This window comes from Glycine soja, chromosome 5, assembly GCF_004193775.1.
Source record: "Glycine soja cultivar W05 chromosome 5, ASM419377v2, whole genome shotgun sequence".
Classification (NCBI taxonomy): domain Eukaryota; kingdom Viridiplantae; phylum Streptophyta; class Magnoliopsida; order Fabales; family Fabaceae; genus Glycine; species Glycine soja.
Window position 1 is genome coordinate 31388093 of NC_041006.1, and position 72089 is coordinate 31460181.

A 72089-nucleotide genomic window follows, 5' to 3' on the forward strand; every position below is an offset into this window, starting at 1 on the left:
CTCGGTGCGGAAACGAAGTTAACTTTGTTCACTCTTTATAGCTGTAGTTCTCTAGCTTTTCAATCCCTCCTCAACTAGCCATAATCAAAGGGTTTTGTTTATTATTAAGAAATAAAGCACGTGTTGACAATCTACTAACTCATATGAATTGTTGCTGCCAATGTCATCATTTATATATTTATATTTATGTAATAATTGTTTTAAATTATATTATAGATATGAAATATTTAAGGATTTTGTTCATGTTCAAAATATGATTTAGTTGATTAACTATATGTTTATTTGGATAGAGCCTCTAAAGTCATGATAAACTATGAAAAGGTGAGTTAATTTTGATTTTGATTAAGTTTTGCATATTTGAATTCTTTTTAAAATCATGGTATAAATAATTATGATGCATAGAAATCATTGGAAAGTTAAGTAAAAATAACTCCTACTTCTACCAAATCAATTTTACAATAATTAATTAAATAAAATTAATTTCATTCAAAATTAATTTTGTTACTATAATTCAAATACATATAATCTGTGTTTAATAAGATGATTTTTTTAACCACATTCTTTTCATTTACATAACTAAAAATATTATTTAAGGATTCAAACACAAGACCACATACAATGATTTTGTTCCTAAATTTTTGTTCTTTTCATATATAATAATTTTTATGTTTAATTACACTTTTTTCTTCCTAAAATTTTTCAATATCGTAAAATTTGTCTTTCAATTTACAAAACATTGCAAATTTTGTTCATACTTAGAAAAGCCATCACAACTAACATATTTTTAGCAATTTTTTAATTTAAATCACTGCAATTAAGATAATTTTGTCATGATTTTTCTACGTGAGAATAAATTTTATGTTATTTTGATAATTGGAAGGAAAATTTTGACAATATAAAGCCTTGAAAAAATTGTAATCAAACGTGCTTTTTATAATCATATTGTTTTTATAATCTTTTCCGTCACATTTATGTTATTACTTTCTCTTGTTTGTCTTATTATGAGACAAATTGTATAAGTTTATTTTATAAATATAATTTCCCGATTTGTTCTGCGTTGGATGGGAACACGGGCAATTATTAAATATATCATTCAAAATTCGTACGTGATGTGAAATATATAATAAATATAGAAGAGACTCAAGGAAATCTATAATCTTATACGTGCCACCCTGTAGCTGGAAAAGTGGAATATGAATCATGTGATGTCAACGTATTCATCTCAATAATTGAGACAAGTAGTCAGTCAAGCCCCAATTAATTAGTATCTGATTGTTTAATTAAAAAATTTAAGATGATTTTTTTTATTAATTATGCTATATTACACAAACACATGGCCAGGTATCTAGTTCAAAAGTAAATATTACCTAACTTACTGGCTACAAAGTAAAGCTCCAATTATATAATACTCATTCTTTTCTAAAAAAAATTATTTATGCTAACAAGAAAATTAATTAATCATATTTAATTATATTAATTTTAATTATTTTTTAAAATTTATTTTTTATTAGAACTTGATATTAAAAATAAAAATAAGTCATTAAAATTAAAATCTTAATTAAATAAAAAATATTTTAAAGATAATAACATTAAATAAGATAAAATTAATTAAAGTATTCTTATATTAAAAAAAATGTTTTTTCTTATATTTAAGATTAGAATAATATTAGTTGCGGGTTCTGTCTTACCTAGTTTAATCATGTTTTACGGTTAGGTAAATAAGTAGATATCTTAGAATATTAAATTACACTAATAGATGGTTATATTGTAGAATCTATTGTTGGATTGAAAAATATTACCGTATAGATTATATTCATGAAATTTATATTAGTTCTAAATTATTTAACATTTCATTAAAATATGTTATGATTAATGTCGTACATATTTTTGAAATATATAAGAATAAAAATAATTTGATTATCGATTTGTCAGTCTAAAATTTATAATATAAATTTGAAATATCTCAACCTGTCTTTGATTTTTATATTCTAGATAAGTATTTTCATTTGGAAACAATCTTTTTTAAGATATTATTAAACTTGCCGACCAAAAATAAAGATATTAGTAAACTTTAAATATGAGAATCTCTTTGCAGAAGAATTTGAACTTTGAAGCGTGATGTTGCAAGAGATTTAGTCTCTTCTACTGCACTTATCCCCGTTTATAATATATTACATCCAGTGAAACGATACTTGTGCTACCATTGTACAATAAAATATATAATTAAGATTATGTTTTTAATATATTTTAGTTAATTTTTAATTTTTTTTATTAGCTGAAATCTATAAATAAACTTTTTTTAGGAGTTCCTTAATAGCTTTTAACCTTTTTAGAGATACTACTTGAAGTAGTATTAAAATACTAGTTTCTAATTTTTTTATACTTTTTTATCTTTATTTTTAATATATTTATTTAATTTTTTAGTTATATTTTTAAATAAATTATAATTTTATTTTTTTTATCATTTTACACTTTTCAGTTACTTTAAATAATTAGTTTTATTAAATACTTATAATTTGATAAGTTAATTTATCAGCTTCTAATTAATTTTTCAACTAATTTTATTGAACATAGCCAAAGAAAAAAAAAAATAAAAGAAAAAAAAATAAATTTAAATTGCGCCTTAAGAACACTAATTAACAAAATCCTATTTTAAGAGCGGGGCCGAAAAGATGTATAATAATAACTAGGAAGTTTTTAATGCATTTAACAAGTATTTAAGTGAAAAAAAAAAAATATATATATATATATATATTGTTTGGATACTATTGCAAATTTTGAGGTTTTTAAAATTAGAATAGTTTTTTAGTTTGATTTTTTTTAATTTAAATTCTAATACCAAAACTTACATCTAATTAATTACACAAATTTTTATTTTTGCATTTAGAATCATTTGGTGTTGTATCATTTTTATTTTTTTTTTCCATTTAGACTCATTTATTTGGGAGTGAATGAGTCATTGAAATTAAAATATATATTAAATAAATAATATTTTAAGATAGACTCAATTTAAAATTAATTAAGATTTATTTATATGTAAATTCAATACAAAATATTTTTTTTCTTATATTCAAAGGCAAAGGAAGTATATCATTATGAACACTCTAGATGATGTCAGTAGAGGTTCACGATGATTGTAACAATTGTTGTAACTCTTTTAGGAGAGAAAATAAAATTGAATTATTTACAAACTAATTTTTATTTTAAAAAATGAGCTAAGAGTGTTTTGAAATTGAATTAAAATTTAGTTCAAATTTATTTTATAGTTGAACATATTTTATTTTAAAATTTACATTTTAAAACTAAAATTGAAAAACTCACAAATTTCCTTAAACAAACATTAAAACATCTCTTTTCATTTCTTTTTATCGAGTAAATAGGCATTTTGGTCCCTAATTTTTTACCCCTTTTGTAAATTAGTCCCTATCTTTTTGAAATGTAAAAAATAGTCATTATCTTTGCATCCGTTATGCAAATAAGTCTCTACCGCTAAAATCCAATTTCCACTGTTGTCATATGTCTATGTGGCAAGTTTTTGTCCATGTAAGCAAACCCATGTGACAAATCTTTGGACTGAATTGAAAAATTATGATAAGCTAGGGTTTAGGGCCATTCAAAAATTAAGTAAACCCATTTTCCCCAAAACGATTTCACTGCCTTAGACAACAATTGCATTGGGTTTTTTCACTGTGATCCAAGAACGTCTCTTTGTATTCCCTCTATTTTCCAGTCGTGGTCTCTGTCGTTCTAATCATCAACCCCTCCCTCTGCCAGTAGCGAACGTTTCTCAGCATTCGTTGGTCATTGCTACTCTTCGTGCTTCGCTCTTCACTCAGGTTTGCGTCATGTATGTTATCATTTGAAATTTTTGTGTGTTCGTTTTCATTGTTGCTCCAGGTTCACATAATGTATGTTATCATTTTCATTTGCAGTCATTTACATTGTCATTTTTGTTTTCGTGTTCATCGCCCTGTTGTGCGAAAGGTTTTGTTTCGTGGTTGTTTTGCGTTTTCGCATTTTTGTTTTTCGTTTTGGTCTCTGTTTTGGTGAACCAGTTCGTCATTTTGCTCTTCATTCATATAAAAAGTTGTGATGTGTTGATTAAGGTTTGATGAAGAACGATTTATATTCTCTTGTATTTTTGGGCTTTTATATGTTGAAAGGTTTTGATATAGCATGGATTCATTGTTATTCTATTTTATGGTCCTTTATTATTTTGATTTATGATGCTATATTTTTATACATGACATTGCATTTTGTTGTGTGATGTGCCTATGTTTGAGTTAGGTTTTTTATTTCCTAATATATGGTATTGTTTGTGATTTCTGATTGTGTAGAATGGATGTCAAGATAACTTTAATATTGCATCATGAAGGAAGATTCACTCCACGTGCCAGTGATGGAAAGGTTGAATATATAGGCGGAGAATTTGACGTTTGGGAGGATATATCTGCAGATTACATGAACACATTTATCCTATGTGATCTGGTGCAAGCATGTAAGAAGTATAACAGGATAGGAGATTGTTTTTGGTTGATTGATAAGGAGTTGTACAACAAATGGAGATATATTATACTTACTGAAGGATGCTTTGGAAAATAAGAATGAGAAAAACATTTATTTTCATCATGAAGTAGATCCAATTCTAGAAGAAGTCCCACTGATGTTGGACTTGAAATGTCATCCAATTTCAGAAGCTAGTAATGAGGATGATTTAGATGATGTACCTGTTGCTGGCCATGAGGAAGGTACATTTTAATTGATCTCTACTTGGTCCAACATGGTTTGCATAATTTTGGAATTTAATGTTTATAATTGATTAATATAATTTATTTGTACTTGGTCACCATTGATGTAGATGTTAATGGTGGAGAGAAAGGTACTAACGTGGACGTTGGTGAAGAAAGAGATGTTGGTGGTGGCGATGAGGAAAAGGTTGGTAATCCTGACGATGAAGATGACAATGATGAGGATGAGTGGTTTACTGACTTCTCTTGTATGAGGAAGGAAGTTGAAGTTGAATATGAAATAGATGGTTATCATTCAAAGGAGCTCAAAAATCCCATTAGTAGTGATGATGAAGATGAGGATGTTCACAAAGTTTATCCTTAATATAATGAAAGTAGTCGATTTGGTGAAATGAAGTTGGAAGTAGGGATGGAGTTTGGTACTCTTGCTGAATTTAAATATGCCTTGAGGGAGTATAGCATATTCATGGGCAGGGAGTTCAAATGGAAGAAGAATGAAAAACAAAGGGCTAGAGAAAAATGCAAGAAGGCATGTTGTGATTGGGAGATCTATTGTGCAAAGAATGAACACAAAAACTGTTTTCAAATCAAGTCATTTAAGCATGAGCATAAATGCTGCAGAGAAATAAAAAAACAAAAGAACAAATAGAGAGTGGGTGGTCAACAAACTTAAGGCCAAACTCAGAATCCAGCCAATCCTTAAATGTGTTGAAGCTTTGGATTATTTAAAGCAAGAGTTTGGAGTTCACATTAAAGTTACAAAGATGTGGAGAGCCATGAAAGAAGCAAAGCAACTAGTAGAAGCGAGTGAGAGGAAACAATATGCCAAAGTATTTGACTATGTACATGAGTTGTTGAGGAGCAATCCTGGATCAACAGTTAAGATCAACATAATGCCAAGTCTAGAAGGTCCACCACAATTTCAGAGGCTATATATTTGTCTTGTTGGCTGTAAAAAGGGGTTTGTTGCTGGATGTAGACCATTCATAGGTCTAGATGGATGTTTCCTAAAAAGTGCATTTGGAGGAAACTTGCTCTTTACTGTTGGGGTTGATGCTAATAACCACATCGTTGTTATTGCTTATGTTGTGGTAGACGTGGAGAACAAAGAAAATTGGAAATGTTTTTTAACTTTGTTGCATGAAGATCTTGGGGATTATGTACAGAATGGGTGGAATTTCATGTCAGACATGCAAAAGGTATGACATGAAATGATTTGCAATTATTATCATAAGTTAGGGATTTAATTGCAGTTAATGACATAAGTTATGGACTACTTTATTTTTTCAGGGACTTATTCCAACTTTGCAAGAAGTCATGCCTGGTGCACCTCATAGATTTTATGCCTTGCATCTTTGGAAAATTTTTATTAAGCAATAGAAAAGCAAGGAACTTAAAAGAATTGTGTGGCAATGTGCAAAGTCGACTACTGTTGCTGAGTTTGAACACATTTGAAGACAATCAACTTGCAAGCTTGGGAATACTTGAATAAATGGCCCAAGGAAGCATGGACAAAAGCCCATTTCAATACAATACCCAAAGTGGACAACATATGCAGCAACACATGTGAGGTCTTCAATGCCAAGATTTTGCAGTATAGGAGCAAGCCTATTCTCACCATGCTTGAACAAATTAGATGTTACATCACGAGAACCATGGCTGCCCACAAGGTTAAACTTTCTGGAAAACCTGGACCATTATGTCCAGTTCAATACAAAAGACTAGAAAAGGAGATTCATTTTGCTAATCAATGGACTCCAATTTGGTGTAGTGATAACATGGGCGTGAGATATGAGGTCCACATGTGGGGGGAAAAAGTTGAGGTCAATTTAGCTGAATGGACATGCACTTGTAGAGTTTGGCAACTAACAGGTTGTGTTCTGTATATTTTTTCTTTTTTTCATTTGTAACCTACATGTGTGCTGATTTTACAACTTTGATGTAGGGATGCCATGCCGACATGCCATTGTAGCAATAAGTCACAAAAGAGGCAAGCTTGAGGACTTGTGTCATGACTGGCTGTCCATAGAGGCTTATAATAAGACATATCACCTTTTATTCAGCCAGTCCAAGGACCACAATATTGGGCCCATACACAGTATGCACAACCTTTTCCACCACATAAAAAGGTTCAAAGAGAAAGGCCTAAGAAAAATAGAAGGAGAGATGTAGATGAAGACAATGTCATAGGACATAGGGCAAAGAGGAAATTGTCTGACTTTACATGTGGAAGGTGTGGCCAAACCAATCATAACATCAGAAGCTGTAAAAATATTGGAGTTCCTATTAGGCCAAAGAAATATGTTGCACCACCAACTTTAAATCAGGATGACAACCTACTAGCTCAAGATGAGCAAGCTTTGAATGAGGCTAAAGTGTAAATCATGAAGATTTTGATGATGTCAAGAAGAATTAAGAATTTTCTTGAGAAAGGGGGAGAATGTAAATCATGCATGCTTTGATGGTGTCGAGAAGAAATCACATGTTTGTCATCATCAAAAAGGGGGAGAATGTGAATGTATGTATACATGATTTTGATGATGTCAAAAGAAGAATCAAACAAAGCTCATTTTGCTTCAATATTAATACAAGATTGTTTCAACAAACAAAGCCTTGATTTAAGATTTCTTCAAGATCAAGCCTTGCCTCACAATGAAAGGTTTAAAGTCATTCAAGGCACATGTAATCGATTACCAATACATGTAATCGATTACCAATGGTTTGAAAGTGTATAATCGATTACACATCATATGTAATCGATTACCAGAGACTCTGAATATTGGGAATTCAAATTTTAAATGAAGGGTCACAATTGTTCAAGAAAAACAACTGTGTAATCGATTACACTAATTCTGTAATCGATTACCAGAGAGGATTTTCAAGGAATATCGCCAACAGTCGCATCTTATCATTTGGATTTTGAATGGCCATCAAAGGCCTATATATATGTGTGACTTGGGACGAAATTGAGGAGAGAGTTTTGATTTATCAAAATGTTTATCCTCTCAAAAGATTGAGAGAATTTTGCTTGGCAAAAATGTCTTATCCTCTCAAAAGACAATGAAAGAGATTTCAAAAGAACTTCGTTGTCAAATGCTCTCTCAAAAGAAATCCTTGACCAAACACTTGCAAAATCTATAAGGATTCTTACATGATCTTCATTGTAATATTCTTCTCTTGAAGAGAGAATTCTTCTTCCATTCTTCTTATTCAATGATATTGGTTAAGAGATTGTGAGTCTCTTATTGTAAAGCATCTGAACACAAGGGATGGGTTGTCCCTGTGTGGTTCAGACTTTGTAAAAGAAATTTACAAAGATAGTGGAAATCTCAAGTGGGTTGCTTGAGTACTGGACGTAGGCACGGGAAGTGGCCGAACCAGTATAAAATTGTGTTTGCATTTTCTCTTCCCTTATCTTATTTATTTTGTTGCAATCAATTGTGTCTTGCATGTTTAAAGAACATTGTTAAATTGATTGTTGTTGCTTCTTCTGCATTCTAAGCCTATCCCTCTTAAGATTATTGAGGCCACAAGGTCCAACATGAAGAAGCTGCTGCTCATGTTCAAAAAGGTCCGGGGGAGATTAATTTATCTCAGCCTAATTTGTCACAAGATAGTGACATGGAGTTCATGGTAAATATTTTGTTCTCCTAAAACTAACCAATTTTTTTATATATATTGCAAGTGTTATTCATGTTTGGCATTTGCATGTAGGTCCCTACACCTATTGTTGATGTTCCACCAGTAGCAAGGTATAAGCTAAACATAAGAAGACCCAAACAAAAGAACATTTCAGACACTTCAACAGTAGACGCACCTGTTGTGGATGGCCCACCAACAGCACCCTTACTTTTCATGCCAACACCAAGGTTCACTAGAAGGAAGGCTGCTAATAAAGATCCAGTATAAAAATGAAGAAAAGTGAAGACTCATTTCTTGTTTTATTTTGTTATTAGGATGTGTAGTTGGATATGACTAATTTATATTTAGTAGGTATTAGTTTATGTTGTGTACTTTGGTACTTTAAATTTGAAAGCTTGAACGATGTAAACATTATGGTACTTATCTATGAAAGCTTGAGTTATCTATTTTGGTTTATGGTGTGAAAGCTTTATATGGTGTAAAAGTTTGCTCTGCTGAAGGATTGCTTGTAACCTTACAACAGCTTGTAGAGTTTGAAAAATAATCACATGATTTAATGTCCTATTTCTTTTCTTTCTCTTATAATTTACACATTGTTTTGGAGCTAGAGCTTCATGTATTTGAACTTCGAATTAGAGAGAGAACAATGAATGACCATTACTTTTAGTGCTTTTTCCCCCCTGATTGGTTTTTCAATTTCTCAGACATTTGCTACTTCACTAACTTCAAGAAGCTATACAGTTGGAATTATGTGTTTTATTACTTGAACACTTTTGATAAATGGGGTTAATGGACAGTCCGAACTTTGTAAAAAGAAGCATGATGCCTAATCCTTTAGCCCAATCTATTACTTATGAGAAGAAGTGGAGCAAAATAAAATAAAAGGGGGACAAGTTCAATATTTGCAAATATTTTACATATAGCAATTAGAGAAATCGACATGTCTTATGAGTCAGCTATTTGACACATTTTCTGTTTCTATGTGTACTCATTTGCTGCATTACCATTTTCAAGGGATATTACCTTTTTGTTCTCATAGAGGCACACAAATATACTGCTTCATAGTAGTTAGACATCATGTTGCTAAGGAAACATGGAAAGTTAAATTTCTGCATGATAGTAAGCTAATGCAATAGGTTCTTGAAGTAGCCGTTTTGCACTTGAGCTGATAGTCTACGGAAAACTTGGTGTTGATCACAACTTGATTGTGTTGGATCAAGTGGCCTCAGAATAATTAAGAAGGGAGAGGGTTGAATTAATTATTAATTTTCCTTGACTAATTAAAAAACCTATCATTCTTAATGTTACTAGATTCAATTAGGCTTTTACTACTAAGTTAAGAAAGTAAAGAACAGAAACAGAAACTTAACCAAAAGTAAAAGCGGCAATTAAAAGTACACAGCAGAAAATAAAGAGTGTAGGGAAGAAGAAGACAAACACAAGATTTATACTGGTTCGGCCACAAACCGTGCCTACATCCAGTCCCCAAGCAACCTGCGGTTCTTGAGATTTCTTTCAACCTTGTAAAATCCTTTACAAGCCAAAGATCCACAAGGGATGTACCCTCCCTTATTCTCTTTGAAAAACCAAGTGGATGTACCCTCCACTTGAACTGATCAACAAGAGATGTACCATCTCTTGTTCTTAGTATAACAATCCCCAAGTATATGTACCCTCCTCTACTTGTACCACAAAAGATGTACCCTCCAATGTGTTGGGACAAAGAATTCTCAGGCGGTTAGTCCTTTGAATCTTTGTAAGGGGAAACAAAAGATATCTCAAGAGGTTAGTCCTTTGAAATCTTTTGCTTAAGGGGAAGGGAAGAATCAAAAGAATTCTGAGGCGGTTAGTCCTTTGAATCTTTTGTAAGGGAGAAGAGAGACACAAAAGAATTCAGGCGGTTAGTCCTTCGTTCTTTTGGCAAAGGGAGAAGAGAATGAAAAAGATGAATAACACAAGTTTTTGAACAAAGAACTTTTCTTGGAAGAGAAAGTGTTGATAAAAAACTTTTAGAAAGATGAAGAGAAATGAATCAGAAAATTTTGTAGAAACATATTGAAAGATTGATTGAAAGATGTTGAGAGATGATGTTGTAAAGATTGAAAGATAGATGATTCAAAGATGATTGATGATTATTGATTCTTTGATGATCTTGATTCATTGTTGAAACTCATGCCATGGTCACATATTTATAATCTCTTGATGACTCAAGTCAAAGCTTGTGACTCTTGGCAATTTCTTTAAAACTAGTCGCTTAAAAAGTTGTGACTTTTGCAAAAATCTTCAGAAACAAGTCACTTGAAGAATTGTGACTTTTGGAAATGTATTTTTCGAAATCAGTCACTGGTAATCGATTACACATCAACAAATTTGACTCTTCATTTTGAATTTTGAAAATTAAAACGTTTAGAAGCTCTGGTAATCGATTACAAGTGTTGTGTAATTGATTACACTAGTTTAAAATGATTTAAAACTGTTAAACACAAGTTGTAACTCTTGAAATTTGAAATCTTAACGTTTTGAAACACTGGTAATCGATTACTATCTTTTGGTAATCGATTACCAGAGAGTAAAACTCTTTGGTAATGATTTTGTGAAAACTTCTTGTGCTACTCAATGTTTTGGAAAACTTTTTTAGTACTTATCTTGATTGAGTCTTCTCTTGATTCTTGAATCTTGAGTCTTAAATCTTGATCTTGATTATTCTTGAAACTTGATTCTTGAATCTTGAATCTTGATTCTTGAGAACTTGATTCTTGAATCTTTGGAATTTGATTAACTCTTGATTCTTTGGCATCATCAAAATAACCTTGGAAGGCATTGCTTCCACAGATTGTGGGCTCCTGGTGGAATTTAGATAATAACCATGTATACTGAATGTGTATTTAATAGTAAAGACTTAATTATATTTTAATGAGTTATGAGATTCCAAAGAACAGATTCTGCATGAATGGTAGTTACTAGAAATAACATACTTAAACATAGGGTTTAGCTAGGCCTGCTCTCACTGTTAGATGTATCACTAAAATTCTCTGATTGAGATGCATAGAGGCAGAGGTACTTGTGCACTGGATACTAAATCAAAAGCATGTAAAGTACTCATAATCATAGTAGTGGGAGAAGGTAGGTAGATGAGTGAGACATATCATATTTTTCATGAAGCCAAAGGACTAGGGAAAAACAACAAGAAAAATGTTGATGAAGCCAAATTAACTCAAATTTCTACTGGTTGTCAATAAAAAAATGCCAAGAAGCATTATAAGCAGAAAATATGGCAATTACTCTGTTGTACCGCATCTGATAGTAGTAGACACCAACAATTAATAATTTAATAGAATATCACTGGTCTTAATCCTAACTTAATCTGTATATTTTTCTGTCAATGCATAGCAGGCCAATGAGACGCACATAACTGATCAACACGCACATAACACATAAGAGCCGACAAGGAGGCAAGGTGAAGAAGTGGCAGAATGCCAGAAGTAATAGAAGTTGTGCTTATAACACATAAATGAATATGATTAGATAATGATAAATAAATAAAAATAAAATTATATTTAATTGAAGTGGGTTAGGTGAATTGATTAAACTACATTTTCCCCTTTAATTAGCAAACATCAACGTAATCAACACCAGAAAAGTATAACCAATTATATGATATTTGATCAAGTTGAGCATCATTCTATTGTTCTACAAAGTAATTGACAGTCGATAGACCCAAATCAAATTTCAAATGAAAAACTTGAGGAACTGCAAAGTAGCTGATAGTAGCAACAAAAACTTGAGGAACTTCATTCACAATATTTCTTCAGCAAAACAACACTTATAATATCAGAAGATGTTACTACAAATTTTTTCTAAAATATATTCCCCCTAAAACTAACATTATAATTAAAATTGAAAAACCTAACAACACAATGTTTGATATATTTCTCATTTTCTTCTGCAATGCTTCAATTTGTAGTTTCAAATCATCCACTATCATTGATTCTCTTGTGATAGAAGAAGGATTAGAAACTTGGTTTTCTTCTTCAACCCATTGAAAAAATTGTCAGTTATCTGGGTCTGTTTGGGGGCAATGCACAAGTATAGAATAACCTTCCTGGGTTCCTCCTTGTTCTTGCAGTTCGAATAACTGCACATCTTTCATGGTGGCATTGGCGAATGGTTCAACCAGAAAATGTAGAAGAACTGCCACTTGCAGACATGGAGAAATCAAAGCCCACTAGGAAGAAGATGGAGTGAGGGGAGGAAAAAGATGGAGCGAGGGGGACAAATAAGACCAGGGAGAAACACACACTTAAGACTCCACCATGTTGGAGTTGAGAGGAGAGAAGCTTTAGAAACCCTAATTTGAGGAAGAAGAAGCAAGTGAAGAAGAAAATATTTGACAACTTTTTAAATTTTGCATCAAAGTCCAGTCTACGTATCACAATCTGGGACAATTTGTCACATTGGATAGTCTATGTGACACTAAAATTGCCAACAATGCACCTCACTAATGACATTACTTTTAAATTTAACGACAAGGACTATTTTGTAAAAATTATGCAAAGATAGAGACTATTTTTTACATTTCAAAATGATAGGGACTAATTTGCAAAAGAGGTCAAAAATCAGGAACCAAAATGCCTATTTATTCCTTTTTATCTAACAACTTTAGAGAATAACAAAAATTAAATAACATAATTAGTATCTTCGTTTATATTAAAAAGTTAGAGTTGTTGTTATTGTCTGCCAAGGAGAAGGTTGATCTTGAGATTTTATGGCACATAATGAAATATTAATTAAAAACTTTTTATATTTAAGTATTTAAAAATAGACACGTAATATCATAAAAAATATTTTATTTTATTAAATAAATAACATAATTTTAATAAATCTAGAAAATATATATCTTATTTTTTATTTAATTTACTTTTATGTTATTGTTTATTTTTTAATTTATATTTTAAAAAAATTATATACACATAAATATTTATATATAAAATAATCATGATAAATGGACATATCGGGAGGTAAATTTGACTCATGTGATCCTTGTTGACGCAAAAGATAAGAATGATTTAAAATAGGTGATATTATATTTTTGAAACCAATTCACACTCCCGTCAAATTTTACCGAGTTTAGGTAAACTCGCATGGATATATATTTTTAAAATATTAATTATATTTATGATTTAATTTTTTTTAATATTTGATCCCATAAAAAAAATTCTCTAACTCCATCATTATCATCATCAACTTCAACTTATTTATAAAAATAATATAGAATAATATAAAAAATTATATTTTTTTCTTAAATAAAAATTAGATCTCTTTTAGTGGTGAGCCCAATATCATCAGACCTCTAAACAATCCTTAGAGCTGACCCTAAGTGAGATAAAGGTGGAAATGATTCAAGAACATATTTGAGATTTAAAAAATGAATAAAAATATACGAAAAAGTAATGAAGGATTAAAATTAATTTTATAAAGATTAAAAATTAAATTTAATAATTTTCTTGGGGCCAAAAATATTTTTAAATTAACAACACTTGGTTTACAATTACGTGACAACCAGGTCAGCTGGGGCAAATAAATATATATTTGAGGGGTACATATGCATTCCCTAACTTTGAGAAAATGTAAATATAAATTTATTATTTTATCTTTATGCCGTTTCAATTTTTTTTAATCTTTTTGCCCCCTCTATTTTTATAATTTGAACCCACAACTCCTAATTTTTTATCACTAGCTTTTTTTTTTTTCTTAAGTTTTACTTTTTTTCATCTCATTAAGTACTTTTATACTTTATTTTGCTGCACAATTCATTCCATTTTTAGCTCACTGTGCTTAATTTTAATTTTTGTCTTAATAATAATAATAATAATAATAATAATAATAATAATAATAATATTTTTTAAAAATAAATTCCCCAATTAGGCCAGGTGTTGGATCTGCCATTGCACATAAGCAATCCATATATACGATGTTAACATGTGTTGGCACTTAAAAATGATTTTGAATAGCCGATGCAATGAAACAAAAAGATAAGATTGTTACCGAATTGTAAACATAATGATAAAAATAAATATATTTAAATATATTTTGAATTTATCATTATTTGAAAGATTGTAATATGAGGAAAACAGAATCATTGGAAGTCAACCAAAGATTGGCCTATCATGGGTCCGAAAAACTTGGAGCTAAGTTAGTTTTAAGGGATAGAGGTAGTGAAGATAAGCTCAACTGAAGCTGCCTTGAAGATAGAAGCAGAAATCGGAAGACGAGGGACTGGGAATGAGAATAATACTAGTTGAAACTTTTGTAAATTAGCCGAAATGGATAGTATAGCAATCAATTAGTGGCCTAATGTGTACAAGCACATTCAATAGCAGTTATTTCTCATATTCTATATAAATAGGTGTTTAAAAAAACATTGGCAACACACAATTAATCAATACAATTATCCTCTTTTTCGGTTATTCTTCTTTCAATTTATTTGCTTTCTGTTTTACACTTTCAAAGTCATTTATCTTTTTTTCGTTCAAATTATCTCTAAGTTTTGTTATAATTCACTTCCAACTAAGTGCTTTTCCCAAGTAACTTGGGAACTCATTTCACTTGAGAGATAGATCTCCCATTTTAACTCATAAATCGCTTGATCACAAATTCAAGTTTTAAAATAGTATTGGTGTAAAAGTTAGTTGAAACACCTTCTACTAGCCTTATTATTTCACACGACAACAACATGTATTATAACTTTGTTAGACATGCAAACACTTAAAAGATCTAATTTAACCAAAGGCACTGAAATGTATGACAAAAAATAAATGAAAGATAAAAAAAGGCCAAATATATTATAAGAACTAAATGAAATTCAAGAATTTAATCAAAACAAAAATATGCTTAACCCAATAAAGTATGTATATCAATCATCCTCAACGTTTTTGTCTGTATCTACCATTAGATAGATGCTAGCTTGCTCATTGTTTGAACTATTGCTTTTTTCATTGTATGAGTCGTCCTAGGTGACCAATAGACTTTTCTTTTTCTTGTCTCCAAAGTGTCTTTTTCTTTTTAACTAAGGACATTTTGTCTTCATATGTCTTGGTCTTACACTCGAAGTAGATGATCTCTTTGCTTTCCTCCTTGTTTTTCTTTTTAAATCTTGTATCTTTACGTTTGGAAAAAGTATTAGAGCTTTCCTTTCTTCCTCATCATCTGTTTGAATTTTCTTGACATAAGGGCCACTTCATCATTTGTGGATCCTTCAAAACTATTATTTGAGTCGTCAAACTCAGCCATTTGCACCTTTAAAGCATTAGATGAGCTCTTTCTTTCTTCATGTCTAGAGTTGGTTTCTCTAGTTTTGAGGGTATTGGAGTTTCTTTTAGGTAAATGATCCATGTCCTAAAGATGAACTTCATGGACTCTTAGGATACCTAATAGTTCATCCCAAGCTAGGTTTTTAAGTTTCTAGCTTCTTGGATGGTTTTTATTTGTTCCCACACCTTGGGAAAACTATCTAGGATCTTCAGGTTGATATAAGATTTGGTGAAGATGTGTCTTAGAGCTTCAAGTCCATTTCGAAGGACTTGCAATCTCCCAAATATATCATCCACAGATTCCCCTTCCTTCATACATAAGCATTCATAGTGAATGCTTACGCGCTCTCTGTGATGCTAATCGGCAAGTGCACTGAGTCGCACAAGTAATATAAAATGGTAAGAATCGAGTATCGTATTCACAAGGAACTTGTTTCACTCAGAAATGGTTGTTCAGTAAGCAAACATTTGTACACCATCAAAAGTGAAGTAAATATCAAGTTGGAGTTTTGTATGGAAACCTAGTTAACTATGAACTAAATATCTATGGTTTGAGAAGTAAAAACAGTCAAGTGAGAAAGTGTTGGGTTGTTCTACTGAATCTACCTTGATGTTGCTATATATTTTTCTCTATTTAATGTTATCTTAGTGTTCTTATGCTAAGAAATTACCCAAACCAAGATCCCTCGAGTGAATGGGCCTAACTCTCTTTAAACCTCGTCCTTGATCCCCCAACAAACTCAGCCTAAAAGAGTTGCATTAAGTCTGCAACATAATATGAACTAAATCGCTGCACTCCATTCCTAGACATACAATTTTCTAGCTTTCTCTATCAAGTTTTAAGGCTTTAAAGAACTTTCCAATGCTAAAAATCCTAACTATACATAAAAATGGGTGGTCAAGCCAAAAGCATGTAAAAATAAGTGTAATAGAAGCAATGAACACATAAAAACAACATTAAATAGATAGTGAAAAAGTATTACATCAAAGGTTCAGCAGAACTCTCCAACCAAGAGGTTTAGCCTTCCATTACAAGTAATGAACTTTCAGTACAAAGGATAGATTTTGAGGGAAGAAAATGGCTAAGGATGGTTGAGGATGTCTCCTTCAACCTCTAGAACCCTAATCTCACTCCTCTAACCTAGACTCTCTTGGTGGCTTTGTTTCTGTCGCTCTAACTTCTCCTTTGGATATGTTTTTCGACTCCTCCGTCTAGTTTTCGCCAACTTCAGTGTTTTAAAGGCTATTTGACTTTTCAGATTCTGAAGGCTCGCTTAGCAAGATTGGCTTGCTAAGCGTGAGTTAGTGAAATTTGGCTTAGCGAGCTGGGCGCGCTGAGCGTGAGAAGAGACAAACGACTTGCTGGGCGAGCTTGCGGCATGCTGGGCGAGCACATCTCTAACTGATCCTCTTCTAGGGTTTCCTAGCATGCTAAGCGAGCTGCATGCCTCGCTTAGCGGATGTCACTCGCTAAGCGCATATGTCTCGCTTAGTAAGACACCAGCTGCTTGAACTTTCTCTTATTTTAGCTTGAAATTGAAGTGATTTCAACATTAATTCACAAAATGGGAGTATCTACTATATAAAATCAAACTAAACATGAAGATATGTACAATTCCTACAAAAAGAACCATAAATTTGTGGAAAGATGCCAACTTTATGTAATTATTCAATACAAAAGTTAGTCATAAACAACGACTAACAAAATCCCCTAAATTTACAGTTTTGCTTGTCCTTAAGCAAATAAATAACAATTTACTTGTCTTCAAGTGACAGAATTTACAGTGGTTAATCAAAAGTGTGTTTGTTCCAAAACTTTCAATCACATGACATAAGTGGCAAGCAATACTTCAACCAACAGCTCTTCATAAATCAAAGATATGAACATGATCATTAAGTAGCACAAGTGAAATAAGCTAGCAAGCAAGACAAGTATCAAGGAAGGTTCATCAAACCAAATCCTCACGGTCACTGTTTCTCTCATAAGCATAAGTGTTTAAGGTAATTCTTCAAATCAACAACCAGCACAAGTCTTAACTTTTGCATTTCATCTCATGCCATACAATTACAAACACACAAACTAAATATGAAGGACTTCTTTGGCTTGTAATGAGGTTGGGCTACAAATAATTCATGGTTTTTCTAGGATGCAAAATTTAGGTTTTGGGAGAGCATTCATCCTTAGATCAATTCTTTTCCTTTTATTCCCAGCTTCTATTGAAATGCCACAAACATATAAGACACTTAACTTAAGTAACAACACATACAAACTTGCTTATTCTTGAAACTTTTTTTTTTATTTTAGCAGTTTTTTACTTACTGCTTCTTGACACTATTTCTGTGTTGTTACTTGTCTTACCACAATTATCATCACCCAATATCCTCCCCCAAATTAGGGGAAAATTTGCTTTGAACCATGATGCTCTTTTACAACCTAAAGAAAGGTAGATGGGGATTATAATTCAACTGGCTTATGGTTAAATTCAATCAATCATATTTAAGCTCAACATGGGTGTAAAGGATTCATCATTCATGAACAAGGTAAGTTATTTGGCTAAGTGGCTAATTCAATCAATCACGACCTTCATCATTTCTAATATCATGCATTCATTCAGTATTCAGAGATTCATGCAAAAATCGATACTCAATGCTAGTTGTTCTCTCACAATTAAGGTTCACACACTCATCGGGTTATGGCTAATGATTACCTTCACAATTTACCTATCAAACAAACTAACATTTTCAATCACGCCCCTAATTCATGTTCTTTCTCTTCTAATTACCGCATACTTATTCAAAGAACGTGATCTAACATCACAATTCACTCAAGTCATGCAATCAATCAATCAAGTTCAAACCAATCACAAACACCATAATTTTTAAACCAAAATAGACCACTGCATAAGATTTAAAAAACTGTAAACTGTTTTCAAACTGCAAAATGTGCTAAATAAGTAAATAAACTAAAACTAAAATTGAAATTTAAAAACTGTATCTAAATAGCAAAAAAAATAAATGAGTCCTGTCTTCAGTCTTCTTGTGCTGGTGCAGGCTCCTCTCGAGGTGTGGAGGGGGCATCCTGGGTTGGCAAAGGTGTATCCTTTGCTGGAGTGGGCCAGGGATCCTAGGTGTTCTGCGCTGCTACCATGTTTGCAACATAATCTGTGTTTGTAGCGCCGTCTCCCTCCTCAGGTGCCTCAGATGGTGTGGCAGTAGGGGTGTCTTCAGGCGTCTCCTCAGCCTCTGCCTCGGCCTCTGGTGTCGCCTCTAGCTCTAGCTGCGGCTCCTGGGCTGTAGGAGCCTCACCTCCCCCCAAAGGAGAAGGCTAGACTCCTGGCCAGGCCACCTGAGCCTCACCTCCCCCCACATGATACATATTTAATTTTTTGACTGTATATATGAAAAAAATTTGTTAAAAGAATCAAAACTTACTTCGATAATGTCTATATCTCAATAGTTAATTTTATGACTTTTAGTTATGAAAATACTTATTTTCAGAACAACAACAACAACAACAAACAACAACAACGCCTTATCCCACTAGGTGGGGTCGGCTACATGGATCAACTTCCGCCATAATGTTCTATCAAGTACCATACTTCTATCCAAATCATTAAGTTCGAGATCCTTTTTGATAACCTCTCTTATAGTCTTTTTGGGTCTTCCTCTGCCTCGAATTGTTTGTCTTCTCTCCATCTGGTCTACTCTCCTCACTACAGAGTCTACCGGTCTTCTTTCTACATGCCCAAACCACCTAAGTCTATTTTCCACCATCTTCTCTACAATAGGCGCTACTCCAACCCTCTCTCTAATAGCTTCGTTTCTAATTTTATCCTGTCGAGTCTTACCACACATCCACCGCAACATCCTCATCTCCGCTACACCTACTTTATTCTCATGTTGGCTCTTGACCGTCCAACATTCTGTTCCGTACAAAATCGCCAGTCTTACCGCAGTCCGATAAAACTTTCCCTTTAGCTTGAGCGGTACCTTTGCATCACATAACACCCCCGATGCTTTTCTCCATTTCATCCATCCTGCTTGAATGCAATGATTCACATCCCCTTCAATTTCTCCATCATCCTGTATTACAGACCCAAGATATTTAAACCGTGTGACTTGAGGGATAATATGGTCTCCTATTTTCACCTTTGAGTTAGAAACCCTCCTTCTTTTGTTGAACTTACATTCCATATACTCCGATTTGCTTCTGCTTAGGCGAAAGCCATGTGTTTCTAGAGCTCGTCTCCAAGTTTCCAACCTCTCATTCAACTCCTCCCTCGACTCTCCAAGGAGGACTATGTCATCTGCAAAAAGCATGCATCTCAGCGCTATCTCTTGGATTTGTTCCGTGAGGACATCCAGAATTAAGGTAAAAAGGTAGGGGCTAAGGGTTGACCCTTGATGCAAACCAATTGTGATGGGAAAATCGTCTGACTCTCCATCCTGTGTCCTAACACTAGTCGATACCCTATCATACATATCTTGGATAGCTCGAATATATGCAACCCTAACCCCTTTCTTCTCTAGAGCTTTCCACAAAATCTCTCTAGGCACTCTATCATACGCTTTCTCCAAATCAATAAAAATCAAGTGCAAGTCTTGTTGGTCCATGCGATATTGCTCCATCACCCGCCGTAATAAATAAATCGCTTCCATGGTCGACCTTCCCGGCATGAAACCAAATTGATTCTCAGTAACTTGAGTCTCCTTTCTTAATCTCCGTTCGATCACTCTTTCCCATAATTTCATGGTATGACTCATGAGCTTGATTCCCCTATAATTTGCACAATTTTGTATATCCCCCTTGTTCTTATAGATTGGCACTAACGTGCTTCTCCTCCATTCCTCCGGCATGCGTTTTGACCTCATAATTTCATTAAAGAGTTTGGTGAGCCACTCAAGACCTCTATCTCCAAGAGTTTTCCACACTTCAATAGGTATGTTGTTTGGCCCCACCGCCTTACCGTTACTCATTCTTTTCAACGCTTCCTTTACTTCCTGTTTCTGAATCCGACGATAGTACTTATAGTTCCGGTCCTCTTCTCTTGTGTCTAGACTGCTAGAGTCATATCCATATCCATCATTAAATAAGTTGTAGAAATACGCCTTCCACCTTTCCTTGATATCTTTTTCATGCACTAAGACTTTGCCTTATTCATCCTTAACACACTTTACTTGATCCAGATCTCTAGTCTTCCTCTCTCTACCCTTAGCAAGCCTATATATAGATCTTTCTCCGTCCCTGGTTCCTAGAGCTTGGTATAGTCCGTCAAAAGCTTGGGCTCTTGCCTCACTCACCGCCTTTTTGGTTTCATTTTTAGCTATCTTATACTTATCCCAAGTTTCAGAATTTCTACACCTAGACCACTCCTTGAAACACTCCTTTTTTACTCTAACTTTGCTCTGAACACTTTCATTCCACCACCACGATTCTTTACCCCTAGGTCCAAAACCTCTAGATTCACCCAATGTCTCTTTAGCCACTTTAATAATCTCTTGGGACATCTTGTTCCACAGATCATTTGCACTTCCTTGTGATTGTCCATACCATCCCTCCCATACCTTTTGTTGGAAGATTCCTTGTTTCTCACCCTTCAAGTGCCACCATTTGATCCTTGGTGCTACCATAGGACTTCTTCTCTTTGCCCTATCTCTAATTCTTACATCCATAACCAAAACTCTATGTTGGGTAGTCAAGCTCTCTCCCGGGATAACTTTACAGTTCAAGCAATACTTCCTATCAGACTTCCTGATAAGGAAGAAATCTATCTGAGAACATGTCCCTCCACTTTTGTAAGTGATAAGATGTTCCTCTCTTTTCTTAAACCATGTATTGGCTATAGAAAGATCCAAAGCCTCCGAAAACTCCAAGATGGATTTACCCTCCCCATTCATCTCCCCTAGGTCAAAACCCCCATGCACCCCCTCAAAACCTCTAGCCACGCTACCTACATGTCCATTGAGATCCCCTCCTAGGAAAACTTTCTCTCCTTGGGGTATATCCTGAAGTACCCCTTCTAGATCCTCCCAAAATTTTACCTTAAAGTGTTCTGCTAACCCAACCTGAGGTGCGTACCCACTAATAACATTAAAGGTGTCCTGTCCCACTACCAATTTTAAGGCTATGATACGATCTCCTACTCTTCTTACATCCACGACATCCTTCTTCCACTCCTTGTCCACAATAATTCCTACCCCATTTCTTGATCTGATTTTTCCCGTCAGAACAACATAAATAAATTATACTTAATTTGGTAGAATTCAATTTGACTTGAGTTATAACCTGCCAATATGGTGACCCTTTTGGTTGTTGTTTATTAGATTATTTTTTATAGACAAAATAAACATTCATTAAAAAATAATGCGCTTGGATGATTATGCCAAAAACAGTTTCTCACATTTTTCTACTTAAACAATAATCTTTGCATCATTATGGGTGTATTGGCCGTGGGGTATCCCATAAGTCCTATTTTTTAACTGCAAAAACTATAAAGTATTGAGTTATATTATTTTGTAATATTATTATTTAATCTATTTCTTTATTACATTATTGATTTTATCATACCGTTATTTATTTGACTTTGATGTGACTGTAAAGTCTTACAATTTTTTATTTTAGTTTTTCTATATCAGTTATTTTTTCCTTAAACAACTTTTTGTCTTTATAAAATATGATATATTATTTTAGTTTTTTTATATCAGTTCTTGTAATATTTAAATTTCTTAGTGTTTGTTACTGTTGTAAGGTAGCAGTGTTAGCTAATGATATATCAATAACGTTAACTAATTAATCATGTTACTAAAGAGTCAAATAGAATAGTGTGACAGGATATTAACAATTAATCTAAGGTTATTATTTAATGTTATTATTTGATCAAAGACTAACAAATAAAAAATATTATGATTGTTTAATTCAGTTGGTTAAGGGTGTGTGAATTATTATAAATTTTAATTTAGGATATTAACAATTAGTCTAGCATTATTATTTAATATTTTTATTTGACGGGAAAGACTAATAAATAAAAAATTATTATCATGGGTGTAATTTAATTAGTTGAACATCATGTATGAGTTATTATAAATTTTTTGACATAATTTTAAATTTTTATGAATAAAAATAAAAATGAAAAACATTTGGGAAGACTAAAATTAAAACAAAATTTTGTAAAAGATTTTAAGAAAAACTCTTATTTTATAAGAAATAAAAAGTTATTTAAGTTCTTTTTAAAATATCTCTAAAATATTTGCTATTTTTACACTATGGTTTTTTTTTTCTGACAAACGGTTCAACTTGTCGTTTTCAGACCTTTTTCGTGTAACACGTTTTAAAAAGTTGAAAAAGTTTATCGTAATGTTGGCAGCAATGAGTAATGTCCTTGGTCGCTGCTGGATATAATCATGGAGACCACATCTTTCCTTTTTCTCCTGTCCTCTGTAGTAAAGGTTTCTGAAGTTAACTTTGATAGACTTTAACAGGCTTTCCATCTCAACAGAAAAGAGAGAGAAGTTTTGAAGGGTAAATCTTTATGTTGGGCCACTAAAAGTATTTGACGGTAATAAATTAATTTTTGAAAGATAAAAAATTTAATTAAATTTTTAAAAATATAAAAAGTATGATAAATTGATCTTATTATTAAATTTGTAATATTATTTTTTTTATTTAAGTTATAATATTTAAATATTAATTTGATAATAAATTATATTTTTAAAAGATAATTTAATATTAAATTATAAAATTTAAAAATTTATTTATTATTTTATAATTTGAAGATCAATTTGTAACATTTTTTTAATATTTAGAAATTAAACTTAAAATTAATTTTTATATTTTAGATCAATATGTCATAATTTGTATTTTTAGGAATTAAAATGAATATTTATCTAACTTTTAAAAGAAAAAAACATTAGTTCCGCATTATTTTTTTATTTGATAAAAAAGATATTTTAGTCCTCAAAATATTTTAAAGTTTACTTTTAATTATCATAAAAAATATATTTTTAAGTCTTCTATTTTAATAGAAATATATACATGTTTTTTTATTATTGACGGGAGACTAAAACTGTATATCTCTTTTGATAAAGGTGAGAATTAAAAGTATTAAGGGGTAATTTAGAGGTTTTCCTTAAAACTATTCAAAATTGAATTTTTTTTTTTGAAAAAAAAACAGAGAAATTGAAAGTTTTAATATCAATATTTTTCTATTTTTATTTTTTTACTTTAAAGTAATTATATTTGACTTCTCTTGAGGTTAACATTAATTACACCTACACACGCGCACAATGTTTTTCGATTTTTTTTTATCAGGCCACGCGCACAATGTTTATATACAAATAAAGGGTGTCAATGTGTTAAAATAACGTATAAAATAAGAAAGGTACGTATAAATTTTAAATCAACAACAATGCAAATAACTATAACTAAATTCAAGGTAGTTTAGGGTAATTATTCCTTTTATTATTGATAAAATATTTTTTATTAATTAAATTAATCTTCCGTTAAATATTTATAGTTTATATTTTTATGTACAATTGGATAAACTAATTTAAAGAAAAAAAAATATAAGGACAAATTTTTTTTTCTCAAAAAAGACTCAAATTTAAAATCTAACTTAAAGGGTCCTTGCCACTTGGAACAATAAAGTATCATTAATTTTATTTTCATCCAATGATTCGAGATTATTTTATTAGTAAAAACAGAAAATAATATAGCCTTACATTTACAACCAAAAAGATTAAAATAAACAGGAATAAATATATTTTTTATTTCTTTTAAAATAAGTGAATTTTCATTTTACTCTATGTAAATTTTTTGTTTAATTTTCATTCCTTAAAAATTTGAATTAATTGTTTTTGATTATCTCACGTTATACCAATAAGTATTTGTGGTACCTTGTTAGCAAGTGACATCAACAATATTATTTATCAGCCTAAAAATGGATATTAAGGGTTAAAAATAATAATTTTATTTTTAAAAGGAGGAAATAAAAAAATCATACAAGGACTGAAAACCAAAACTTGTTCATTTTACATGGATTAAAAATAATAATTTCATATTTTGGAGATATAAAAAAAACAAAAAAATTATCTTAAAAAACAAAACAAAATTACTGAGTACTGAAATTAAAATTTTTTATTTTATGAGTTAAAACATATTTAAGCCAAATGAATATTAATACTAAAATATATTTTAACTATTGAATTCAATAATTAATTTTAATTTTTTTATTGTTTAACATAATAATTTTTCTTTGAAAAAAATATTCTTAGGAGAATAATAAAAATATTTTTAAATAATAAAATTATAATAAAGCATAATTTATAAAATTTATTTATTAATTTTAAAAAATTAATTATATAATAAATAGAATGTAAAGCATTAATTTATGTCAACATCATTAATTATAAATATTATAATTTAATGTCTTTTCCAATACAGGGCATGCTATTGATTAGTGTACGTTGAGCGGATTTATCGGATGATTCGAATTTAATTAACGACAAAATATTCTTATAATGCTGCTCTTCCACGTTTTTTATTTTCGTTGATGATAAAGGCATCTCACTTTTTGTTGTTCCTTTTTCGTCCGTTAGATTGATTTGTTGCTATGTGAAAAACGAGAGCATGTGATAAAGCATAATATTTTTTTAATTGAGATGACCTAATTTGCTTAACATTAAATCTTTTGTAATTAATAAATTATTTGCTAACTCCTTCGTAGCATCATCTTTCTTAACTTTTCTTTCTGTTTTTTAATGTGTTCTCTATGCATTTCCTTGTTTTCAAGTTCAGGGATATGCCCTTTTTAGATTTTTTTTAGTTAACACCAGGGGACAAAACTATAATATTGAGAAAATTGGAGACACCAATTTATAAAATATATATTGCCACAGAATTGCTACGAATCACGATTGCTGGGAGAAGAATCAAGCACATGTAGGCCCAGAATGCCCATATCCTACTGACCAATCAGAGTGCAAATGGGGTGCCTCATTACGTGTTAAAGTAGATTAAGTAAGGCTAAGTGGGTTTGATTTTCAATTTCAGATGAGATTAGGATAATATTTGTCTCCTTTTTGCTCTGTAAAATTTTAGGTGTGAGAAAATGTTACTCTAATTTAAGGGAGAGAATGTCTTTAGGTTTACAAAAAAAAAACCCTTATGTTTATCTCATTCTAAGAAATGAGTGGAAATTTAACCTATGATTTATTGAACAAGAGATTTTGTTTTATTTTATTTTAATATTTGTTTATGTAGAATAATCATACAAAATTAGTTAAATTGTAAATATTGATCACTTTTATTAATATATGTAATTATAAAAATGTAATTTTAATATCTGAAAGGACTAAAGGATGAATATTATAGTCTAAAATGTTAACAAATGAAAGTCATTTTAGTTCCTCAATTGATAAAAATCAGAATTAAAATGACCATTGTTTTTTTGGGGGGGATTTTTTCTTTCTTTAAAGTCAAGCACTATAGAGGTCAGATTACTGGGTCACATTAATTTTTCACTGCCACTATGTACTATTTTTTTTTTCCAATTAAGAATAGACATCATTTCCCATTGTCTATTATAATAGCTGTTAGGGATACATCTTTTACTCACCAAATCATTTAACTAATCAGTCCAACAAAAAAATCATTTAACTAATATACTCATTGTCTAGTTTAAATAAATATTTTTTATCGTCTAAAAATAATAAAAAAATATATTAAAATTTATAATAATTCATTCATCATGTTTATCTGAATTAGGATCGTGGGCGGTCAGAAAATGAATAGAACACCTTAAACCATGAAAATTCCTATCCCCATCATAAGCCACCATTAATCTGCCCCCGCAATAGACGTCCTATCAATTCTTTAACTTAATCAGCATTTCACACAACTGTTCAACGAAAACATTTCATTCCAACATTAATAATACCCTATCTCACCTTTTATATAAAGAATTAACTAAATTGGGGAGTGGTGGGGCTGGTACCTGGTGGTTACAGATTGTAAGCAGATAGTTTTGAATTCTTTTAGCAAACATAAAAAGTCTTATTGAGAAGACCATTCTGATTTTTAGCTGTATCGCGAAAAAAAAAATGCTGACCACGGCAAATAATCATGTCCTAATTTACAAGTTTGGTTTCATGTTGAAAAATATTTTAGAATTAATTCTGAATCTAAAAATGATTGAGTTAAAATAACTTTAAACAATTTTTCTGTTGAATAAAAAATCTAAAGCAACTTTGAGTTTAAGATAGAAGTGCTTTAAGAGCTTTTATATTAAAAATATAGAACTTTTTTCAGTTAGAAAAACTAACAAAAATACTTCTAATATTACATCCAAACAAGATAATCATTTAAGGAAATCACTTTTGCCGTGTCATTGTTCTCATGTTTTTTCTGTCATCAGAACTTCTCAGATTTTGTTTTCTCTTTTTGATGAAACATCAAAGCGTCACAGATTATCTTTTTCTTACCTATTACACGAATTTTTCATTTGTTATATCTAATTTACCTTCAATTGCTGGAAGCTAAAATTGAAACACTTTGGATTCCCAATATTCCAACAGTACTACTAACTAGAAATAAGAAACAAATCCATGGAGCAGAAAAAAAGAAAAAGAAACAAATTCTAAATATGCTCTTATCTTGCCCTATTTCTTATCCCGAATCACGTCTATAGTATTTGTGATGTATTATATTCCAGTCTTATTTATAGATCTATCATCTATAAGCAACTAATACTTTAACACATCACACTCGTATCTATAAGCAACTAATATTCCATGCACTTGCACATTGGGAGATCAAAACCCATAATATTCTTAGAGAATCTAATAGCATGCTGATTACCTACCAAACTTGAGGCTAAGAGTGTGATGAACACATCTTTTATAATTTATGAGCCAAATCAACAAGTCTAGCTGACAATATTTTCTGTAAAATAAATTAATCAGCAACTGATATAATTGAGTTAGACTCACTTAAACTCTTTCCCTGTAAACATGTCTATGAAGAAAATGTCTCAACGGAAAAATAAACTAGCAAATGTACTAGGAAAAGGACAACAACTAGAATAAAGGAAATCCAGCGAAAACAATCAGGAAACGCAAGCAAACCATGCTCCATCCTACAGTTGAAATTTCTATGGAGACTGGAAATGATAAATATCACTGTGAGCCAGTGTACACAAAGGGATAACTATATTCAAGAGATATTGATACGGCGCCATTCAAAGCCTAAACTAAATTTCGCTTAATCCACAGTAGAGTCGCCATTGTTTCCACAGCACCCCAATAAAGCAGCTCCATATATTCCTCATAGCTTGTAGGTGAAGCAACTGAAAGAGAGTCATTGTTTTTCTGGTCCATTGGAAGCTTGCCATTGTCAGCATTGTTATTCTCTTTCATTGGCATCTTGCCTTTCACATCTTCCGGTGTTTCCTTTTTTCCATCAAGGGATTGTCTCAAATCAGAACAACCAGAATTGTAATTATCTCCACCTAGCAAAATTCTGTCACCTGGGGACCTTGTATCCATAGCATCAAATTCACCAATTTCATGAGCTCCAACCATGTCTCTATATTTTCGCTGCAATAAAGTAAGCATGTGTTAGCACTAATCATTTTGCATAGTGAATACTGAATAGGTTTTATTCCATTCACACATATATCCAAATTCTTATTACAGCTTGCTGTGTCATTGTCACTCAGCTGAAAACATGGGATTGTTTTTTTCCACTTGAGTTTGATAAATTGTCTGATTATGTAATATTAGTCAAGCAGCAATATCTATTAAATTTTCAAATATAGAAATAGAAGTCATATGATAGGATTAGGACCTAAGCAAAGACTAGAAAAGTAGAAGGTAACTGGTATTGGTATTAAGAAAATTCTGTCACAAAGGATGAATCCTCAATACAGCGTAGCTTAGGATGTATAGACAAACTAAGATATAACAACAGATTGGACAGAAATTGATAGGAATGTGGGCCTAGAAGTAGATAATAGGCCCAAGATTTGGAGAGTTTATGAAAGGAGAAACAAGGGGGTGAAGAGAGGTGTTGTGGTAGCAAGGAGTAACTGAATTACCCTTGTGAGGAATGGGTATTGGATATATAGCGATTGTTTAGGGGAGAGAGAATTACTTTTTGATTTGAGAATTCTGTTATGGACAGAGGGCATTAGCCTCTCTGTAGGAGCTTTGCTCTGCGGCAGTGGGTTCATCCTTCTGTATTTGCCTTTGTTATTACTGAAATAATACTCTTATTTCCTATTCTGCATTTCTATTGTTCTTCTGCTTTTTTGGTTCCTAACAATTTGGTCCAACCTGCCGGATCAGAGTCGGAGACGCCGTTGTGGTGACTAGATCAGAGGGTTCCTCCAAAAAAGATGGATGCTAAGGTTGCAGCACTCAAGACGGAGGTAGCGAGACTCAACCACAATGCAAAAGCTATGCAACTCAAAGCGGATTCAAACCACGAGAAACTCCTGGATGACCAATACTTCAAATACTTCATCCAGGGGTTGAAGGTAGGTATCAAGGGACGAGTATGGAGCATGTGAACACTTGAGCCAATATCCCGTTCACGGTTGATGAACTTAGCTAGAGTGGTTGAATTGGAACTCCAGGCATAGAAGGTGGGGTGGTATGGTTTCCATTCAATGGGAGCGAGAGGAAGCAATGGAATGGGCCTCACCCATCGAAATGGCCCACCAAGCCCAACTCTGGGTTATAGGCCAGGTGTACCCAGATCCGATTTTGGATCTGGCAGATCCAATCGTGAAGGGAACGGAGGAAGAACAGAATTCAACAACGAGCCACGCCATCCTTTATTCCAAGAGATCACGGGTGAAGGGAACGGAGGAAGAACAGAATTCAACAACGAGCCACGCCATCCTTTATTCCAAGAGATCACGGCGTCCGCCATCTTTCGTATCAAGAGCTGTTTGAACGTAAGCAGAAGGGCTTGTGTTACAAATGTGAGGGACCCTTCCATCCTCTCCAACAATGGCCGAACCGTCAATTGTGTGCTATGTTACTGGACGAGGACGATGAAGAGAAAGGGGATGCAAATGTGGTGGAAGTAGAGGACCAAACTGATGAAGAAGGGGACAAAGGGGAATGCAGCATGATGTTTTCGGGAAATACTACAGCTGAGATCAGCCAGAAACCACAAACCATGAAAGTAAGAGCCATGATCAATGGAGTTCCCATCTTACTGTTGGTGGACAGCAGTGCCACTCATAATTTTATATCAACAAAGTTGGTCCAGGCCAATCCAGCCTAGGGTAGCTTTGCTATTCTTAGCCAGTCCCAAGCCCGGATAAAAGGAGAGGGTTGTGTTAGGCTTTCGACAGCCAACGTTAAACTTTGTCGAATCTCTATGACATGGATCAATTACGTAATAATGTGAATGTTAGGTCGTTGTCCGGAAGCAACGCGCTGTATGGCTCGAGTACAGTGTCAAAAGAGCAAGGGCCGCTGCATCGCCGCCCGGATGTAGTGAAAAGTAAGCAAGGGTTCCCACATTTTCCTGAACGGGTGTGGGTAAAGAAGCTAGTTCATGACAGGAGGATTCGCTTTGGTACATGGAATATAGGCACACTTATTGGAAAATCTATGGAAATAGTGGATGTTATGGTGAGGAGGAAGATCAATTTTATGTGCCTACAAGAAACTAAGTGGACAGGTGAAAAAGCGAAAGAATTAGACAACTCGGGATTTAAGCTGTGGTATACGGGAAAAATCAGATCAAGAAATGGGGTAGGGATTATTGTGGACAAGGAGTGGAAGAAGGATGTCGTGGATGTAAGAAGAGTAGGAGATCGTATCATAGTCTTAAAATTGGTAGTGGGACAGGACACCTTTAATGTTATTAGTGGGTACGCACCTCAGGTTGGGTTAGCAGAACACTTTAAGGTAAAATTTTGGGAGGATCTAGAAGGGGTACTTCAGGATATACCCCAAGGAGAGAAAGTTTTCCTAGGAGGGGATCTCAATGGACATGTAGGTAGCATGGCTAGAGGTTTTGAGGGGGTGCATGGGGGTTTTGGCCTAGGGGAGATGAATGGGGAGGGTAAATCCATCTTGGAGTTTTCGGAGGCTTTGGATCTTTCTATAGCCAATACATGGTTTAAGAAAAGAGAGGAACATCTTATCACTTAGAAAAGTGGAGGGACATGTTCTCAGATAGATTTCTTCCTTATCAGGAAGTCTGATAGGGAGTATTGCTTGAACTGTAAAGTTATCCCGGGAAAGAGCTTGACTACCCAACATAGAGTTTTGGTTATGGATGTAAGAATTAGAGATAGGGCAAAGAGAAGAAGTCCTATGGTAGCACCAAGGATCAAATGGTGGCACTTGAAGGGTGAGAAACAAGGAATCTTCCAACAAAAGATATGGGAGGGTTGGTGTGGACAATCACAAGGAAGTGCAAATGATATGTGGAACAAGATGTCCCAAGAGATTATTAAAGTGGCTAAAGAGACGTTGGGTGAATCTAGAGGTTTTGGACCTAGGGGTAAAGAATCGTGGTGGTGAAATGAAAATGTTCAGAGCAAAGTTAGAGTAAAAAAGGAGTGTTTCAAGGAGTGGTCTAGGGGTAGAAATTCTGAAACTTGGGATAAGTATAAGATAGCTAGAAATGAAACCAAAAAGGCGGTGAGTGAGGGAAGAGCCCAAGCTTTTGACGGACTATACCAAGCTCTAGGAACCAGGGACGGAGAAAGATCTATATATAGGCTTGCTAAGGGTAGAGAGAGGAAGACTAGAGATTTGGATCAAGTAAAGTGTGTTAAGGATGAAGAAGGCAAAGTCTTAGTGCATGAAAAAGATATCAAGGAAAGGTGGAAGGCGTATTTCCACAACTTATTTAATGATGGATATGGATATGACTCTAGCAGTCTAGACACAAGAGAAGAGGACCGGAACTATAAGTACTATCGTCGGATTCAGAAACAGGAAGTAAAGGAAGCGTTGAAAAGAATGAGTAATGGTAAGGCGGTGGGGCCAGACAACATACCTATTGAAGTGTGGAAAACTCTTGGAGATAGAGGTCTTGGGTGGCTCACCGAACTCTTTAACGAAATTATGAGGTCAAAACGCATGCCGGAGGAATGGAGGAGAAGCACGTTAGTGCCAATCTATAAGAATAAGGGGGATATACAAAATTGTGCAAATTATAGGGGAATCAAGCTCATGAGTCATACCATGAAATTATGGGAAAGAGTGATCGAACGGAGATTAAGAAAGGAGACTCAAGTTACTGAGAATCAATTTGGTTTCATGCCGGGAAGGTCGACCATGGAAGCGATTTATTTATTACGGCGGGTGATGGAGCAATATCGCATGACCCAACAAGACTTGCACTTGATTTTTATTGACTTGGAGAAAGCGTATGATAGAGTGCCTAGAGAGATTTTGTGGAAAGCTCTAGAGAAGAAAGGGGTTAGGGTTGCATATATTCGAGCTATCCAAGATATGTATGATAGGGTATCGACTAGTGTTAGGACACAGGGTGGAGAGTCAGACGATTTTCCCATCACAATTGGTTTACATCAAGGGTCAACCCTTAGCCCCTACCTTTTTACCTTAATTCTGGATGTCCTCACGGAACAAATCCAAGAGATAGCGCCGAGATGCATGCTTTTTGCAGATGACATAGTCCTCCTTGGAGAGTCGAGGGAGGAGTTGAATGAGAGGTTGGAAACTTGGAGACGAGCTCTAGAAACACATGGCTTTCGCCTAAGCAGAAGCAAATCGGAGTATATGGAATGTAAGTTCAACAAAAGAAGGAGGGTTTCTAACTCAGAGGTGAAAATAGGAGACCATATTATCCCTCAAGTCACACGGTTTAAATATCTTGGGTCTGTAATACAGGATGATGGGGAAATTGAAGGGGATGTGAATCATCGCATTCAAGCAGGATGGATGAAATGGAGAAAAGCATCGGGGGTGTTATGTGATGCAAAGGTACCGATCAAGCTAAAGGGAAAGTTTTATCGGACTGCGGTAAGACCGGCGATTTGTACGGAACAGAATGTTGGGCGGTCAAGAGCCAACATGAGAATAAAGTAGGTGTAGCAGAGATGAGGATGTTGCGGTGGATGTGTGGTAAGACTCGACAGGATAAAATTAGAAACGAAGCTATTAGAGAGAGGGTTGGAGTAGCGCCTATTGTAGAGAAGATGGTGGAAAATAGACTTAGGTGGTTTGGGCATGTAGAGAGAAGACCGGTAGACTCTGTAGTGAGGAGAGTAGACCAGATGGAGAGAAGACAAACAATTCGAGGCAGAGGAAGACCCAAAAAGACTATAAGAGAGGTTATCAAAAAGGATCTCGAACTTAATGATTTGGATAGAAGTATGGTACTTGATAGAACATTATGGCGGAAGTTGATCCATGTAGCCGACCCCACCTAGTGGGATAAGGCATTGTTGTTGTTGTTGTAAAGTTGGTCCAGGCCATGGGGTGGAAGATTTAAACCCTTGAATATGAAGCTGGGAGATGGATTTATGGCGTGAGCACAGGGAATTTGCCCAGATGTGGAGAGAGGTGCTGTGGTGGCAAGGAGTTACTGAATTACACTTGTGAGGAATGGGTAGTATTGGATATATAGGGATTGTTTGGAGGAGAGAGAATCACTTTTTGATTTGAGAATTCTGTTATGGACCAAGGGCATTGGCCTCTCTGAAGGAGCTTTGCTCTGCGGCAGTGGGTTCGTCCTTCTGTATTTGCCTTTGTTATTATTGAAATAATACACTTATTCCCTATTCAGCATTTCTATTGTTCTTCTGCTTTTCTGGTTCCTAACAGAAATAAACTAGAAAACAACACTCTTCCTGAGAATAGAATCCCTCTGATTTCAGCCTGACCTCCCACTTCTCCAATAACAGAATCTCCCCTCTCAACCCCCACACTCCTCTTTTTTATTTGTTAGCCTATAACTGCTGGCCCAATAAGCACCACAATTGGTTACCCATCATTATAAGATATTAATGCCGTCACCAATCAACATCTAAATCATATTGTAAATAAAATTGTAGAAAATTAAAATTGTCTTTGTATTTTCAAGTATTATTAACTTCAAATCAATATTCTTAGCAAGTGATGGAAAAGGAAAATACTTATCATATGTTTGTGGGTCAATTACAGAGAGGAAAGTAATTTCATGCATGTCAATACCTTTAGAGAATTTGACCCAGGTGTGTTTGCCAAGTCATTTGCTACAACTTCAGAGCATTTGCCATTTAATTTCACTGAGCTACTAGCATTATCAAATGACCCAGATTTGGACAGCAAACCAAGATTTTTTCTCTTTCTAGTATCATAAATAGCTATATTTTTCTCAGCATTCTGCTTTGGCAAATAACGAGCCTTTGCCAGCTGTCCTTTAAATTCTGAGTTCAACAGAGGAGATCCTGCACAGAAACCTTGAAGTTTAACGATATTTATCTCAATTAACTACAACCAAAACAGAAAAATTTCAGTATTGTGCCACATAACACATCCTATCTCAGTTTGCGAGCCCAATGTTGGCGATTCATTAAACTAAATAAGAGGGTAACTTCAGTTTTTACTAAGAATCATAGGAAGATTGCATCACATTCATCAGCTAACAGGCATGGTGTCCAGTCTTTAAACAAAGACAGGGTTATCAAAATGAGTGCTGAACCCCCTGCTACAACACTCTACTGCATAGGGACTTTTTATGCAGCACTTTTAAAAATGGAAAAGTAAAAGCAACCAAAGATTTTACTTCTGAGCTCCAAATTTCTTGCAATTGTCAAAATAAAGCAGAAGTTCCTTACTTTTATAGTGATAAGAGATGTGAAAACACCTTAGAAGTTGAGTTAGATATAAAAGGAAAGGCTGTTGAAACAAGATCCAAATTCCCCAAAGCATGCAAACCAACCAACAAATCTCTACTAAGTAGGGATTTACCTTCTCCAATTTTTTGAAAGGGGACTCCCTACTAAGTAGAGATTTGTTGGTTGGTTTGCATGCTTTGAGGAATTTGGATCTTGTTTCAAGAGCCTTTCTTTTTCTATCTAGCTCAACTTCTAAGGTGTTTTCACATCTCTTATCACTAAAAGCATAAGGAACTTTAGCTTTCTTTTGACAATTGCAAGAAGTTTGCAGCTCAGAAGTAAAATCTTTTGTTGCTTTTGCTTTAACATTTTTGAAAGTCTTGCATGAGAAGTCCCTATACAGTAGAGTGTTGTGGCAGGGTTTGGGAGGTTTGGCACTCATTTTGAAAACCCTGTCTTTTTCCAAAGAATGGACACCATGCCTGTTAGCTGATGAGTAAGATCTAGAACTTATACCTGGTGACTTCCTGCAGTCTTCACAGACCCACCAGTCACCTTCCGGAAGTTTGTCCAACTTATCATCGTTACAATAACTGGTTGATGAATGAAAAATAAAACCATATCATTTCACTTCCCCATAAAATGAGAGGATACCAAAACAAAAATACAATGATGCAAGATATTAAAATATTTACATGTGTTCTGCCCCATCAGGACACTTGTTACAAATAGCAAGATACTCTTCTATTCCTTGATCCCCACAGATATCACAAAGTGTAACCTGTTATCAATTGGAAGCCAAAAAAGCTATATAAATTCATTTGAAACAAAAAAAACAAGCAAAATTTTATGTTGTCTCTATACCTCTTTAACACATTATAATGCTAGTAGTATAACCTAATGAATTATGTTAGTAATTAACACAAAGGAAATTATTGACAACAGAACTTGATGATGAGGTATACAGACATGGGAAAAAAACAAAAGAAAAATAAGGATTTGTAGATAGAATTTCGGACACTAAAATAGCACAAAATGCCACAACAGGATGGAAAGGATTATGTAGAAGAGCAAGTTTGTCAGGAGAGAAATTTTGTATGGGATAAATAACAGTGCCATGTATAACAGAGAGAGAGAGAAGGATAACGTTAAGGATCCATAAGATACTCGCCAAGATAGCTTTGAAGGAAGAAAATACTAAATAGCACAGTACTCAGTACTACAGGGGGAGAAGGCTGTAGACATCTGAGTTTTTTAAAAAGAAAATTCACACTGAAGCAACTTAATCTCACTATTAAAAGTAGCAAAGTAGATCTACTTCGTACATTGCATATTCACTTCAAACGTTCTGTGCACCATATGGCTCTAGTACTTAAGTCATACATATGCTTTCTATTTTATACCTCACTTAACTTTCCCTGATTTCTTCAACATGTATTTCCTAATTTACCACCTGTCCATTTTGCATATGGCCATTTTATTATAAAAAGTTTAAAATTTAACCATTAACTATTAGGTTATTATATTCTTCCTTAGCTCACAATTCACATAAAGAAGCTCCTTGATGCAAATCATCAACTATTGGTGAGGTTTCAGATAACCCAGTTTCTCCTCTAGCATTCAATCAAGAGCAATTTCATCAATTTTGTGGAACTAATTAAACAGTGTGAAACCAAGAGACTTTTGCTTTTACTGAGTTCCCAAACACACCTCAGTGGATTACAATATTTCGCTATAGGAATGTAGAACCTCAATGAACAATAGGATAAGATTGGGTAATCGCAATTCTTTTTCATGAATTTGAAAAAACAGATACAATAAACTCCAATGCAATTTGAAATTGAATCAATAAATCTATATAGCTGGAAGTGACACAGCAGAACTAGAACAAATAGTTCAATAAAATATCTACTTCTAAAAGTTTAAAACAACAACAAAACCTTATACCACTAGCTTCAGAGATATTATTTATCATGAAATCCCTCCTGACAACTTCCTCCAATGTCCTTCTTGGTTTCTCTCTCCTCCTTTTCACAAGACTAAAAACCATGCAATAGACTCTTCTCACTAGTGCCTCCCATGGCCTTATTTATGTGTGTCAAAACCACCTTAACCAATTTTTCCTTATAAAATAATTTAGTATCTTGCCCTTTCTTGTGTGACACACATTCTTCTTAACATTCTCATTTCTACTACTCTGACCTTTTTCTCTTGCTGTCAATTTAAAGCTCAACATTCACTACATTAGTACAGTTAGAGATATAGCAATATGATAAAACTGACCTTTGAGTTCGGTAAGTACTTTAGGATTGCAAATAACCCTTGATGCCTTTCTCCATTATAGTCATTCCGCTTGTATCCTATGTATAATATCCTCAATTTCCTCATCATTTTGTAGTATTGGTCGCAACTATTTATACTTAGAAAACTGTGGTATGACATCTCCCATTCTTACTTCCAAGTCATATTCTCGTTTCTTGCCAAAACTTCCATGTATATAATTTGTCTTACTAGCAAAAATCCTTTATTTCTAAAGTTTGTCTTCAAACTTCAAGTTTAAAGTTAACAACTGCTACCCTTGATTCCTGAATCAAAACTATATCATCCAAAAAAAGATGCAAATAAGGATGATGATCTTTCGCATGTCCCTAGTAAGCACAACAAAGACTGGATTAAAACATTAAGGACTTAAGGATGAGCCTTGATGTAATCCTATTCCTATAGAAACGTACTTAACCTCGTCTCTTGGAGTTCTCTCACTAATATTAGCCCTTCATACATGTCTTGTATAGCCCGAATTTTGAAAATATCTAATGCTAAAACAACAAAGGTAAATAAACATCAAAAAAGCCTAGGCTTACAAGGACTGAAAGCCAAAATGCATACTGAGATACAAAAACAAAAACTAGAACCAGCCCATGTTTATTGAACTCTATCCACATAAGTAGCTTGGAGCATTTTAATGTATAAAAGAAAGCAGTTGCTGCTTACATCTTCAATTTACCGAAAAGTTTATTCTCCCAAATTTTCTAGCAACACCATCCTCTACCCTCCTAATCTATGACACAAGTCTATGGAAACAGCCAATGTTTACATCTTCAGTTTACCATGATACTAATCAGTAAAAGATTCCATATTCTCTTGATTTTTAATTTAGGATCTAAAACTATTCCTTTTATGTCACTCAAATCTAATAATCAGCCACCAGCATACAAGATTTCAATGTCTGATAATTTACAAACTGTAAACTTCATAGCAATCCCTAGACATCCAGAATGTACAAGGCATTATGTGTATTGTGGCATTATTAGTTCATTCTAAGGTCCTTGCCTTGGGTATCTCCACACCCTTTAGGAGCATTTAGTTCAAACTCTATTCACTTAAAGCTATTCTTTTTGCTATTCAAAGCTAATAATCAGCCACTAGCATACAAGATTTCAACTTCAAAAAGAATTGAGAACTTCAAAGTCCAAAGCAATCCATCCCTAGAAACCCAGAATGCACAAGGACCTGTGTGTACTGTTGCATTATCAGTTCATTCTAAAGTAGTTATTGATACTTATTTTGGGGGGTCCTTGCACCACGGGTAACCCAACACCATTTAGGGGCATTTAGATTTAGTTAAAAAAATGAAAAATATTCCCAACAACATGGGGGGCGAAGTGTATTTCTGGGAAATGAGAATGATTCGAATTGCTAACAGCAGAAAGAGGTAGTCGAATTTTGGTAATCAACGACCCATGTGGGTAGCTGAAGTCACCAGCCAGCTGTAAACCTTCAGCAACTGCACAAGGAGCCTGAATTTGGTCATTGGCAACAATGGTCAAAGTCACCAACCATCATCAATCTTAGGCATGGGCTGAAAGTGTTAACGGAAAGATTGTGATCCTCTTCAGTGAGAAATTGCGGTGGAATTTGAGGAGAAACAACAAATCGAAGAAGATTGTGAGCCTTGATAACTGGCTCGATTTGCTGATGCCACAGCAAAAAATTCTCATCATCGAGCTTTTCAGAGATTTGATGAGAAAATGTAGCTGAGAAGATGCTAAAATCGAGGAAGAAGAATCATTTTCATGCGGAGGATGCGACTGTAATGGAGTTGCATGGATCAGATCTTTGTGCGTGGATCAGACAGCTCTGATACCATGTTAACAGAAATTGAACATGTTTATTTATGAAAATGAGATAATACAAAAGGTACTGACTCTCTGTTTACAAAACCTATTTATATTACAGAGACTCAGTTAGAAGTTAGTTACAACTGTCTGACTAAGACAGTTATACCTGATTAGAGTTTAGCTACTATAGTTAACACTAGGTAATTACAAAACAGAAAGGAGTTATACACTCACATGAAGTTGCAGGCCATCATTAATTATTAACATGTGCATAAAACGGCTGGATTTCAGTGAACAGCAGTGGTGGCCATAGTCACCCTCACCCACTGTCACTAGCTAAGGATAGTCAAATGCTGGCAATCATCGACAATGACTGAAGTCATCAGCCATTGACAATCATCAATAGGAACAAGATGGCTGAATTTTGGCAACTGGAGGTAGCGGACAGAGGCCAATGGTGGTTGAGGATTGTGAACATTGATGCAACAATTGTTTTTTGATAACATGGCACGAATAAGTATTTTAGACATTTCACCCTGAACATTGATAAAACGATTGTTTTTTTATAACATGGCACGAATAAGTATTTTAGACATTTCACCCTGAACATTGATAAAACGATTGTTTTTTTATAACATGGCACGAATAAGTATTTTAGACATTTCATATGGCAACATATTCCTAAATTGCTCAGCCTTAGGAATGGAGCCAACCTTCCTCCGTAAAGTGTGAGAATATTGGGAAAAAATCATTTCCAAGTACATGCCCCCTTTCAGGGTAAGACAAATGCTGTTTAAAAAACTGAGGTCACCCTTCCCAGCAATGTGTTTCTGCAGGCTCAAACATTATACATGGCAAAGGCCCCTCAACCACTTAGATTAAGCTTGCTAAAAGTCTAAAACTACTGAGACCCTTTCTTGTTCAGGCAGGGGGCAAGCATGATTAATGTGATGATTCCTCTTGAACATAGTGGCACATGGGACTCAGTTTCTCTTTTTTTTGCACAGCAAAAATAATGTAGTATTATATATAAATCAGTACTAGAGGTACTGAGGTAAAAGATATGTGGTTACAAAGGCATAGAATTGCCAAACCCCACTACAAAGCACCCAACAGCTAAAAATAAAGAGCAGAGAAAACCCCCCTAGGATAGTTCCTCCTGCAGGCTGCTAGACCAATGGTTAAAATGAATATGAAAGTCTTTGTCTATTCCTTTTAACCATGACCAAGTATGGAATAGAGCTTCGTCCATGACTTTTTCAGGATTGAAAGTCTGGTTTTTGAAAACCAAGAGATTTCTATGCTTCCAAATAGTCATAGAGAGGGCTATCCAAAACACCTCCCATCTAGTGTTTATAAAGCTTTTGCGATTCCAATGAGAGAATTGCATAAAATGATTTTTGGGTTCAATGGGGAAAGGGCCCACTCTATTGACCCATCTCAAAGCCTCCCACCATAAATTCCTAGTGGTTCTGCAAGAGAACATGATATGGCCAATATCTTCCTCTTCACTATCACATAACGGGCACCTATACGAAGGCAAAGTGATGTGTCTCTTCCTCAAGTTAACCTTAGTAGGCAATCTGTTTCTGAAAATTCTCCAAGAGAAAGCAATTGCTCTTGGGGGGATTTTCAGATTCCAAATAATCTTAAAAGCTCTGTCGTCATTAACAGATCTGCCATCATTCTTGAGGATATTGTAGGCTGACTTTGTGGAATAGGCTCCACTAGGATCAGCCTTCCAAATAAGGGAATCCATGCTGGTTGGGCAAATCTGGACAGCATCAATCTCATCCATAAAGGCTGCTACCATATCGATTTCATGGTCAAAGAAGTTTCTCCTCCATTCCCATTTATTATCAACAAGAAATCCCATTAGGCTGATAGGAGAATCCTGCTGGCAGCTCACTTGATACAAAGTAGGGTATTTTTCTTGAAAGGTTAAATCATCCTCCCTCCATTTATCCTTCCAGAACCTGATTTTATCACCATTACCCAACTTCCAACACAGATTACTGGACAGGCTATTAGAGTGCTGCTGCTGGAAAATAGATTTTAAGTCCTTCCACCAGTTAGAGAAAGCTGTGGAGTTTCTGCCATGAATCAGAGCATTCCAGCCACCATACTTGGACATTACAATTCTGGCCCAAAAATGATTCTGATTAGTCGCCAAATCCCAGCCCCATTTGCCCAGCAAGGCCTCATTAAATTTCTTCAGATCTTTAATACCTAGCCCCCCTTTATGCTTAGGAAGACAGACCGTATCCCAATTAACCCAAGGGATCTTGGATGCCTCATTTCCCCCTCCCCAAAGAAAGTTTCTCTGAATTGAGGTAATTTTATGAACTACTTTTGAAGGTATTCTGAAAAAAGACAGCAAGTAGATGGGTAAAGCTGTTAGCACAGAGTTGATGAGGGTTATTCTTCCTCCCATAGAGAGATATTTTTGCTTCCATTTGCTGAGTTTAGACTCAAACTTGCTGATGATAGGCTGCCACACTCCCCAGCTTTTAGAATTAGTTCCCACTGGAATTCCAAGGTAAGAAAAAGGAAAATCCAGTTGGTTGCAGTTCAGAATATGAGCTGTTTGTCGGCACCAATCCTCTGATTTACCCAAACAACCAAATTGGCTCTTGGCATAATTGATCTTGAGGCCGGAAACCATCTCAAAACATCTTAGAATAGCCTTTAGAACTCTAACATTGTCCAAGGTTGCAGTCCCAAAAAACAGAGTATCATCTGCATATTGCAGAATGTTGACATCTTCCTTATGATTGCCCACTTGGTAGCTGCTGAACATGTTCTTGGCTACAGCATTTCTCATCAAACCTGTGAGGCCCTCAGCTACTATATTGAAAAGGAAAGGAGCAAGGGGGTCTCCTTGCCTTAATCCTCTTTCTGGGGTGAATTCCTTAGTAGGACTTCCATTAACCAAGATGGAAATAGATGCACTAGACATACAGCCATGAATCCATTTTCTCCACCTCTCACAAAAACCCATCCTCATCATCATATAATCAAGAAAACCCCAAGAGACCGAATCGTAAGCTTTTTCAAAATCCACCTTGAACACCATACAGTTTCTCTTGCTCTATAGAAAGAATTGTAGGGTATCAATGGGTATAGGCTATAAACCAAAGGGTCAAATTGACTGTTTTATGCTTGCCTAGTTACAAAGGAGTACACTGAATGACTCGAACAGTCTTGGTTACAGTAATACATTTTCTCCCTTAGCTAAGATTACTTTTTGTTCGGCTTTCTCATACCATGGTAGTTATTGAGTATTGACCATTGTATTAGCAAAACATTCTTCCTACATAGTGAACTTTAAGAACAAATATATAAATAAAGAAACCATTTGGGTTCATTGCTTAGGAGGAGTCAAGCTTGGTTTGTAAACTTGTTGACACTCTAATGGATTTGAACTGTAAATTATTACCATACTAGGGGGAGCCTTATTTAGATCCTGGTAGGTACAAGGATTTAGTTGGGAAATTAAACTATCTTACAATAACCAAACTGGATATTTCCTTTCCAGTTAATGTGGTGAGTCAATTCATGCAATGTCCAAGTGTTGATCTTGATAACTGAAATGACATGAATTTGGGCTAGGTCAACCTAACTCAACACTAAAAGCTAGCTCATGAGGTGAAGATTGTCTAAGCCTTTATAAGCTCTACTTTGGTCATATCTATAGTTAGTGTGAGATCTCAACCCACTTCCCTCAGAGATTTATAGGAATAATTTTTTATATTTTTTTTTTTGAACGGCCAAATATATATATATATATTAAAAGATAAATAGTACCAGAGGTACTACAAGATAACACAGGAGAGAAGATCTCCTGGAACAAAAAAACGAATATAGCAATACATCAGCCCGACAATAAAACAGCAAAAACCCAGCCCTACAGATCACACACTAATTAAAAGCCATAGCCATAGCTGAGGACCATTGATGGACAGGAACATTAAAATCCTTTTCCCACCCCCTCAGCCAGGACCAAGTGAGAAAAATTGTATTATCCACCAACTTTGAGATGACAAAAGGCTGATTATTAAAGATCATGTCGTTTCTGAGCTTCCATATTGACCTTGTAGCTGCTATCCACCATATTTTCCACCTTCTATTGGTATCCTTCGAGCCTACCAAGGAAGAATGCTGGAGGAATTATCCATAGGCCTACAATGGAGGACTCTATCTTCCTTAACCCAGGAATTAAATTCCCACCACAGAGGCATAACTTTATGGCACGTGAAAAACAGATGAGAGGCAGATTCAACTTTGCTTTGGCAGAAGGGACAAAGGTCATTTTCAATGTCGACTTGCCTCCTAGATAAGTTATCCTTAGAGGGAAGCCTATCCCAAAGTAATCTCCAGGCAAAAGATAAAGCTCTAGGTGGAATTTTAATATCCCAAAGCTGTCGAAAACCTAAACATTGATCTTCGGAAAGCTGCTTAGCTTTGATACAAAGATAAGCAGAATTAGTAGAGAAGATCCCCTTAGGTTCAGCTCCCCACACCCAAGTATCTTTCAAACTTGCAATTGGGCTTATTGCAGCAGTTTGATCAATAAAAACTGAGGCTCTCCCCATTTCATTGTCAAACAAATTTCGCCTCCAAGAAAACTTCCATTCCCATCCAGTTTCACAAAAGGAACCCATATTTGCCACTATCTGAAGTTTTTGAGATGAAATTTGATATAATTTTGGGAATTTTTCTTTAAGGGTTATCCCACCATCCACCCAAGAGTCTTCCCAAAAAAGAATTTGATCACCCCTACCCAACTTCCAAATGAACTGCTTGGAGACATCAGCCATACTACTGTGATTAATAATGGACCTCAAATCAGACCACCAGTGAGAGAAACACTGCTTTGGAGGCCCTTCTTCTAAGCCTCTCCAACCCCTGTACTTTGAAGTCAAAATTCTGCTCCAAAATTGATCTGGTTGCTGAAACATCAACCATTTCCATTTAATTAGAAGAGCTTTGTTGAGAGCCTTGATGTCTTTGACTCCCAATCCTCCCCTTTCTCTAGAGGCACACACTTGACTCCAAGCCACCCAAGCTATCTTCTTCCCTTCTAGATTACCACCCCAAAGAAAGTTTCATTGAATGACAATAAGCCTATTAATCACTGCTGAAGGGGCCCTGAAAAAAGACATATAAAACAAGGGCAAAGCTGTTAAGACAGCATTAATTAAAGTGATTCTGCCAGCCATTGATATACTTCTCTGATTCCATTTATTTAGCCTAGCCTCGAATTTTCTGATTATAGGCTCCCACACCACCTTCCTTCTCGGATTGACACCTATAGGCAGCCCTAAATAGCATAAGGGAAAATGCAGAGGGCCACGGTTCAAGAAGTCAGCAGCAAGTCTGCACCACTCCTCAGATTGTCCAATTGCTCCAAATTGGCTCTTGGCAAAATTGATTCTCAGGCCAGAAACCATCTCAAAGCTTCTAAGAATAGCCTTGATAACTTTAACATTATCCATTGAAGCTTCCCCAAAAAAGATAGTGTCATCAGCAAATTGAAGGATATTCACTGGAACCTTATTCTTCCCCACCATAAAGCTGTGGAGGCAGTTTTTAGATACTGCTTCCCTCATCATTCCTGTCAAACCTTCAGCAACCAAGTCAAACAATAAAGGGGTCAAAGGATCCCCTTGTCTCAACCCTCTTTGAGGCTTAAATTCAGTAGTTGGGCTTCCATTCACTAGGATAGATATAGAGGCTGATGTGAGGCACCCCTTAACCCAACCAATCCACCTGTCATGAAACCCCATTCTTTTCATCATATAAAAAAGGAATTGTCAAGACACAGAGTCATAGGCTTTTTCGAAATCCACTTTAAACACCAAGCAAGACCTCTTTGACCTCCTAGCCTCCTCAACAACCTCATTAGCAATTAGGACTCCATGGAACAGCTGTCTACCCTTAACAAAGGCTGACTGTCTTTCATCAATGAGGTGATTCCTGACCTTGCTAAGCCTATTAGATAGAATTTTAGCAATGACTTTGTAGACACATCCTATGAGGGATATGGGTCTGAAATCACTGATATGTTGAGGGTCCTTAAGCTTAGGGATAAGGGCAATGAATGATGAATTGAGACCCTTAGGAAAAGCAGCATTCACATGAAATTCTGCAAAAAAACCTTAGAAACTCAGGTTTCAGATCCTTCCAAAAATGCTTAATAAATCTGAAATTAAACCCATCTGGCCCTGGGCTTTTGTCACTACCACAAGCCCACACTGCAGAAGATATCTCCTCCTCTTTAAAAGGCTCAACCATCATCTCTCTCTGATTTGAAGTCAGGACATTAAAAGAGACCCATCTAGATTAGGTCTGAGCAGATTAGGTTCAGAAAATCTGCTCTAAAAATGCGGTTCAGAAAATCTGCTCTGAAAATGCTGCAGAATTTCAGCCTTAATCAAATTAAGGTTTTCTACCCAGCTGCCATCAATCAACATCCCCCTCAAAGCATTTCTCCTCCTGCTGTAATTAATAATTTTGTGAAAATAAGAGGTATTGGTGTCTCCCTCTTTGATCCATTTGCTTCTAGACTTCTGTCTCACAATAGATTCATGGAGAGTAGCCTTTTCCCAAAGATCAGCTTGAGTTTTCTTGAGCTCTTGGACTTGCTGGTTAGAAGGCTGAGCTGTCAAAGAGTTCTCCAATTCATTTAACTTTTGTTGGATCTGCTTCACTTTGTTACCCAAGTCTCCAATATTGTCTTTACTCCAATTTTTCAACCTTTGCTTGAGGTTCTGAAGTTTGCATTTTAGAGCATAACCACCCCACCCCCTAGGCTAAGATTCAGACCAGCAATCCCTCACCACCTTCTGATAGTCTTTATTCATTAACCAACCATCATAAACCTTAAAAGGCTTAGGGCCCAGTCAATGCATTTAGAATACATAATGATAGGACAATGATCAGAGTAATTCCTTTCAAGGTTAAATTGGAAACTATCAGGCCACTTAGATAACCATTCATCAGAGACCAGCACTCTATGCAATTTGCTTTTACAAGATCCATTTGGCCTAACCCAGGTAAAGAGCTTACCCACACAAGGAATGTCATCTACCTCCATAACGGCAAGCCAATCATTGAATTCAGCTATAAGATTAGTATTTGAATTATTGTGATTGGTTCCCATTCTTTCAGAGGGATGTCTAACACAATTGAAATCCCCTACAAGACACCAATAATCAACTTGAGACTGAAGCTTCCTTCTACTCAAAATCTGCCACAACTGTCTTTTGCCTTCTATATCACAAGGAGCATAAATATTGGCCACAACAACTCTCTGCATATCAGTCAACCAAACCCCTTCCAACAGAATGAGCCCCTTTTCAGAGGTTGTAAAGTCAACCTGGAAGTTTTTGTTATTCCAAACACACAGCAGCCCCCAGCACTGTTCACAGCTGGGTGCCATTCCCAAGCAATATCTGGGTGCCCCCACAAGGCCTGGCAAGCTGCCTTATCGAAAGAGTCCCTCTTTGTTTCTTGCAAACAGAGAAGGTCCACCTTGAGCTTCCCAACCAAGTTCCTGATAGAGGCCCATTTAATACCTCTACCCAGCCCTCTAATATTATAGGATAGGATATTCATCTATGGGCTTTCCTATTACCCAACTCTATAGCTTCTTTTCTGTCTCAGGATTCCATATTGGCATAGTTTTGGATAAAGTCAGAATGGTCTGTATCTGCCTCCATGCCTATGCTTTTTCCCAAATTTCATAGTTGTTGAGCCTCTTCCAACACCTCTGTGTTACATTCAATTTTACTTTTTTTTAACCTCCTTTCTGCTCCAAAATGACCCTGGTTTTGGGCCTTGTCCCGGTTATCAATCATGGCAGCCATGTCATTATCTCCTTCTTGTAGTTGAGATTGATCTTCCACAGGTTGAAGAAGTCGGGCTTTATATTGAAGGTGTCTTTGTCTAACATAGACTTTGGAATATTTATCTGGGGTCTCTTTAGAGGATTGGGCTACAGGAAAGAGTTCTTCCTTATTACACCCCTTATTTTTCCATAGTGGGCCCATGTTGTGGCTTGGCCCAACATCTTCTTGAGGCTGCACAGGATGCAGATCTGAATGGGGTTCTACGCGCCTTGTGTCTCCCTCGGCTTCCCCATTATAAGGCTGATCAAAAGGAACTTTATCTCCACCATTCAAATTATTTCCTTCTTGTTGACTACTCTGCTTTCGAGCAGCAGCTTGAGTCTTATAACAGGCTGCCTCTTTAATGAAAGCTTTTACTTTTTTCGTTTCTGCCTTGCTTTCTCCTAGGTCAAACTTTGCCATATCAAGACCCTGTGTACCCTCCTCGATATCCTCTGACTTGTCCTTGTGGATTTCGTCAGATTGGGTTTTGCCCAGTGGTCTGGTTTCACGGTAGCACCCATTAGTACCTCCTTCTGACCGTTGGATATTGGGGGATCTCGGTTTGTTGTTGGACAATTCCGGCGAGAAGGAAAAATTAGTGTCGCTGTTGTCGTCGACGTCGCCGACGTCTCCTCCGTCGTCCGACGTTATCTCCTCCGACCAAACATCGGACGTTGAGCTTCCTTTCTGGTTCGACCCGCCATCTACCCCTATCTCCTCCACGATCCACACCCGATATTCAATCTCGCCCACTCGAACGATGACATCTCTCCTTATTGACGGCGGGAGAGGTGTCCTCACCAACAACCGAGCCCGGTCCAGTCTGCAACGGTCCTCTGTGTCATCGTCTAGTTCGATGACGTCGCTGATAGTGGAAACAGCTTTCTTGAGGTGATCCACTTCCCACACCTCTATCGGAAATCCCCACACTTGAAGCCAAACAACCCAGTTATTAGGCCTACACCCCGGCCTCCACTTCTCCAACGAGTAAAAAAGGGAGTTTCCGCTTTCCATCTCCATTTGAATGATGAGTTGAGCTTTTTCGTCCGACAACCCAGTGAGGAGAATCATGTCATCACCGAGAAATATGGTACGAATATTGTACCCTAAGTCCCATGCTATTCGATCCTCTAAGGTCTCCACCGCCATAACCTTCTTTAACTTCCCAACCCAAGCTTCATTGCACCAATATCCCCTACCTTCATTTGGGGTGATCGATATAGTTGGTGTTAAGACCTCACCTCTCGTCCTATCGCCTGGAAGTTCCCCCTTGGTCGTCACTTCCGCGTATGATCTCCGAAAAGGTCCAGTGGTTACTTCGCAAGGTTTACAGGGTACCTTGAAGGGGTTCCTCCCGACAATAGTCTTTTGCTGCAACTCTTCAGTCCATGCTGTCCTCGTGAACCTAGGTAAGTTGACAAATAGTTTATAATCGTTGATGAAGATATTGTCCAACTTCACCTCCAGACCTTTTGCATCCGAGACTCCCTTAAACCGCACGAAACCGTATCTTCTACCTTCCCTGTTGCGCCTTTTGACAATGTAGACTTCTCGCACATCACCCCATTTTTTGAAATATTTCCATAGCAACTCTTCGTTAGCTTCGTCGGGAAAGTGAGTGAAGTAGTATGATGTAATGTCGTCCTTGTTCCTCCAATTGAGGTGGCAGCGTGTAGAGTTGCCCCGTGCCTCAAGGTTTAGTGTTTGTTTGTCTGCTATTAGAATCTTCTTCGTATCCTTTGCTGTCTTTCTGCTAATTGTTAAGCTATAGGCTACCCAGGTCCTATGTATGCTTCCCTCCCCTGATTACAAAATCCCTCGCTTAGATTACTCGACCATTGATTAAAATGCATTACAAAACCTTTTTCCAGATTCCTAAACCATGACCAACACAAGAAGATTGCCTCATCCATTAGTTTGTTACCATTAAAGCTCTCATTTGAGAAAACTATCCGATTCCTATGCTGCCAAATAGTCCAGGTTAATGCTATCCACCAGCACTTCCATCTATGAGCTCTTAGTCCAGCATATCCCCCATGAGCATGTTGGAGGAAATGATGTCTCAGATTTTGCGGGAAAGCACTTGAGATGTTTACCCAAGACAAAGATTCCCACCATAGAGGGAGGGTTTTACTACAGTTGAAAAATAGATGAGTTGCATCATCCTCATTGTTCCTGCAAAATGGGCATAGTAGATCATTGATTTCTACGTTCCTCCTTCTCAGGTTTAATTTTGTTGGCAATCTATCTCTAATTAATCTCCAAGCGAAAAAGGATGTTTTGGTTGGGATCTTTAGAATCCATAACTCCTTAAAAACTCCATCCTGATTCTCATCTATTGATTCGCCCATCAGCAGATTATATGCACTCCTCACCGAATATTGACCACTTGAATCAGCTTTCCACACCCAGTTATCTCATCGATCTGGATGGATTAAACTACCTCCTATATCCCCCAAGAATCTAGCAGCCATGTCAATTTCATTGTCAAACATAGATCTCCTCCATATAAAATTCCACTCCCAGCCTGCAGCTGTATGACTTCCCATGTGCTGAATGAGCTGTTTTTGCTGGCAGGAAATGTGGTATAGCCTAGGGTATTTTAGTCTTAGTGGATTATCATCATCAATCCATCTATCCTCCCAAAACCTGACCCTATCTCTACACCCCACCCTCTAGGCTATTCCATTTTGAAAGAAATTACCCTTTTGCGATGGCTGGAACAATGACTTTAAGTCCTGCCACCACAAAGATTTGTTGTTGCCTCTTCTTTCATCATCCATACACCTCCAACCACCGTATTTTGAATCCAATACCTGAGCCCAGAGTTCCTCTTGGTGGTGAAACAGATTCCATCTCCATTTTCCCAGCAAAGCTAGATTGAAGCTCTTGATGTCCCTGATTCCTAATCCCCCTTTTTCTTTTGGGAGGCACATTGTATCTCATTTGACCCACTCAATCTTCTTTTGCTCGAGTCCTCCTCCCCGTAAAAATCGGCATTGTATACTCACCAACTTATCCACAACTCTGTTAAGAACCCTGAAAAACGAAAAGAAATAAATAGGAATGAATGTTAGGACTGACTTTATAAGAGTCATTCTGCCCCCAAATGAAATGTGTCTTTGTTTTCATTTTGCTAGCTTTCTCTCGCACTTCTTGATGATAGGCTCCCACAACTTGCAATGCCTTGGGTTTGTCCCAATTGGGATACCCAAGTATGTGAACGGTATGAACAATAATCTACAGTTCAAGTATTTTTCAGCATCCTTCTTCCATTGTTCCGGCTTCTCGATTGCCCCAAAACTGCTCTTTGCGAAATTAATTTTAAGCCCTGATACGAGTTCAAAGCTCCTCAGGATGACTTTGATTGCCTTGACATTTTCCATTGATGCCTCACCGAAAAATATTGTATCATCAGCATATTGTAGAATGCTGATTTCTACATTGTTTCTTCCTACTAAGAATCCTCTGAATAGGTTCTTTTCCACTGCTTCTCTCATCAATCCATTTAAGCCTTCAGCAACAATATTAAACAAGACGGCTGCTAGTGGGTCCCCCTGTTTGAGTCCTCTTTGCGGGCTGAATTCAGCCGAGGGGCTTCCATTCACCAATACCGAGATAGTAGCAGATTTGAGGCACCCCTCAACCTAATTAATCCACTGGGAGCAGAATCCCAGCCTCCGCAACATGTATATCAGAAAATCCCACGAAACTGAATCATATGCCTTTTCGTAGTCTACTTTGAACACCATGCATGGCTTTTGGCACCTTTTTGCTTCCTCAACTGCTTCATTTGCGATAAGCACGCTGTGTAGCAAATGTCTACCTCCTATGAAGGCAGTCTGTCTTTTGTCTATAATTGTTGGCAACACCTTCTTCAATCTTTTTGCTAATATCTTAGCCACAATCTTGTATGTGCAGCCTATTAGCGAAATAGGTTTGTATTCGTTAAGGTTTTGTGGGTCAGCAACCTTAGGGATTAGAGCAATAAAGGAGGCATTGCATCCCTTTGAAAAAATTCCACTAACAAAAAATTCCTCCAAAAATCGAACAACGTCGGATTTAATGACTTGCCAGAACTCCTTAATGAATTTAAAGTTTAGTCCATCTGGACCAGGACTTTTCTCGCTCCCACAATCTCATACAGCAGTCTTTATTTCATCCTCATGAAAGCGCTCCATCAGCATATCATTTTGTTGCTGTCCAATGCTCTGAAATCTGGCCCCGTCCAGCTTGGGTCTAACCCACTCGTTTTCTTCAAATTTGTTCATGAAAAACAAACGAACTGCCTCTTTCACTCTTCCCGATTCATCAATCCATGATCCGTCAATCATCACTCCTGTCAGAAAATTATTTCTACAATTTGAATTCAGCAACAAGTGGAAAAAGCATGAGTTGCAATCTCCTTCTTTAATCCATCTTGACCGCGCCTTCTGCCTCAATAAGGATTCATGTGATTGGGCAGCTATCCATAGATCCTCCTGTAGCTTTTTTCTGTCCAGCATTTCTTGGGTAGATAATTGTCTGTCGTTTATGTTCAATTCTAGCTTGTTCATCTCAGCTTCAATACTTCTTAACTTCTTGAAAGTATCTCCAAACTGTTCTTTGTTCCAGACCTTCAACCTCGCCTTAAGTCGTTTTATCTTCTCTTTCAGCACAAAACCCCCCCATCCCCTTTGCTAATTATTTGTCCAGCAGTCCTGAACAATTGTTCTGAATGTCCTATCCTGAAACCAGCAATCGAGGATCCTGAATGGTTTGGACCCCCAATCAACATTCTTAGATCTCAACAAAATGGGGCAATGATCGGAGAAGTTCCGATCCAAAATAAATTGTATACTTCCAGACCATTTGGTAAACCAGTCAGCAGAGACGAAAACTCTATCCAGCTTACTTTTGGCTGACCCGTTAGGCCTGTACCATGTAAATTTTCTCCCCACGCATGACACTTTTTCTACCTCCAGGTCTGCAATCCAATCATTGAACTCTTTCATAGTCCTATCATCCATCCCCCTATGACAAACACCCATTCTTTCTGTTGGTCTTCTGATGTTGAAATCTCCCAGTATGTACCATAGTCCACCAGAATTTGAATTTTTCATCTGCCTAACAATATCCCACAAAACTCTCTTCTGATAAATATCACATGGTGAATAAATACTGACTATAGTTACTTTTTGTGCATCCTGAACCCACACACCTTCCAGCAAGATAAAGTCACTACCGTTAACCTTCCTTTCCAGTGTGAATGTTTTCTCACTCCATAGACATAATAGACCCCCTCCTGTATTGCATGCAGGTTGCATTTCCCAGCTAACTTCGGAGTTCCCCCACAGTGCTTGACACATCGTCTTCTCAATTCGCTCCTTCTTGATCTCCTGGATGCATAGCAAATTTATCTGCTCTTTTTTTACCAATCTTCTAATTGCTGCCCATTTCACCACCCTCCCCAGCCCCCTTACATTGTATGTTATGATATTCATATGAGAACAATCCTATTTCCCAACCTCTCTGCCTCTTTCTTATCTCTTTCCTCCATGGCATTTAGTTGTCAATGAATTTATCCTGCTCTATCCCACATGTTACCCCCAGATCTTTTGCCATAGTCCAGTAGGATGTTGCCTCTTCCAGCTGGACATTGATATCACTGTTATTGGCTGGTGTTACTACCTCTATTTCATTTTGCACCAGGTTCGGGTCCACCCAAGTATTCACCTCCTTTTGTCCATTGTCTCTTATTTCTAGTGACAGGCTTTCATCTTTCCCCGGGTCATCACTGTGTTGTTGATGACCATTATTTTGTGTAGATGATTTTGTGTCTTTAGTTAGCCCCTTTTTATTGACGTTGCCCAGGTCCAATTGCTTCTTGCACCACCTGTTTCATAAATACACCTGCCATGCACATGATGTCCCCACTTTTTTATTTTGTGGGCTGATAAGTGTCTGCTGTGTTGTAGCACTATTGGTGTGGATAGTAAACCCCAATAATGTCCTGAACTTCCCATCAGCCTCCTGTGTGTCACTTGACCCTTTTTCATTTAAATTTTGTTTTCCTGACAACTTCTGGCCCACTTCAAAATCATCATTTCCACTTTCATGAAAACACTGCACCCTCCCTTCCATGTTGACTTTCCTCTTACCTTCTTCCACTTTAGTCATTTTGCTTCCTCTTCTTGGGGTCTGTCATCTGTCTCCATCATAGGGTTGTGTTTTTTCTTCTCCCCACACACCCTATGTTTTGTCTCTTTTTCTCCCATGCCTTCTGTTCTGCACCTATTCTGAGTTGGACAATGTGTCCATAGACATGGGTTTTTACCCTGTGGTCTATCCTGTTCATTTTGACTGTTGGGCATTAGTATGTTGCCCTGAACCAAGAAACCATCGTTCGTATTGCGATTGGTTCTGCTTGGCACAGCTTCATTTTCCGGCAAGGCATCCTCCTATGATCTCAGGGTTCCAATTTCACTCTCCTCGGAATCGATTTCCTCTGATGACCCAAAGACACTCCTAAATCGACAATTGCATTTTCCGGTGCCGGTCACATTCTCTTCCGCTATATAGACTGTATAAGCCTCCCCGTTGATGGTTACATTTATTGTGTGTTGGATTGTGGGTCACCACGGAGTTTTAATAAGTACCCGTGCCCTGTCCAACCTCTGAGCTTCTTCAACATCGTCATCCACCTCCACCATTTCCCCAATCGCTGCCACGATCTTCTGAATTTGCACTATGTCCCAAGCTAGTAGCAGGATACCCAAGCATTGTACCCAGATCAACCTATAGCCAATTCGCATCCTCGAGTTCCACTTCTCCAGCGAGTGGAACAGGGATGATCCATTCATGGTTTCTTCCTTGCCCATCTGTTCAGCTCTGGCATCAGTGAGACTGAGTAGCAATACCATATCGTCCCCTAGGTACTTCGGCGAAATATCTACTCCTTCGTCCCACGAAATTTCATCTTTGACTCTGTCAAACATCACCAAGTGCTTCAGTCGACCCACCCAGGCATCGCTAAACCATAGGCTCTAATACCATCTTGGATTTGGTTTAGGTCTAACTCAACCCTAATAGTTAATTCATGAGGTGAGGATTTTCCAAAGCCTTTATAAGCTCTACTTTGACCATATTTATAGTCGATGTGAGATCGCAACACTCCCCTCGCGCCTAGAATTGGACATCTTAGAATGTGGAAATTGTAGGACTTCTTTTTATATTGCACTAGGAAAATCACAAAGCCAGGTAGATTGCATTAGGAAAGCCGCAAGGCTAAGTTGATAGCATTAGGAAATCCAAGGGGTCAGGTTCATTTTGGGAGAGATAAAGGTGGCCCAAAATCATATCTATGATAGACTCTGACCATTCTGAATTTGGGTTGGGCTTGACTTAACTCTATTACAGTGTTTTACTGTAATGTTATGTGTTAGATGACCACAAGACACACCAGATCCAGTGGTTGTCTGCCAGAAAAGTTGTCAGAGTCATGATGACAATGGCGGCAGCGACCGCAAAAGTCATGGGAAAAGGAGAAAGGGCTGTCAGAAGAAAAGCAGCGAGCAGAAAGGTCTACTAGAATGCAGAAACAGATTGCTGGAAGACGGGCGACAAGCATAAAGGTCCACCGGGGACAGTAGGTACCCAGTGGAGCACGATTTTCGTTATTCGTCAGTAAAGGATAACCTGCTTTGATGCCATATAACAGTGTTTTACTGTAATGTTGTGTGTTAGATGACCACACCTGATGTTTATTTATAATGGAGAAATAGAATCAATAATTGATTACATGTTCAATCAATTACTGATTATTAGGGAATACAATCACTGATTTTTATCAACTAATAAATACAAGATAACATATAAATCAAACAAACTCCAACAGCTAATTCATGTGGTAAGGGTTGTCTAAGCCTCTATAAGCTTTGGGTTGACCACATTTATAGTTGACATGGGGTCTAAATAGAATACTTTAATACGAATCTTGCAATACACTAATTATGTTCTGAGTCGAGGGTTGTTATACAAAGACAAAGGAAAAACTCTAATTGTGGGGGTACTTTGATGCAGATTAGGCTGGTTTTCCAAACGAATGGCAGTCTACCATGATTTTGTTAGGGTGACCTTGTGTCCTGGAAAAGTAAGAAGCAAAATATGGTCACTTGGTCCACTATAGAGGTCCAGCGTTGAGCAATGGTCACTTGTGAGCAGGTATAGGTAAAATAGCTACTTAGTGAGTTAAAATTTGAAAATATTGATCATATAAAGCTGATTTATTATAATCAAAGCAACTTTACATATTGTCTCAAATCCCCTTCTTTCATGAGCAGACTAAGCATATAGAAATTGATTGTCACTTTATCGGGAAAAAGTTCCTCCCGGGAAATCACTATTAAATTTGTTAATTCTAGTTATAAGCTTGCAAATATCCTTACAAAGTCTCTTCAAGATCCTTGCAACCTCTTCATTTTTAACAAGTTTAGTACATATGATTCATATGCTCTAACTTGAGGGGGAGTGTTGGAAAGTATTTCCTAAATAGGGGCTGTATATTTGGCTGTATATCTTTTGTAAATAATTAGGCATTGACTTGTATTGTTTTCTTAATTTCCTAGTTTCCTTATTTTCCTAGTTTCTTAATATTAAAGATTGTAAATTATGAATATATAATGTATCATGCTGAGGATTTCCTCAAGCAATTAAGATATCCTTGATTCATCTCAAGTGACAAAACAGATAATCTTAACCCACAAAATTTACAATTATTAGTGGATAGCATGAAGTAGATAAAGAGGAAATACCACATACCATATCATCCATCTTGTTCGAGGCACCCCTGGGATTAGCCAACTAAATTTGACAAGATTCTTGGACACTGCATTCACAGCAATAGACTTTTGAAGATGCTTCTTGCAGCAGGAATGATGTTCAGTTTCAATACAACACAAATTCAGATCACCCCAACTCAAGTAGCACAGCTATAAACATCATCTGCTCAACAACCTAACCTGGATAGTGCTGCTTTTGCTAATGATGACTCGCTTTGTTCGCTTGGGAACTAGGAAGGTACTCCCTGAAATAAAATAAATGGAATCAATTCTGATTGCTAGAAAATTTCACCAAGGAGATATATATCACAGTTAAAAAAATTATAAATTATGCGCCTTCACCGAGATCACACTATCATAGAAATCTTTTAAATGAAAAAAACATCTGATTGATCAGATCTGTTTGGAAAAACGACTCCTGTTATCGAAGGTTCTTCGGCCAAGTTTTGGGAATCACAGTGATTGCAGTCAGCTTCGGGAAAATGAATACCATCAACCACAGGAAAATTATCATCCGAAACCGATCTACAATGAATATTTCCTATCAGGATCATCGTTTCGATTACCGATCCCCAAATTGCCACTCAGATATGCTGATGCATGAGATGCTTCACCGTGGATTTTTGATACTTTATGTTTCTCAAGTAGATTTGAAAATCTATCATCACCAAAATTGGTCAAACCTTCAGGAGTGTCACCAGATCGTCAGCAAGATTGGGCCTTTCTCACGTTTAAAAGCAATTCAATATCTTCGCAAGAATCAAAATCCCTAAAAAGTAGCTTAACTTTCTATATTCCCAGAAAAAGAGAGTTATGATTTCAAGACAAATTGCAGACGGTACTTACCTCACAACTTGTGTGTTGCCTACAATTGCATGCGGTACTCAACAGAGCAAAGAACCAAATGCTGTCTTAGGAGAGCACTGACTGGTTCGCTTTCCTTCATAGGTTTTATAAGTAAAGTCATCAATCCCCACACTGCTGTTGCTGCCACTTGTTCAATATGCACATATAATGAAAATGAGTGCCACGTGTCACACACATTGCATGATCTAGACTTTTCTTCCATTTCAAATTCAAAAGACTGAAAAGAGGGGAAACCGCAATCTAGTAATTAAAAAAATAACAAATCAAGAGGATAATTATTAATAACAACAAAGATCCTAGGGGTCAACAATGTACTCAATTGAAATATATTAGCATACACTACATAATTTGCAAATAACCAATACAGAGCCGAAATCCTAGTCATGGGTGATATAAATAAATACATACATAAATAAATTAAACCATAGAAAACTTTGAAAATTAAATAACCTTGCTAGGAATTTAAAATCAAGTTTCTTGTGTTTTACGCTTCTTAAAAATAGTTGATATCATCAATTCAGCATTCAATGTTGGTTCAAGATCTTATCAACTTGAACATTGCAATGTGATTAATGGTGCTATTTAAAAATGCCAGCATCCAATAATGACAAAATGTCTATGCACATACAATTGAAAATGCATACACTAAAGAACCTTATTGGTTGAGAAATGGATATTGCATACTTCATGTTGGAGATCCAAAGCTAATCTTTGTTAAAAGAAGTATACTGGAGGAGAATGGGCTACTAGTGTTGTTATGTAGCCCAAATGTTTTTATAGAAAAAATTAAAGCAACTTCTATGTAGTTTAAATTCACATAATCTGGTACCCTATTATCTTGTTCCACAATTTACCTAAAACCAAGATAGTAGGAGTTTCAACAAACTAAATATAGTAGACACCACCAACTTGGAAAGCAAACACTAAAAAATTAGAAAATACGTAAAAACAATGCATTGTCCTTCAGTATCAATTGGTTGTTTTAAACTTAAAAGGGTAAGACAAATTTTTATTCCCATAGTCAAGAATCTTACCACTCCCCAACTAGAAAATCTACTGATAAAGTTGTTTTGACAAGTATAAACATTTAACCTCTGCATAATTGACTCCCTATGATTATCACATGACATGAACTTCTCACATCTAAACTAGTTAGAATCACTCATTTCAGTTATTTGCCTTTTACTATCCATGCTCAAGGTAGAAGAGCCATCAACAACATGTACTTGCTTTATGGACTCTTTAGTCAGGAGGGTAGGGATATTAAAGCTCTAGCTTTAGGCCACTGATAAAAAATTATTTGCTATTAGTTTTTATAATGCAAAAGGGCTGCATGTTTTGGCAAAAGACCCAATATATAATTCTCTCGTTTTAAGTTAAAAAGTCTCTCTCAAAGTCTGTTTTAGGTCTTACTCACTGTTGGGTCGTCACCCAGTCTTTAGCCCTCTTCAAATCCATAGAAACATTAAAAATACACAACAATCACCAAGTCTTATACCACTTGATGTGGTCAATTATATGGATCAAGTGAGGCCATTGTACTCCGTCAAAACTGAAAATCCATTCAGATGAAAAAAACAATTGATCTCTTTCTACCTCTTTTAATCAGACCATTCTCCGTTTGATTAACTTTTCTTACTGGGGCCTTGAAAATACAAAAAGAGAATGAAACTCAGCAACTAATGTCAATGAGGTGGTGGTAACCCATCAGCTACAATGATGCAATCATTCAAACCATAAATTTGATGCAGCATATGTACTCTTGGATTTTAAAGTTCAAAATTGAGTTGCAAAATAAGAGTAATTCAATGAACCTTTGGCTAGACTAGCTGGTTACCAAGGAAGACCACAAGGAGAGAAGGAGGAGGAGGTGTGGAAGTTCTCCAACGAGACAATCACACCGATGCAATAAACTAGACTAGACAAAGAATTCATATCCACAGGCTAAACCTTTACAATACAATGATAAGGAAGAACATAAGAAACTTCCTATAAGTTTCACTACTGCATTCTCTTCACAACCATATGACGATCACATACCAAAAATTCAACAATGGCATAAGTAACATCGGACATAGGTATACAACCCATATAAGCCCAAAATATATTAAGACTCAATATTCTAAACAAGAGAAAGGAAAATGGAACAACAGAAACAACAGGGAAACGAAACAATTCCTTTTTTTCTTTTTCTGAAAGAAAATAAAATCAAGTTCTTGACATAAAAGACAGAACCTTTCCATTCATCAGATACCCACAATCCCAACAATAATCAGAGAACGAGACCACAGATTCATACACACACACAAAATCAAGGTGCGAAACTTAATCACATAACATGATCCAGAACCGCCAAAGAAATAATAATATAAAGTTGAAAAATTAATAATTAGTAAAAATGAGAAAAAAAAATTAAAAAAAAAAAAAAGCATGCCTGGGAAGGTTGATGAGTAATAGTATATTGATACAGATCCCTGAAAGTTGTGAACTTTGGGCTCCCCATTAATGGCAGTGAAGCGATACCCATGGCAGAGGAGTGGAAGGAAGAAAGGGTTACACGTTATATACACTTACAAATACTCGGTGCAGTGCCTTGTTGATGTTGGCAATCTTTTCTTATTATATATATTCCTCACACACACTCAGCCATTGACAAACTCAATTTCATTTCTTTTACTTGAATGCATTATGCATTTGCATGTCAATTTTCATCTCAGGTGCGCTTCTTTTATTTCCTAGTACGCCAGATTGATTGAGGTTTATGAGTGTTAGTACAAATCTTAATTATTAAATACTTATGTTCGTCATTTATATGTTAATATTTTTTGTGTTTAATTTTTATGTAATGGGTTAAAGTTTTTATAATAATATTCAATTAGAAATTACTTGATGTGTGACATTTATATTTAATTTAGGCAGTCTATGAAACTTACAATTATTGGTATATTTAAATTTATGCTTTCAGGTAATATAAATATTTTTACTCAGTTTTTTTTTACATAAATTCTTACTCAGTTTAATTGCAATATTCAAATACTTTTGTATAAAAATTTATTTATGTTTGACAAAAATATTTTTTCTTGTTTTTATTCTTTATTTGATTTAGGAAAATGGAAAGAAAAAGAAAGATCTTGTTTTTTTTTATCATCATGATATAGATAGAGAGCATTTATAGGATTAATCTCGGGAAAATCTAACTCATCGCTTTTTGTGAGTCTCTCTTTTTAACCACTTTTTTTTATCCACTAGACTTCAACTAAAGATCTTACTTAAGGAATTCAAGCTTATTCAAGTCAACTTAAGGTCTTCTTATTTAACTTGCAAAGGGAACAAGAGATGTGTTTGGTGAAATAGCGTGGATTCACTTCAACAATGGAGAATCAATTCAGATTTGGTGTCTAATGACAAAGCATGGAGGAGACGACGAATACATCAACAATGGAGTACTTGCAAGCATTCCAATGCTAAGTTAGTGTCTAGGAGAAAGAAAATAGATTAAGAGTTAGAGTTTATTTCATACCTAGGATCTTTTCATATATGCAAGTTTAGGAAAAAAATTAGTTAGACACTTATGGTCACATAATCCTTTTGACCTAGGGTCATGCGTCTCACGTTAGCTCCCTTGTCGGTGTTGATGTTCTAGGGTTGTCAGTCTAGGTGGTGGTGCACCGAATAAGCATTAGGTATTTCAATTCAAGTGGGCCCCTGAGATCATACTAGTCCAAAATAAAATGCAAATAATATATGTTTATCCTTATGAATATTTAAAAACTATTAAGAGTATGAAGAGAGAATTTCAGTTACTATAGTGGTTCTATTTAAGGGTGTTTAGATCCAATCTAATAAAAAAAATTGCAAACCAATCCAAAAAAAAAATCAAAAATCAATTAATTTTTTTTTTTACCATTTATGAATAACCAGACAAATTGGATTGAGTTTCAAATAATGATTCCAAAACTGATTGATGCAAATCGAATCAATATACATATGTATTATTTTGTGTTTCATGTGTAAACTTTGCATTGTATGTTTCAACTTTCATACTTTTGAAACTTTGTCCTTTCATTGACAAGACACTAATTATCAATCAAGAGCACCTTAGCAAATTTTTATGGCTTTTAGAAATACACTTTCAAATTGTGTGAGTACTAACTCTTTCACATTTTATATATTTTATGCATTTCAACTTTCATGTTTCACATTATTTTGTGTTTTATTTGTACAGTCTATTTTTTAAAATAACCGCTGTAAATGAATTTTGTAATATAATTATGTAAGGATGTATCACTAAAAAATAAATCATCCAATCCATATGACATTTTATTAGATTTGATTACATTATATTTTTAAAAGAAAATAATCTAAACCAAACCAAATCACAAGTTGTTTTAATCTTTGGAGTGGATAACTCAAAATTGATCCAATATGATTTGGAGACATCCATAGTTCTATTCAATTTGAGTATAGTCATCAATATGAGTTATGGGCCATGAGCCAACTTGACTTACCGCAAATTTGAGTTAGTTGGGTTCAAAATTAGATCACTTAGATTGTGGGTCAAATTTGACCCAACTCCCTTAGCTTGTGGCTCACTTGGGTTGGATTAGCTCATAGGTTGGGAGTTTATTTTAAAAATACAAATTACTACACTAACTCACCAAGTAATTGTTGAGATGTTCATAAACTGATCCAATCCAATATTAACAAAAAAAAAATCCAAAAAACCTCAAAATTTTGAAGAAGAAGAAACTTTTATTGGATTAAATTGAATATCAAATTTGATTTTAAAAAATCGATCTAACTGATGTAACATTATGATTTTCATAATGCTTGATTAAATATTTTAATTAAATTGCAAAAGTAATTAAATTTAATTTAAGTGTCGATAATTAATTAATTAATTAATTATGAGATAATGATTTGTTATGTTTATGTATATGTCATGTTATATGTGTGTTTTGATGAGTTTTAGAGTGTTTGGACATAAGTGGATGGATCTTGGGTCACAAAAATGGTGATTAAGTTTAATGAAGTATAGAGTGCATACAGAAAGAAGTGAGATAATCATAAACTCCTCATAAAACCTTTATTAATCTAAAACTCACATCACAATATCATTCTCTACTCTTTTCTCCTTCTCCAAGAGAACCCTTATCTTAAGAGTTGGAGTTTTGGTCCTCTTTGTGCAAAAGAAAGCTCATTTCTCCTCTTGTTATTCTTTGGGTTATTCTTAGTGTGGTAATAACCTTTTTTTCTTCCCATTTGCTTCCATTTTTGTTTTCCTCAAGGAGCACTCATGGGAGCTCATGAGAAAGCTTGTTTTTGGGTTCTTAGATTGATGAGAATCATGAAACTGGCCAAATACAGGCTAAAGGCCCAAGTGGAGAAGGAAGAAGGCCTAAGTGGAGAAGGACAAAGCCCCCGAGTGGAGAAGGATGAAGGCCCAAGTGGAGAAGGATGAAGGCCCAAGTGGAAAAGGATGAAGGCCCAGAGGCAAAGACACTATCAAGACAATTAATTGTTGCTGAAGGCCCAAACTAATTTGAAGGCCCAAGTTAAATATGTTTTTAGTTATAATTTTTATTTATTGTAATTTTGGCCCAACCTGTTTAGAAGGTCCATGTCTAATTTTATCTTTTTGTTCAGATACACTATAAGTATTGGTTTTTATTTTCAATAAAGAAAAATTTTGGGATTTTCATAAAATTGGGTGAGAGTTTCTCTCTAGGTTCCTTGTTGAACCAATTATCAGACTTATCAAGGTAATCCTTGTGGCGTCTACCCTGACTTATCTTCCTTCACGGGAAGTGGCGTCATCCAAATCTCTGTAACCTGTATCAAGAACCTGGCTCTGATACCAGATGATGTGAACCTGAGTAGGAGCGGATCGTTTGATACAGGTTACAGAGATTTGGATGACGCCACTTCCCGTGAAGGAAGATAAGTCAGGGTAGACGCCACAAGGATTACCTTGATAAGTCTGATAATTGGTTCAACAAGGAACCTAGAGAGAAACTCTCACCCAATTTTATGAAAATCCCAAAATTTTTCTTTATTGAAAATAAAAACCAATACTTATAGTGTATCTGAACAAAAAGATAAAATTAGACATGAGCCTTCTAAACAGGTTGGGCCAAAATTACAATAAATAAAAATTATAACTAAAAACATATTTAACTTGGGCCTTCAAATTAGTTTGGGCCTTCAGCAACAATTAATTGTCTTGATAGTGTCTTTGCCTCTGGGCCTTCATCCTTTTCCACTTGGGCCTTCATCCTTCTCCACTTGGGCCTTCATCCTTCTCCACTCGGGGGCTTTGTCCTTCTCCACTTAGGCCTTCTTCCTTCTCCACTTGGGCCTTTAGCCTGTATTTGGCCAGTTTCATGATTCTCATCATAGATGATGTTTTTGTGTGTTTTGGGGTCATGAGTCATACCCTTGTGTTGTAGTTGTTGTGGAATAGTGGAAAAGATTTCATCTTGGACCCAAAGTTCATCATTTTCTCCTTATCTGCATAAATCTCTCTTTTTGGTTCTATAGTGGTAAGGGAAACTTAACCTTTCTTTTTAACCCTTTGATTGTATAAATGCTTGGATATGGATTGTGGATTATATGGAAGCCTTATTTTTATCAAAATCGATTTTTTGGGATGATTGGAGATGCTTTAGGAACCAAAAATCGCATTAGAAAGAACTATTTTGACTAAACTTGAAAAGTTGTTAGGCGTTAAGGCTTAAGTGCAAGGAAAGTTAGGCTTAAGCACCATGGCACGTAAGCACCACTTTACCTATGCTTAAGCACCAAAGTATGATGTTTTTGCAATTGGTGCGTAAGCATGAAAATAGTGATGCTTAAGCACTAAACTTTGTTACAACTTGAAAAGTTGTGTTTCTAAATGAATCTCTATAACATTCCTTCCTATTGTATGATCTCTAATGGAATGAAGGGAGTTGACTTATCATTATCACCACTAACTTTGTTTTATGAACTAATGCAAGATGATTATGTTATGTTTGAGTAATTGTATGTACATGAGGACTTATAAATGTTAATTGTTGAAGTGATAATACATGTATATATCTTAATTATTGTAGTATGAAATACTCTTAATTTTGTATTAAATAGGATTTTTGTTGAATGCATAATTGAAGGAATGATGCAATCCTATCCCCCAAGGGCATTGGATAGAAGACTCCAAAAAGATTGGGTCAGAGATACAAGAGAAGACCCTAGGGTTCTCATGAGTCTTAGGGTAGATTTTGGGCCCATAGGCTAAGTATGAACTCACTTATCTTTGTACATATTAGATTAAGGTTTCATTATTTTTGGGCTTTGTATTTAGGGCTCCATAATGTAGGTAGGGTATCCTAGAAATGTAGGATTTTTCAGCCCTTGTATTTTAAGGCACCTAGACTAGTTTTTGTATTAGGGATAATTTTGTAATTTCACATTCATTAAGTAAATATTTGATGTGTGTGTTGGAAAATAAATTTAATTGAATTGGGAGAAGCCCAATTCAATTAAATTTTAGAGGGGGAGGTCATCGAGGTCGTACCCGAATCAAATAAACATTAAAAATGCAGTATCTAGGAAGTGATCCTAGGTCGTCTCCCAACGAGCAATGGTCAACCAAACGTTCATAATAGATAGTAATAAAACAATAACGAATTGGGGGGTGTTTGTTTTTGTAAATTAAACAGCAAGTAAATTTGAATTAGAAAATATCATAATTAAAACACGTTGCTTCCCCTTAATTCACAAGCAAGTCTCTTATCCTATGTTACGAGAATTTATCCCTTATCAGTTCAACCACTTAATCCAACCCTAAATTAAATTACTAAGCAAAATTTAATATAAGGCATTCATTATGTGATTAAGCAACACATACACCAATTAATCATGAACGATCATTAATCATGAACGATCATTAAGCATGAACGTAAATTAAGCGCATAGACACTTAATCAAGCACTAAGCATGCATGGATTAATAGCAAAAAATACAGAGTAATTGGTGAAGAGGAAAAACTGATCAGAATTTAATAGTAATAATAGAACCTCAAAGAGAGTTGTGCTTAATCCTCAAGAGAAAACAACGCTGGAGACCTAGTCTTCCATTAATCAGTAGAAAACGAAGAAAACTATAATTATTGTTCCAAAACAAAAAAGTGTCTAAAAGAAGAAAAGAAGCCTAAAACTAAAAACGAAAAAGGAGAGAGAGCGTCCTCAAACTAGAGCCTTGGTGCTGTTATATATTTTCAGTCCCAAAGCTTACAAATCTTTTTTAAGTCCAAGCCCATAAATAAAATAAAATCTAGACAAGATAAGATAAGATTTGATAAAATAAAATCTAAATAAGATAAGATGAGATCTAGACGAAATAATATCTAGATTAGATAAAATCTAGATAAGATAAGATTTGATAAAATTGTCTGTTCTCTTCAAGTCCAAGCCCAATTGCTTATAATTCTCCTGAAATTAAATTAAAAACATAAAATTAGTCCAATAGGCCCAAATGATGAAACTGCATAATTAATTTGATAATTAAGGCTAATCAGTAATTAAAATGGTGACAAAAAGGGTTAAGAAATAAGAGAAAATGATGACATATCAAATCCCTTCACACTTAGCTTTTTGCACTCCTGGGCAAAATAAAAAAAAACAAAGCAAGGGACAAATCCAGAGACATTAAAGAGAAACAGATACAACAACAATTACATATTTCTCAATGAATATCAAGGAATGAAAAGAATGGACAACATCCAACACGTAAAGAGTTAAAGAATCAAGGTCGTCATGAAAATCATCCAAGCATCTGAAACATGGCAAGATAGTCAATTAGCTCAAGAATGAAAAGTGATAAAGTCTTACAAGATATGCATTATATCTCTCAAGTGTCTAGGCTACGGTTTACTCTCAAAGCACCCATGAAAACAAACACCACATAGACTTGGCAAGACTCTAAAATTGACAACCACATCACAAACACATGCACATGAAGATCAAAAGGTCTTTTAAGGTTGTAATGGGGCCAAGGACAAGGTAGATGAAAGTATGGGATAGTAGCTAAAACCCAAAGGAATAGAGGAGCAATGAGGAATAAGTGGGAAGAAAGAAAAAGTAGTAAACCCCAAAACCAAAATTAAAAAGTAAACCCAAAACAAAATCAACCAAGTCCTTAAATCAATCCAAGTATTCAAACCAATACCTCATTTATTCAACTTCATTCTTTTTCTATTTTTTTTCTTTTTTTTTTTATTTATTTATTTATTTATTTATTTTGAACGTGAACAGTAACAATTGAAAGCATTTGAAAAATAAAGCAACGATTAGGCAATATATGTATATACATCAAGCATGGCCAAAATACCTCATCAAGCATGACCAACAAAAACATATCATCCAATGAAACATATCCCCCCTCACACTTATTCCCAAAACAATTCCAAAGTTGCAAAATTCCTTAAGGGTAGGGTGAAATCATGATTTTTCACTTAAGGCTTGTAATGAGCTCAAAACAAAGAAAGGGGAACATAGGCTCAAAGGGGCTATCAAAGGAATTAATTCAGGGTAGGCTCATTTGGCTAGAGGCTTATAAGAATAAAATGCCTAAATCATCTCCCAACATGCATGTGAAGCAAGAAGTATCAACAAGAGTCAAGCCGAGGCTATTGTGCAAGCAATCAATGGGGCAAAACACACTGAATAAAATAGATGATGATGGCTCAAATTCTCACCAAGGGTAAACTATCACTTTCAATTCGAACCTTCAAAACTAACTTGACATGTAGAGAAAAACAAGTGTTTCAATTCACAAAATGCCAAGAAACTCCTATTTCAAAAACAATTACCCATTACCTGTACATAACCCAAAATTCAAAGAGGAACATGCAATGTTGTACACAAACATAAAACCAAAATAACAAAATTAACCTAGAACCTAACAAACTTAAACTAGAATACCCAAAAAAATTAAAGAACAATCTTCTCCCCCCCTCACATTTAAACAACACATTGTCCTCAATGTAGCACAATCATAAGATCAAGAACAATCAAAGAAATCAATAAAATTTGGACAAGTGCAATAAAAGTAAAGAAGGAGACAGAAGAAAGAAAACTCCCTAAGTCATGGCGGAAAAGAAGTAAGGTGAAGCAAGGAGATCTTTTGAGCAAGGACAACCCCCAGTGCGTAATTAGATGTATCGCACATTAGCTCAAATGGGGCTATCCAATCAGGTGCCTGAATGATAGGGGTGGTAGTCACCACACGCTTGAGGCAATCAAAAGCCTCTTTGCATTGGTCATCAAAATCAAACTCCACCTCCTTTTGCAGCAGATTGGATAGTGGAAGGGTCACTTTGCTAAAATCCTTGATAAAGCGCCTATAAAACCTTTCATGACCAAGAAAAGAATGAACCTCTCGCACGCAAGAGGGGTAAGGCAATTGTGAAATAACATCTATTTTTGCAAGGTCTACCTCTATGCCCCTACTGGAAATGATATGCCCTAAAACTATACCTTGTTCTACCATGAAGTGACATTTTTCAAAATTCAGCACAAGGTTAGTTTCAATGCATCTACTAAGAACTCTATCTAGACAATCCAAACATGTATCAAAAGAGGATCCATAAACCGTAAAATCATCCATAAACACCTCCATGCAAGTCTCAAAAAAATCACTGAAAATGCTAAGCATACATCGCTGGAAGGTACCAGGGGCATTGCATAGGCCAAAGGGCATTCTCCTATAGGCAAAAGTGTCAAAGGGACAGGTGAATGGGGTCTTTTCTTGATCCTCAGGAGCAATATGAATTTGTAAATAACTAGAAAAACCATCAAGAAAATAGTAATGAGATTTACCTGCCAAGCACTCAAGTATTTGATCAATGAATGGCAGGGGAAAATGATCTTTTCTGGTTACCTGGTTCAGCCTCCTATAATCAATGCAGACACGCCAGCTATTCTGCACTCTTATGGGGATAAGCTCATCCTTTTCATTCTTGATCACTGTGAGGCTTGTCTTCTTAGGAACCACTTGGATTGGACTCACTCACTGGCTGTCAGAAATGGGGTAGATGATTCCAGCTTGTAAGAGCTTGGTCACTTCCTTTTTCACCACATCTAGAATGACGGGGTTGAGTCACCGTTGTGGCTGCCTCACTGGCTTAGCTCCATCCTCTAAAAGTATCCTATGCATGCAGGTAGATGGGCTAATACCAGGAATGTCTGCTAAATCCATCCAATGGCTTTCTTGTGTTTCTCGAGAACTAGCAACAACTTTTCCTCTTGCTTAGCATCAAGGAAGGCAAAGATGATCACTGGAAAATTTTCCTTGTCCTCCAAGTAAGCATATTTGAGGGTTGCTGGTAAGGGCTTCAACTCTGGTGTGGGTGGTGGCTGAACAGTGGGAGGAACCATGGTAGGAGAAGAAAAAGGTTCCTTAGCCTGTACCTCATAAAGCAAGTCAGAAGTAGATGTACTTCCTGCAACATGGTTAGTGCATTCTGACTCTAAAAAATCAACATCAAGTGGTACAACACCCAGAAAATCAAAACCAGATTCAAATTCAGATTCATTCTCAGCATAAAAATCAGACACAGGATCAAATTCAAACTCAGATTCAGATGCAATGCATAAGGAATGACAAGTATGCAGATCAGATAAAAATAGATGTTTCCTACCAGAATCAAAATCAAACATATAATTATCAACAATCTGATCAATTATCTCAGCACAAAAAACAAAATGATCCTCAGATGGATGTTTCATGGCATCAAGAATGTTAAAAGGAACAACAATATCACCAAATTCCATAGACAATGTGCCAGCATAAACATCTATCTTGGTTCGTGCTATTTTCATAAATGGTCTACCTAAAATAATTGGAACTGAACCATGGGAAAATCCTTCTTCCATATTAAGAACATAAAAATCAACAGGAAAAATAAGTTCACCAACCCAAACCAGCACATCCTCTATGAAACCTGCGGGGTAAGCAACACTTCTATTTGCCAAGTGAATCACCACATCTGTAGATTGCAAAGGTCCAAGAGATAAAGAATTGAAAATGGACAGAGGCATGACACTAACTAATGCTCCTAGATCTAGCATGACATTCTCAAATTTACTGTTCCCAATAATGCAAGGTATACAGAAAGTACCTGGGTCCTTACATTTCTCAGGAATGTGAGGAACAAATTTACCTATCAATGCTGACACATTTCTACCCATGCTAATCCTTTCATTGCCTTTGAGCTTCCTTTTGTGGGTGCACAGGTCCTTTAGAAACTTGGTATATCTTGGAATCTGCTTGATGGCATCTAGCAAAGGTATGTTCACCTCTACTTTCCTGAAGGTCTCCAAGATCTCCTTTTCCGCTTCTTCCATTTTTTTGTTTGGAATTGCTCTAGGTGGGAATGGAAGAGGGATAGGATGCTGCTGTAAGTCAGAATTACTAGAAGAAGGTCCACCTGCATGAAAATTTTTGTTAGGAAGCTTTCTCTTTTGTGCAACTATCTCATCCTCTTTTTCAAGTGTAGAATAAAGCTTGACAGGTTTAGGTGCAGGTGCTGCTACTGGTGGAGGCACTTGAATTTGGTTGCCAGACCTCAAGGTGATGACACTCACATTTTTTGGATTCTGCACAGTTTGTGAAGGCAATTTGTCAGAATTTTGGGACTGAGCTTGATTCATCTGAGTAGTCATCTGCCCCATCTGATTTGTCAGACTCTGAATGGAGGCTCTTGTCTCTTGCTGAAATTGCATATTTTGGATGGTCATTTGTCTCACTAACTCTTCTAAGGAAGGTTGAGGAGGAGCCTCAGTTGCTTGTTGTCTTTGTTGTGATTGCTGCTGCTGTTGCTGCATTGGAGGAGGAACATATGGCTTGCTTGGACTAGCAGCATTCTGAAAATCAGGGACAGGCTGTTGTTGTTGTGGAGGAGGACTTGTCCATCTCAGATTTGGATGATATCTCCAACCTGGATTGTATCTATTGCTTAAAAGGTCATAATTATTCTGCTGTTGTTGGTTTTGCTGCTGAGGGAGTCTATTATAAATGTTTGCAGCATAAGCTTCAGGTTGCTCATTAACTCTAGATTGCTGCAAAGAAGGACAAAGATCTGTATGGTGATCTGCAGAAGAACATAGACCACAAACTCTTGCAACAGGTGTAGATTTCTGATTCATGGCAAGCTGAGTTACTAGGTTGACCAAGGCATCAAGTTTTCCTTCAAGCTTTTTATTTTCAGTAGATGAAGATGAATTCGTGGCCACCTCATGGACTCCTCTAAGAACAATAGCATCATTTCTTGCACTGAATTGTTAGGAGTTGGAAGCCATCTTCTCAATCAAATTCCTAGCCTCAACAGGGGTCATATCACCAAGAGCTCCACCACTGGCAGCATCAATCATACTCCTCTCCATATTGCTAAGTCCCTCATAGAAATATTGAAGAAGAAGTTGCTCAGAAATCTGGTGGTGAGGGCAGCTTGCACACAATTTCTTGAATCTTTCCCAGTACTCATACAAGCTTTCTCCACCAAGTTGCCTGATGCCTGAAATGTCTTTTCTGATGGCAGTGGTCCTAGATGCAGGGAAGAATTTCTCCAAGAACACCCTCTTAAGGTCATCCCAGCGGAAAATAGACCTGTGAGCAAGGTAGTATAGCCAATCTTTTGTCACTCCCTCTAGAGAATGAGGAAAAGCCTTTAGAAAGATATAATCTTCTTAGACATCAGGGGGCTTCATGGTGAAACAAACAATATGGAACTCCTTAAGATGCTTATAAGGATCTTCACCTGCAAGACCATGAAACTTGGGCAGCAAATGTATTAGTCCAGTCTTGAGAACATATGGAACACCCTCATCAGGATATTGAATGCACAAGCTTTCATAAGTGAAATCAGGTGCAACCATCTCCCTAAGAGTCCTCTCACGAGGTGGAGGTTGAGTCATGTTCTCAGTATAAAAATTAGTAGTGGAATGCTCAAAATCGGAATATTCAGGATCACTAGCAACAAAATACTCAGAATGCTCAAAATGCACAAAATGATCAGGATGCACACTATGCCTAACTAATCTATGAAAGGTTATATCTATTTCAGGATCAAAGAGTTGTAAATTGCCTGGATTGCCCCTAGTCATGCACTATATGCAGCAAATAATGTGTTTCTCAACAAGCACCTAACAAGGGGGTAAAACTATAGCTATACTCAAATGATATCAAAATGAGCTGAGATTTTGTGAGGAACACCCTAAAATCATTAAAAGATAGCACAAAAATTTTAAGACAAAAATTCAAAGTCTAACTATGAAAACTACCTAAGCAAAGTTTAGAAAAATAGGACAATAATACTTAAAAAATAAAAAAAAAACTTAGTAAACGGTTGATTTTCGGAGTTTGGGAGTCCCCAACCGGCTTCAACAAGTTGTCACAATATGGGAAATTTTTTTCTACCCCAAATGCATATATAATAATAGTTGTTCTGATACCCGGAGCAAAAGTTATAGCTGTTTTAAGTTTTGCTAAAAATAAGTTCTCAAATTTTTTTGAATCTCTCAAATCCAGCCACACCAAGTGTTCCTGGTATTTTTCACACAAAATATGATTCAAAAGAACTTCCCACACAAAATTCAGCCAAAAATAACAACCCTAACTATCAAAACAAAAATCGCCAATTAAATTGTAAACAGTCGTCGCTAATTCAGTCGCTAATGTAATGTTGTGTGAACAGAACACAGAATCAGTCTCTAATTCCGTCGCTAAGCACTATTCACAACAAAACAATAAACTGAAACAGGAAAAGCGCTGAACAAGGGGTACTACTAAATTGCAAAACAGAACATGAAATAAAACAGAATACCACACTAACACAACACGAGCACACTAAACAAAAGAAGTAAACGTAAAACAACTAAACATAAAACACGAATCACTAGCTATTATGAACCTTTGGCCCACTAGTCCCCGGCAACGGCGCCAAATTTGATCGAGGCCGTACCCAAATCAAATAAACATTAAAAATGCAGTATCTAGGAAGTGATCCTAACGTTCATAACAGATAGTAATAAAACAATAATGAATTGGGGGGTGTTTGTTTTTGTAAATTAAATAGCAAGTAAATTTGAATTAGAAAATATCAGAATTAAAACACGTTGCTTCCCCTTAATTCACAAGCAAGTCTCTTATCCTAGGTTACGAGAATTTATCCCTTATCAGTTCAACCACTTAATCCAACCCTAAATTAAATTACTAAGCGAAATTTAACATAAGGCATTCATTATGTGATTAAGCAACACATACACCAATTAATCATGAACGATCATTAAGCATGAACGTAAATTAAGCGCAGAGACACTTAATCAAGCACTAAGCATGCATGGATTAATAGCAACAAATACAAAGTAATTGGTGAAGAGGAAAAACTGATCAGAATTTAATAGTAATAATAGAAACTCAAAGAGAGTTGTGCTTGATCCTCAAGAGAAAACAACGCTGGAGACTTAGCCTTCCATTAATCAGTAGAAAACGAAGAAAACTAGTATTTCTTCCAAAACGAAAAAGTGTCTAAAAGAAGAAGAGAAGCCTAAAACTAAAAACAAAAAAGGAGAGAGAGCGTCCTCAAACTAGAGCCTTGGTGCTGTTATATATTTTCAGCCCCAAAGCTTACAAATCTGTTTTAAGTCCAACCCCATAAATAAAATAAAATCTAGACAAGATAAGATAAGATTTGATAAAATAAAATCTAGATGAAATAAAATAAAAATAAGATATGATAAGATCTAGATGAAATAATATCTAGATTAGATAAAATCTAGATAAGATAAGATTTGATCTAGATAAGATAAGATTTGATAAAATTGTCTGCTCTCTTCAAG

General features: G+C 35.7%; 2 protein-coding genes and 1 non-coding gene across 4 annotated transcripts in view; 1 reads left to right on the forward strand and 2 right to left on the reverse strand.

The window, feature by feature from the left end:
* LOC114412520 (transcription factor bHLH18-like) overlaps positions 1-25 on the reverse strand; it is a 2458-nt gene extending 2433 nt beyond the window's left edge. The window contains exon 1 of the mRNA XM_028376448.1: positions 1-25. This exon is cut by the window's left edge and continues 137 nt beyond it. The gene's annotated coding sequence lies outside the window, so the exon portion shown is untranslated.
* A 27553-nt stretch (positions 26-27578) lies between these two features.
* Positions 27579-56427, reverse strand: LOC114412521. 2 transcript variants are annotated; one of them, XM_028376450.1, is made up of 7 exons: positions 56191-56427; positions 55525-55589; positions 55325-55391; positions 35208-35293; positions 35029-35105; positions 33887-34122; positions 27579-28291 (listed from the first exon to the last, which is right to left on the reverse strand). In XM_028376450.1, exons 3-7 carry the CDS (start codon positions 55334-55336, stop codon positions 27941-27943), a joined length of 762 nt encoding a protein of 253 aa, XP_028232251.1. In that variant the 5' UTR covers positions 55337-55391; positions 55525-55589; positions 56191-56427; the 3' UTR covers positions 27579-27940. The 2 variants fall into 2 exon arrangements, with proteins under 2 accessions (XP_028232251.1, XP_028232250.1); XM_028376449.1 differs by having other exon boundaries at positions 55325-55589.
* A 13254-nt stretch (positions 56428-69681) lies between these two features.
* Positions 69682-69788, forward strand: LOC114413926. The gene has a single exon (XR_003667065.1). It is a non-coding gene; the product is annotated as a small nucleolar RNA R71 (small nucleolar RNA).
* The last annotated feature ends 2301 nt before the right edge of the window (positions 69789-72089 follow it).

What these genes read in the sequence shown, in the direction of transcription:
- LOC114412521 (XM_028376450.1), bottom strand. An exon ending in CCTGATGGGGCAGAACACAT is followed by an intron (nt 35,106 to 35,207) that starts GTAAATATTTTA and finishes TTCATCAACCAG; the next exon opens with TTATTGTAACGATGATAAGT. An exon ending in CTGGGTCAAATTCTCTAAAG is followed by an intron (nt 28,292 to 33,886) that starts GTATTGACATGC and finishes ACTTTATTGCAG; the next exon opens with CGAAAATATAGAGACATGGT.